This window comes from Telopea speciosissima, chromosome 9, assembly GCF_018873765.1.
Source record: "Telopea speciosissima isolate NSW1024214 ecotype Mountain lineage chromosome 9, Tspe_v1, whole genome shotgun sequence".
Classification (NCBI taxonomy): Eukaryota; Viridiplantae; Streptophyta; class Magnoliopsida; order Proteales; family Proteaceae; genus Telopea; species Telopea speciosissima.
In genome coordinates, this window is record NC_057924.1 from 13,592,975 (window position 1) to 13,661,147 (window position 68,173).

The following is a 68,173-nucleotide window of genomic DNA, read 5'->3' on the forward strand; positions in this document are numbered from 1 at the left end:
GAATTCATTCACCACGGGACTTCAGATATACATATGAGGGTATTTTGGGGAAAATATTAAAACCCTGTAAGGGTTTGTGAACCTTTATTTCGTGGTGAAGAAAAACTTTCTCCTAATTGTAATATGTTGTTGACTGTTGGTCTCACTAATTTTGAAGTTCTAGATTTATTGGCAACATTGTGGGCATTGAACAAACAACACATGTGACCTCTTAACCGTTCTTAGTTCAGGTTAACACGGAAAAAAAAAATTCCTTCTTAGTACAAACAGACTTGAACAGTTCAAAAAGAGACATTATATTTCACTTAAAAAAAAAAAAAAAAGAGACATTATATTTGTTAAGAGATAAACAAATTTTCCATGATCAGGTGTTAAGAGTTTTCCTTTTGTAGCCAATGCACTAGCTGAGGAAAATCAATCCATATTTCTATTCACTTGATGTCATGTTTGTTGGAAACTTGTTTAAACCCTAAATTCGTTCGGTCAACTCTTTGGATTTAAGGGAGTTTGGCCAGGGTGAATTTGGCCAGAACGAGACAAGGCGGCCCGATTGTGCTCGGTCATGACAGTTAGTCGGACAAGATGTGTGCAGTTATTATATTCGGTCAAAAGAGTGTTGACAGTTATGATCGGTCAAGAAGTTACAATTGACCCCGATATTTTGGGGAAGATGGTCACAACCGATCAAGATGTTATAACCTACCGATAGTTCATATTTCAATAGTATAAATAGAAGAATAAAATCAGAAGAGAGGACTTTTAATCAACTACCCAAAAATTGCATTTTTATCTTTCTCTTTATTTTCGTTTCTTATAATGGTGTATTGTCGAGGGATTTGCCTTTGGCACCTCTTGTTTTGTACTGTGGATTGCCCACTTCGAGATTAATACATCATTTTCTTGCTTACTCTTGTCCTTGTGTTATCTGTTTTAGTTCTCGAAAGTCCTCGGATTACCAAGGCTGGAGAAGAATATGCCATGTAGAGAAGAAAATTTCCCTGGGAGAACAACGACTCCAGGCCGAAGTGAATTTATGAAAAACAAAACTCAATCAAATAGATGCAGAGTAATCTGTCTATGAGAAGTAGAGAGGAGTAAGACATTGTATGCCATGCAATTGATGAAGTGGATTGAGAGTGGAATTTGACAGGTGGCTAATTTTGAGGTCCTCCTCTTTGAATGTTGCCCATACTTTTATACTCCTATCTCAAATAATTTTTGAAAATAAAAGAAGAGGCAATTTAAAAGGTGTCAAGTTTTAACTACACTTATAGAGATGTCATTCAGACAGTTCCAACCATAGTCAACAAAAATGGGAATGGTAAAAAAAAAACAAAAACATACGGTACGAGTTTTAAATAGCACAAAACTCCAAACGGTAGAGTAAAAAATAAAGAACGGTAAAAATAAAAATGGAAACAAACTCTACAGATTTTAAATGTATAGATTAAAAAAAAAAGGGGACACCAAAAACGGCTGTATAATCATATAAATTGATGAATTATTGTCTGAATGCCTACATCTAACGTTCAAAATAATTATAACATCCATCATTAATGCATATATATTCCACAACATATTAGAAGTTCCAAGAAAAATAATAATAATAGATAGATAAACATGAAATGAAAGGGGATGTAGTTTTTGCATAGGGAATTGTTTAGCATAAACAATTGATTCAATATTGTTATATTTCTATTATGACACATGTCAGATGAAAGTAAGAGTTGTAGAATTTTTTGTGCTTGTTATTTTACTTCGTAGATGAAAATTTTATTAAAATAATGCTATTACAACTCTAATCCATTATGAATTGGGTACTTCACTTAGGATTCTCGAAAAATAATGTTGGTGTGGAGTCCGTTTTGAAATGGAAACCTCACTTTTTAATGAAACTATTTGTTTTTTCTACACTCTTAAATAGGATACACATGATGTTTTTCTTTTAATTTCAAACACATTTTTTTAGTGACTTTTGACGTTTTAAACACGTTTTTGCTAACAATGCTCCCAACTTAAATGACTGTTTCATTTCTCCATTTTTGTGTAGTGCATGCTTCCCTTAGCATTATAAACCATTCAAACTTGTCTCAAGACTTCTCAAACCAAAATGCTAAATGTATAGTAACTTTGGTGTTACAATCCAATCACATGTTTGATCTATTCCATTTAGTTTTTACCCTCCTAATTGGAAAATTATCACCTCCAATTTGCTGATCGGCCCAATTCCCCAGTTCCTCTAATAGGGGGACGGTGGACCTCACCTGGGCAGAGTGTTTGGGCATGGGTAAAAAGGTCATTTTTGCCTCCCCTTTACAAGAGGAACTGGAAAACTGGACCGGGCAACCAACTGGAGGTGATAAAGATCCCTCTTAATTCCACATTCTACTCCCACATGCTGATATGCCATCCCAATAGGATGGTTAGGTTAGGCACCTTAGAAGTCAATATTATTAGGCTAGCCAAACCCTTTTTAAAATGTTAGATTTGTCATATATCTTTCAAAGCTTTAAGTTTAAAGCTTACTTGGCCAATATAGGATAATCTATGGAATTATTTTATTTTATTTTGAAATATTTACGAAACACTTTCTGAAAATGGGTCAAAACTCAGATTAACCCCTGAAATTTGAAAATACTTAGATCACCCCTTGTATTAGAGCCCAATACTTAGATTACACCCTAACCGTTAGTAATCCACCGTTAAACGATGAAGTCAGCTACTTAAATATTTTTTAAAACCCTAAACTACCCTTGTACAACGTAAAGTTACAATATTACCCTTGCAGAGAAAAACCCCCAAATTCGAATGTTGTCCTCTTTGTTCTTCACTCTCTTCTTAAATGAACCTGCAACTCCAAAACTGAAGTTCGCCGGAGTGAAGAAAGACAACCAATTTGAAACATGGCTTGCCGAGATATACTCGTAAACCACTGACAAAGAGTCTGCCTTCACTAACGCCCTTATTCAAGCACCCTTCTTCTTCAACCATCGGCTTCAATTTTTGAAGTTCGCAGGAGAGAAGACAGGCATGAACAGACTTGTTACGATCAAAGCCCACAAACTTGGGACCCTAACACTATCTCTGTTGTGGATGGGTGGAGAAGAAAATGCTTTTCTGCTCTTTAGCATTCTACTGAGAATGTTTGGTGGTGAGTTTAATATGCCAAAAAGCTGGAGATTCAAAGGTTTGACAGATCTCAGAAGTGGGTTTCATTCCAGGAGATATTGGGTGTAATCAGTAAAACTTGATGAGATCGGCTCTTAGATCAGCGGAAAAATGCAAGCAAACTGTAATTCACCTTGAAATCAAAGCAAATCTAAAGCATGATGTTTCCCCTTTTTTTTTTCTTTTCCAAAAACCGAAATTCACCTCAGATGAAATCAAAGCAAATCTCCCACTGCCTCTGCTTTTTTTTTCTTTTCTTTTTTTTTTTTTCTTCTCATTCTTCTTCCCTTCTCTGTTCCGTGTTTTTTAATACATTTTTCTCCTCCTTTCCCTTCTTCTATCTTTGTAGCAGTAATGATGGCGGTACCCTGTTTTTGGGGGTTTTTTTTTTTTTCAGATTTGATTTCTGAAATTAATCTGAATCTGATATCTGAATCTGACCATCAGATTCAGTTGGTTTCTTAAGACTTATTCCACCCCTCTCGAAGGTCTTTCCTTCAGTCATGGTGAAGCTCAGAGCAGGCATGAAGATCTTTTTGATCTTGGCTTGCACATATAGGTTCCTTAATGGGTTCTCTTCACCAAACAGGGGAAAAGTTGTTTAGGGATTTTTTTTTTTTTTGGGTTTCACCGGCATCTGAGGCCGGGGTTATGGCCGTCGGACCATGACGGTCGTTGGCTGTGTTCGAGCTTGGCCGCCGGCCTCTGGTTCGGTCCCCGCAAGAGACCACGGTGGTGGTTATTAAAACCCTAAATGGGTTTTCTCCATTCTCATTCTTGATTTAGCGATTTGGGGAAGGAGGAGAGGGAAAGGGTAGTATTGTAAATTTAATTCTAAAGTTTTAATACAAGGCTAAAATAGTCTTTTTAGAACAATAATTAACAACAGACTAACACTGTTAGTGTAGAGGAGGTGATCTGAGTATTTTCAAATTTCAGCGGGTGATCTGAGTTTCGACCCAATTTTAAGAGGTGTTTCGCAAATTTCCCTTTTATTTTTACCCTCGACCAAGCTGCCATAGTACAACCTGTTGTGTTTGACTCTCTTTTTTCTGTTGTGGTTTCTACCGAATTTTTATCTCCTACAATTCTGACACCCTCCAATTCCCCTAGAATCCCTCACATGGGAGTGAAATGACCACTTACCCATTGCCTTGGGAAGTTTGTCCAAGCAGTGGGTAAGTGGTCATTGCCTTGGGAAGTTTGTCCAAGCAGTGGGTAAGTGGTCATTTCAGCTCCCATGTGAGGGATTGTAGGGGAATTGGAGGGTGTCAGAATTGTAGGTGATAATGATCCGTTTCTACCATAGGTCCATAGTATCATGCCAGTTCTTGGATGCTTGGGGCCAAAGAGAGGTATGATACTTATGGGAATTGGGATCCACTCTTTCTTTTTAGGGTAAATTCGTCACCCTTGGTTTTCAAACGAAATTCAAATTACCCCTTGGTTTTTGAAAAAGCTCAAATCACCCTTGGTTTAGACCACAATATGACAAATTAGTTTTTACCGTTAGTTTTATGCTATTAAGTGATGATGCCAGCTAGTTAAATAAATTTAAATTCCTAAACTACCCTTGACCAATATTGAAGATGAAGGAAGGGTAGTATTGTAAATTTAATTCTAATGTTTTAGTACAAGGATAAAATAATCCTTTCACACCAGTAACTAACAACAGATTATCACTGTTACTGTAGAGGGGCTGATTTGAGTTTTTTCAACAACCAAGGGGTGATTTGAGTTTCGTTTGAAAATCAAGGGGTGACATGTAATTTACCCTTCTTTATATAGTGGAACCCCAAAATACCATCTTATGAGATTTTAGTGGGAAAGAGGGTGATATCAAAATGAGAATATTATACAAGTGAGACAAGGAAGTTTCTCTAAATTTCCTCACGTTTGTTTATTATAAGGAATTTTTGGGCATAATGCATGTGGAGAATCACAAATAATATATGCATTAGGTATTTTTCTTTGCATCAAGACAGCACCAATTGATTTTTAGTATACAGTTGGTAGCTTACAAAGATGCATGGGTTTCATATATTTCTTTTGGCTCCATTTGTTTCTGTGCAAAAGGTAGAAAAGAGTTGTTTTTTTTGGTAGGATAGAAATTTTCACTCTTTGATTTAATGTAAATTAAAAAAATTAAAAAAAGTAAAAAATATATATAGAAATTTTTTTTTCTTTTAATGTAAAATGTTAATTGCATGAAAAAATTTACAACAAAACAAAACGCCGCCTTTGGTAAAAGAGAATAAGGTCTAGAGTTCAATTCATTCTCTTAAATTCTCCATTCTCAAACACATGCAAGAAAATTGGACTTATTATTTTCTTAATTATGAACACTTTAACCAAACACATCTTATATGGGAAAAACTTCCCCATTATGGTAGAATCCAATTTTCCTCTCACGCATTGTTTATTTTATTATTTTCTCTCTTCTATTCTAAATATATGGGTCCTATGTGGATGATGCTTTTTTCCAAAATATTTATTGATTTGACATGTACATTCACCCTTATACTATAGATCTTTTTTTGATGAAAATCTCCATACTATATTATGACATTGATGGAATCTGATTAAATCACCACATGCTTAAGGATAATGGGTGTACGCCATACCAGTAAGAAAAGCGTTTGGTCTCTATCATCGGATGAAGATTCATCATAATTAATAGCAATTCAGTCACCCGTAACTACTGACGAATGAAAGAAATAAAAAGAGATACACCAAGAAAGGATCAGGATCGTCTCCAGGGAGCCCAATGCCCAGGGTGCTGCCAGGGGGCCTCTAGCGGCTAAACTATGCCGCACACATCTTGGTGTATGCCTAAGGATATGTGTGGCCCAACCCAACGGCTAGTAGTATCCTGGGCGTGCTGGGCTCCCCGTAGATAAGCTAAATTCACCAAGAACAGAGTCAGGATCCTCTCCAATGCACCAATGTGTCCAGCGCGCATCGAACGGCTATGCAGGATAACACACACTCCACGGCCAATGACCAGTTGTCCGATGCGCATTGGAGAGGATTTTTTTTCTCCCAAGAAAAACACACACTCCTATTCATAGATGACCCTTGTATGTGAGTGGACCACATTGTTATTTGTTAAAGGAATAAAGGCAAACTCTTGTGTTGTGTTTGAGTTCTTCTAAAAATAAAAAATAAAAAAAATTCCAAATGTCATTATTTGATTCGGTTGTCAGCTTTCTTAGTGGACCTTGAGACAAGATTTAATTATATAATATGTTTGTAGGCAACACTACTTGAATTGGGAAATGGCAGACAAAAAGCAGAGTTCAGATAAGATAAGCTGATGGGTTTGTGAGAATTGAGGATTTGTGCTTTATATCTTTATGTCTACCTTTGCCTCAGGGACATGGGCAGCTTATAAGGTAATGGCTCTATATTTTATGACTCTTAGATTCTATTTGTTCTCTACATAAATTGAAAGCCTAAACTATTGGAATAATTTCTGAGGTGAATGTTTTTTTGACAAATGAGCTCTTATTTAATTGAAGTATAATAAGTGGTAAGAGAAGTTGGATTTCTGTTGAAAGAAAATTTTAATTTTCTCTTAAGAAGGTTTTCTTATATAAGGCTCTGTTTGTGTATAGGTAAAACCCATATAAAAGGAAAATCTTCAGGTAAAATCAGCACAAATAAATATAGGATTTATTTGAATTTTTTTTTTCTTTTTCATGTTTTTTACATGGAAAGAGAGGGAGTCTACAGAACAGGGGTTGTGATTTGTGATTTAAAATGGTTTAATCAGGGTAGGGTGAGCATTTGGAGGGTATTTGTATAAACATGAAGAAGTTCATTAGAAAAGGATTATTTATAGGTGATCCAATTAAGGGTGCAAGTTTGGTCCTATCGGCCCGAACAGGGCCTGTGCTGTGATACCTGGCCTTGAGGGTGGGTCAGGCTGGAAATTTTTGACCCTGAGTCACGGTCGGTTCGGGCGAGGCCTCAACCCGACCTTGTTTTAAGTTATACTATAAAATTATATATTGATAAATTATATATTATAAACTTTAAATGTCACATATATTTTATTCCATAATATATTATCTATGAAGATAATAAGTGATAATTTAGTTTATTATAGTGTTATTTTATACAAAATTGATAATTTTTTTCCCGACCCAACCCAACTCAATCTAGTCCATGCATCTCTTCGTTCCCCCACTCCATGATTAGAGCCAAACAAGGGTCAGCCTGACCCGACCCTTAGGGTGGGTCAGGATTGGATTTTCCATGCTCTGAGTCAAGGTTGGGCCAGGCTGGGCCCAAGTAAGGGGACTCAGGGTTGGGCTGGGATTTTAAAAGCCCAACCCAACCTGACCCTGTTGTAGTCGTAGAAACAACCAATCAAATTATCTAAACCAGTCCGAACCTAACAAGTGAACCTCTGGAGTTTATCGCTTTAGTTTGATTTTAACTTATGTATATCCCTTCATTTTAATATGCTTAAATTGTTTTGAGTAGGAGCTCTTAACTGATGTAATAATTTGTTTTGAAACATGCAATCTTTAGCAAATGGTGTCTTTTGCCAATTAAAAATGAATTAATACAATTTATACTAGATATCCACATTTTAATATGCTTAATTTAGGGTAATTTAGGGCCACCCCGATCCTACCCGGCCCAATCAGGGTCAATCAGGGCCGGGCGGGCTGGGCTTATGTCCAGTTTGATATCCCTAGAGTTGGGCTAGGATTTAAGGCAACTCTGGCCCAGCTCGGCCCATTGACAGTTTGACAACCTGTTACATAGATCTACACGCGTTGATTGTGAAATGTAAGCAATAAAAAGAGGTGTTTGGGCAGCCTGTGCAGAGGGACAGGATGGTCATTGTGCCTACCCCAATGTGTCTGGGCGCAGACTGTGCTGCGGCACAAAGAACAGCGCCCCCATAAAAGAAACATCTTTTCCTTGGGAGGTTGATTCTCTTTTTTTCCTTTATTATGCCTTTCTCCATTAATGATGTAGCTCTTCTTTCTTCTGGTTTTGGTCCTATAAATGTTTAGCCTAATATTCCACTAACCCTGCTTTTCTTCCATTTGAAAATTAGAAAAAATCATTTCTTGACTTCATTATTTCTAATAGCAATCTAGCAAAATCAGAAAACAAAAGTGGAATCATTGCTGAAAATGGAGTTGTAGCTTAAGGAATTTGAATTTCTAGGATGATAGGGTTCTCTCTAATACCTATTTTGACCCAATAAATGTGAGCAGTCATGTTCTCATTAGATACTTTGAACTGTTCATGTCAGAAGCAAGTGGTCCAAAGATACCAAACAGACGGTCCTCTTGTTAATTCTAGAGTACCATCACTGTTAAAACCTTTGATCTTGGTGGAAAACTGATTTTCAGCCATATTTTTGAAATGTTGGAAGCAAGGAAGTGCATTGGATTTAGATTATAGAAGATAAAGCGAAGTATATCTACTGAATTGATCAATAAAAATGATATACGAATGGAACCCACTAATAGACACAGATTGAGTCGGACCCTAAAGATCACAGTGTATTATTTCCAAAGGCTCCGTTTGTTTCAATGTAAAATTTTACCTAAAAATTTTTCCACGGCAAATTTTACTTCGTAAATGTAAAATTTTACATGTTGAAAAATTTTCTAATATTTGTTTCCATAAAAAAATCAAACATTGCAACACTTTCCAACATTCAAATTTTACATCTAATTTTCTTTTAAGTAAAAATTTTCAAGTAAAATTTTTCAAGTAAAATTTTATGCCGAAACTAACGGAAAGCAGAAGTAGGACTTTGTACAATAGATTGAAAAGGCAGTTTGTGAGCCTCTATATTGGTTGGAAACTGATATAGATCATCAACCCACTCTGAGTCATCTTGTGCTTGGACAGGATAACCATTAGGACTAGTTGGATATGTGTGGAGGCCTGCAAAAGGTGGAAGACCCAATTGATTGTTGTTTCTACTGCCAGCATAGCGAAAGAAACATTTGCTAGTTGGGTGGCCAACTTTTGCACAAATCTGGCATTTCATTGAGCAAATGGAATTGTTGTTGGGTACAAGTTGCTTATTGAAGGAGTTGGTTCTTGAAGAAAAGTGCTGAGATGGATGGGGTTTTGGGGAAAAGGATGAAGAGGTATTGGAGTCCACAGAGAACAAAGCAGTCTGGGAATGCAGATCTGGTCAAGGTTGAGGTTGACTGCCATACCCTCGTTGCAGTTATTGTTCGGATCTTTATCGCCCCCGCTGCTGTGCACACATGGGTGTTGTTGCACCGCACGATACTCACAGCAGTGCCCCCAGTACTGGTGGCCATAATTTTTTGTTATTTTTCATGTGTGAGCAGCTTGACACGCAACTCAGAGAAAGTCATAGGAGGAGAACTATTTTCAATGGTGATAACAAATGTTGTGTATTCAGGACCAAGACCATTAAAAGTTTAGCTAACCAAATATTGTGTTTCTTTGATATATATAGTCATTATAGTGTGTGTGGCTCCATTTGCTAGATGCAATGGATTGTCTCCAATGTATCTACCATATATACTTAATAATTGTTTCTTATTTTTTTTCTTCAAGGCAAAATTTGACTATTTTATTGACTAAGGGTGCAAGTTTGGTCATGTGGGCCCGAACTTGCTCTGGTCCACCCTGAGCCCGAACAGGGCCTGGGTTGAGATACCTGACCCTGAGGGCGGGCAGGGCTGGAAATTGCTTGCCCTAAGTCAGTGTCGGGTCAGGTTAGGGTTGAGGCCTCGATTGAGCCCGGCCCGGCCCTGTCCGACCCCGTTTTGTTATGTGTCAAACTTATTTTGTTATATAATATATTATATATGAAGATAAGAAGTGATAAAATATTTTATTATAGTGTTATTTTATGTAAAATTGTTAATTTTCTCCCAAAACCTACCCAACTCAATCCAATCCATGCATTTCTACCTTCCCCTACTCCATGATTAGGGCCAATCAGGGTCAGCGTGGCCTGACCCGGCGTGGCCTGACCCTGAGGGTGGGTCAGGTCGGGCCTGGGTCTAGCTAAGGGGAGTCATGGTTGAGTTGGGGTTTTGAAAAACCCGGCCCAACCTGACCCTGTTGCAACCCTATTACTTACTATACGAATATCAGATTATATCAAACATAGATCCGTGGTTTAAGACACATTTTAGGGATAGTGTCCAGTTTAATTATCTTTTATGGTAAGGGTGAATGAAGATCATAAGAAGATTTCTAAAGTAAATGAGTTCATCTTTTATGGTAACTGCCAATGAAGATCAAAAGAAGATTTCTAAATTAAGTTCAGGTTACACTTTTGCTTTTGGTAAGTACAATCTCACCCAATTGGCAAGTTAAGGTTTTGGAAACCTTACTTGCACAAGGCAAAAAGGAGCTTTTAGCTTTTAGTTGTGGGAGAGTAGCTTGAGGGGTATATATATGGTTGTTTCCTTAAGGTGTGAGCCTCTTGGAGAGGTGGTCACCCTACTCTCTAGTGTGTGCGGGGTCCTTGGAGTGCTTTTGAATCACGCACCTAACCGAGCCGAGCTGGGCCATGGTTGAGGTCGGGGTGTGGGTGTGGGCAAAACCTTACAGTATAAGTTTTGCATTTTTTGAGTTTTAATTTACATATTAAAATTCGGTTTGGTTCATCTATGTATAGAACCACATGCCTATTCATATACGTATATAGGGAAATACGTATTGTCATACCTCCTTTGCAAGAGTTGCACCCTGTACGTAGGTCACCTGTATTTGTATGGATATATCCCTTCATGAAAGGGTACTCCAACACTATACATACAAAGTTTTACCTACCATTTGTAATACACAACAGAAATGAATTGTCTTTGCAACAATCCGTTCCAGAGACCAGGTTTTATTGTATTTTCTTTATTTAAGAGAGGGCTAGTATAGCCGTTTGGTATCCTTAGTATTCGTATCTGGTTCTACAACCTATACGTTTAGGAGTTGTTTCATCTTGGAGGGTAAGGTGCAAGGTCAACCCCATTGCAGAAGTGGGGGCATCTAAATCCTTAAGGAAAGTATCTTTCAGATACGACCTAACTCGGTTTGTTCGTACTTCTGCCTTTCTGGTTTGTTTCTCTCTGCGACTGTTGTGCAATTACAGGTATTTTTCTATCTCTGTATATTTGATTAGTCTTACAGTATATGCCTTGTATAACATCTCTCCCACAATTTCTATCCCTCCCTCTCCTTTGTGCTTGTGAGGTGTGAGTTTGTTTTTTTTTGGTTTTAAGAAGCCCCACTTGGATGATGAGTTGTGTCCCACTTTATTGCAACTGATTGGTGGATTCAAGGACTTGAACAAGCCAATCCATCTCTTGCTTCACTGTCGAAGAATTATAACCAAACACATCACGTTAAAATGCAATTTTCCTCTGACATGGTTAAATTATTAGTTTCTCTCTTGTTCTGAATATGTGGATCCTTTGTGAATGATACCTTTTTTCAAGACATCTAAGCATATTCCTTCCGACATTATATTTTTAATCTTAAACCCCTAAAAAATAATCATATACTCATAGTTGACCTTTTATATGAGTGGACCACCTCTTATTTGATAAAGGCAAACTGTTGTGTTTGTCATTCGAAGGAAAAAAATAAAAATTAAAAAAAAAAATCCAAATGGCATTATTTAATTTGGTGGTCAACTTTCTTAGTGGACCTTGGGGACCTTTAAAAGTTACCAAGATTTAAATATAAAAAAATAACACTAATTGGTCGTATGGTTATTGCTCGACCACATGAAATTATCACTCAACTCTCACTAAAAAATTCTATTTAGTCATACGCTAGCATGCGCTCTTATCCCCCTCTCCCTTTCACTCACAGAGGTGCAGTTACTACATGATAAGTCAACGATCTCTTACCCTTTAAATATAGGGAAAAAGAATTTTGTCCGGGAGTATGGCCTACGCCAGCACTTCCATGAGTCTGTCTCTCTCTTCCTCATATGAAAAGACATCTTTGACCCCTTGTTTTGAGGAGCAAAGAGATAGACTCATGTGAGTACTAACGTAGGCCACACTTCCAAAGAGAAAACTACTTCTCTTAAATATATTATGTTTAGAAGCGTCACTACTTGGATTGGGGAATAATTGACAAAAACCAGAACTTCAGATATGACAAGCTGATGGTTTTGTGAGAATTAAGGATTTGTATTTTATATCTATATCTATCTCTCTACCTTTTGCCTCAGGGATGGGAAGCTTAGGTAATGATTCTATATTTTATGCATCTAAGGAAGAGAGTGTAACCTCTATCAATTTTCAATTCTGAAGATGTAACGAGACAGTCAAGCTCATCCACTCGTGGAAGATGAGTTGCCTTTTAAATGTAATAAAATAGTCCATTTTGACCCATTTAAGAATGGTTTTTTTTTTTTTCTTTGGACTAATGAGTGAGCTCTTATAATTGAATTATAATAAGTGATAAGAGAAATACGATTTCTTTCTAAAGAAAAAGATTAATGGCTTTGTTTGTATCTAGGTAAAACCCATATAAAATAAAGGACAAAGTTTTCCTTTACCATGCAGTGAAGGTTCAGCCACCAGTCTAGTGTCCACCAAACCCCTATAGGATTTTAATATGTTTCCAAAATAGCCCTGATACTTTTTTCACATCCATCCAAAAACCCACGGTGAATTCACTGTGTCTGAAGGAAAACTCGGGCCACAAATAAAATTTTCAGATAAAATCAGCACAAAAGAAGATAGATTTATTTGAAAATTTTTCTTTGTCGCAGATGGAGTCTATAGAACGGGGGTTGTGAATTGTGATTCAAAAGGTTTAATCAGGGTAGGGTAAGCATTTGGGAGGGAATTAGTATAATAAAGAAGTTCATTGGAAATGGACTAATAGGTGATCCACCTAATGGGACTAGGCTGAAATAGAAATTTATATTCGTTTTAATTTGCAGTTTGCTGTTTTTCCAGCAAAAGTTTACTCTACAATAAATCCAGCGATCCAACTGGTCAGGCCTGAAGTAGAGCACTATTTTTTGTTGAAACCCATCAAGAAGTGAACATCACACTCAAAGTTACAACTATATATAGATGTAAAGTCTACTTTTAGATAATTAATAGTATCTTGCTGAGTTGCAAAATAGCGGCCATGGTTGCAACAACTTCAGTAGTTCAGTTCAGCTTCACAAACTGACAGTTGTGATTTTCAGTAGAATCTGTTCTGATCTTACTCCTCTTAGAAACTCAATTCTTCTCTACTTTTATCACTTTAGAATGCGTTTTAGACCTAGAATCTATTCTAAGAATGCATAACAAATACAGCTTCATCGTTATAGACGATGGGCCTTACCTCTACAGGACATTATGAGCTATTGACCCCAGGCCTGCCATAGTTCTTCTAGTTATCTATTCTTCCTTTCCTCCATCATTCGATCTGAATTCCACATATTTTTTGGATGCACAAGGACTCATCATCTAAATATTTCATATATATTAAAAAAATGTCTTCATGCTATCACCCTGAGCTTTAAGGGCCATAATGCAGTGCAAGGTCCCCTGAGAGGTAGATTCAGTCTAATCTAACAATGTCTTCATGCTGTCACCCTGAGCTTTAAGGGCCATAATGCAGTGCCAGGTCCCCAGAGAGGCAGATTCAGTCTAATCTAACAATGTCTTCATGCTGTCACCCTGAGCTTTTAAAATTAAACCAAGAAATGGCCCCCTATTTTATTTCATCCTAGATTTCAAAATGCAGCCATGCATAAATATAAATATTAATGAGTACAAAATAGGTTGAATTTCACTGACACCAGGTGATTAGGGAAGATGAATCCTCACTGTATACATAATTTTTCACAATCTATTCAAGAAATTTCTATTGGTGATTAGGGAAGATGAACCCTCACTGTATAAATAATTTCACAATCTATCCAAGAAATGTCACCAAATAGAATCACAATTTAGGAGAATAAAATGTGAGAATATGTATTGACACTTTTATGACAAGCAGAACAACTAAAGCCAAAAGTATCTTCCCAAACCAGTATAGCCATGGTGATTTTATCACCTGTACCCACCAATCAATACTTGATCCTTTGAGCTGTTCAGCTGGATCCGTCGCACAAGGTTTTTGGTCTCTACCCGGTCCCAAGATTTTTTGGTTGCGCAAACCAAAGGGAATGATGACTTTGGGTTGTACCAAGTCTGAAACCAAGTGAAATAATGTTTTGACCCTCCAAAATTATCTTTCTCAAACCAGTATCATCAATATATAAATCAAAATAGCCATGGTGATGGTGTCACCTATACCCATCACATGTTAAATTGTTTAGAATTTACCAAAAAAAGTTGTTCGTCCAACATATTTATTCACCAAGTACAGCAAAGCAAGACTACAACGAAAGAGGGCTCATTATGAATACATCAGCACAACATTATTATTTACCCACATCAAAATTCCAGAAAGAGATGCTAAAATGTGTCCAAGTATGTAGGAGACATGTTTTATATGATAAGAACAAGAGATACTGCAGTCTCCAACTATACACATCATGCTAAAGATTTACCAGGCAGTACATACATCCAAACATGCCACATCAAAAGCTTTAAGAGATTGTCAGATAGTACTAGAAACAGGCCATTAATTGTGAGCTTACTTTCTCTACAAGAATTTCTCAATGCTGGCAGTCAGCGTGCTTTTAGGCACAGCACCAATAACTGTGTCTTTCTTCTCACCATCCTTGAAGATAATGATGGTTGGAATGCTTCGAATACCATATTGAGTAGCCACTGGATGGCACTCATCAGTGTTCAATTTATAGCATTTCATCTTTCCAGCATATTGCTTTGATAGTTCACCGATAATGGGGTGGATCATGCGGCAGGGTCCACACCATGGGGCCCAGAACTCAACCAGCACAGGCAGATCACAGTCAAGGACAAGCGACTTCCATGTTTCCTCAGTCACAGCTGGCACTGCATTTATAAATAAAAAAAAAATGAGAAATCTCAACTTCATAAAAAGAGAATGAAGATTTGTAAACCACAAAGATGAATAAAGATATACTAGACCAATACAGTATCAGTGCTGTTCAGATCATCCACATTCAACCAGAGGTTCTTGACACAAGAACATATCACTTGATCAAAAATGTCCCCGGCATGAACTTCATTTGGTTCTCAACATTTTGGACAGTATGACAGTACCAACATTTCTAAGGTCATACACTTTTCCTTGCACTCTTATCCTTCTCTTTTTTTGGATGGGGTGGGGGCGTTTGGATTAACGCAATATCATGCTGCTGAATCAACCATGTCTTAATAAACTATGGTGTTGACAATCCAATGAATGCATTAACTCATCTTTTGGGTTTATGCAGATTTTCCCATCAGTATCTTTCAGAAATTATTGAATTATTTTATGTCAAGAAAAGAGAACCGTAGCTTTACATCAAGGTGAACAAGTAGAGTTGGGCAGTGGCAACAAAGCAGGTTAAACTGGTGCCCACCCCATACCACCCCTACTAATTAGGGTATGGAATAACTCTTATTGGTTTAGGGTCAGGCACAGGACCACCCTGCCTCACACAGTGGGTATTTCACATGCTTACCTAAAATTGGTGAGACCCATGCAGGTTTTACAATGTGAGGGCAGCTTCATTTTGAGCAGGAGCCAGATCCATTGCCAACCAAGGATGGAGAACAGAAAACCTCACTATATTGACTTGATCAAGTCAATTCAATCAGGTTTTTAAGTCCAAAGAAAATCAAACAAGTAGGCTATGAAATCAATTCCAATTTGAAGAACATGACATTGACTAATTGGTTGAAGACTTCCATGACTTTTTAAACTCACAAACATCGAATAAAAAATGCATGTCAATTTGAACAAAGACTTCAGGTTTTTGTTTTGTGCCAATGGAATTTTAAGCATCCAACAGTTTTATATTGAAATTGATGACAATCCTAAAATCAGAATTTGAGAAATAAAAGAAACCCATAACAAAGGAGTCTGAATTTGCAGAGTTGAGAGATTCACACTCTAACTCAGCAAGGAACAAATCAAGAATATTCGGATGCTTCAATGGTTGACCAACAAGAACCTCCAAAGGATCCTTCTCAACACCCTACGTCCCTCTCAAGAGTAATATAAAATTCGAAAGATAAACTATATTATTTCAAAGAAAACTAACTGGTGACTTGAAAGTCTATCATGTGTAATAGATTGGCAGACCATGTTATATGAATTAGAAACGATGGGGTGAAGATGCAAATTGCAAAAAGGCTGTGAAGCTTGACAAAGTGTCAAGGATTTCAAAGCATGGCCCAGTTCATTGGCCCACGGCAAACTGAGAGGTGGGATTAAAGAGTCCTTTTGGACCACTTGATCAAAACACTACACTCATCTAATGGATGACTGATTGCCGACCTAAACAAAGCATCCAAAAGGCAAGGGATCCCTTGACCTGAGGCCCACCGGGGTGGACTTGGGCCTTTGGATCTGCTGATATTCCCTTCCACCTTCTCAGCCTGTCCCCTGGTTCATTTCTTCAGTTTCTGCCCTGTTTGTGAGATCAGTAGGAGTATTTTAACCTGCTGATTACATACAACTCTCTGCTGATTAAGGTTTTCGAGGGCCCTATAGTTCCTTTTATCATGAAGGCCAGTTCAGTAATAGTTCAAATCCTTCTAACTGGCTACTGCGGCGCACTCTCGAAGTCGCACACTATCTCTTTCCTGCAACAGAGTCAAGTCGAGCAGCGAGCTTCGCTTTCAGAGCGAAGCGAGCCATGCTAGCCTATTACGTTTTTCAGCAGCAAGCGGGGCTTCAAATCTTAGAATTCCATATTTTTTTTTCAAAGTTCTCTACATATTGTTCAATTTGTAGAGTCCCCGGTTGTCCATTCGGAATTTGTGACTTGGCTGTTTACCAAAAACAGAGGTCTCCGCAAAGTTGTAAGACCATGTATGGGGGCTGACGCTTGCCCAGTGCCAGAGGATTCTTGATTATTCAGGACCTGATCGAATCCTATGCAATATTCGTTCTAATTTCACGTATTCATGTTGGCCTATTCCATTCAAACAATCTATCCTTATTCAAATCTTTCTTTTCACACCTATGTCCTCACTTCCCCTTTTCTGTCCAAACCCTTAAGTTGCTAATATCCTGGCTTTTCCATATTCTGTTTCATACCCATAATCCACAGCCTCAGTACTACCTGACCATTCCACAAGTGTGACCTATTTTCCCTGAGTTAAGATCTTGTTTGGGACTATTTGAAGCTTTCAAATCTGTCCTACATTACAGACAGCTCAAAAGATGATGCCCCATACATGCTTGTTTTGCAGACTAGTAATATCTTTTCAGGTAAGCATCTCAAAGGAGAAAAAAAAGAGTCTTCAATTCTGGCCCTACCATTGGGCTCATAATGGGGTCTTCCGTTCCTGGAATATAGTGTTCCAAACGTGGTCTTCATCAGAAAAGGCCTTGAATGGAACATCTGTCATGAGTGTAAACTGAAGCTCAAGACATAAGCTTACAGAGAAAGATCCAGATGGTTCTGACCCAGCAATGATGGACATCAAAATAGAAACTTCATCAAGAAATGTTGAATCATGACCTTCCACAGACAACAGAATAATGAAAAAATCAAAAGATATAAGCTTTTGAACAAAGACGCACATGGTTCCAGCCCAGTCAATCATGGAGCACAGAATGGAAACATCAGCAAGGAATATTCAATCAAGACCTTCTGCAACTGATATATCAATAACAAAAATTAAAAGGAAATCTCTAATGAAAACCCCCAAACCAGTCATTATAAAACATGAACCAATCACAGAGTCTCAAACAGAACCCCCTCCAAACTGCTGTCAAAGCTCTTTTCAGTTAAATTAAGGGCTATCCACGTTTAAGCATGTTGAGAAGGGATGGAATCCAAAGACAACTCTGACAGCCATGACATGCTCATTTATTGACAAGACCTTGGGCAAGGAAAGGAAACTCGGAGAGTTTGAGTGAGAAAGGACTTGCAACTTCTGTCTTTTCAGTAAGGTAATACTCCTGCCAGTTAAACAATTGTTGGCAACAAGTCCTTCGAGGGTAAAACCAGAAACCAAAAGCACTCATTAATGAGTCAAAAAAGAAGAAAACATTAGATATAATCATTCAGGCATTATTACTATTATTTTATTATAATTAATAAAAATAAGTATAACTATATTAATGAAACCAAAACAAAGCAACCTTTGAAAACATGGACAACTTCTTATGCTTATTTTGAACTTGTTAAGAATTAAATTGTGTGTCTCAGGGAGAAACATAACCAGATCACAGGAAAAGAACAGATCTGGTAGGCTTCAGTAAATATACCAAACAAGGTCTGATGGCCTCTTAAATTGAGGTCGATTAACCTCTTCCATTAGAAGAACAATCCTGCACAGTATGGATTGATTCTGAAAAAAGGAAGTTTGCCTTTTTGAAGATTCCTACTTGTACAAGGACTTTTTAAAAAACTGCACCAAAACAGATCTTCTGGGTCTGAATTTAAGGTCAATTCGCCTATCTTGTTAGGGGCTTTCTTGTAATTTATGGAACTTACATTATTACACATACAGTCTTAGCAGGTTTATATGTAAAAACACATGAATGTCAGGGTCTTTATTATATTTTACACTTACATTATTAATTTATTACAAATTCTGTCTTAGAGTCAATTAGGGTATTCTTTTCCCTAATTGATCTACTCTATTCTTCCCCTTAATTTCTTCTTCTTCTTCTTTTCTTGTTCATGCCTAGATACTGATTAGTACTGCTTTGATTATATATTTCTATTCCAAAACTTATGAACCTAACAAGGCCAGCCAACTGTGGTATAGCTAGTCTTTGCTAAAGTGGAAATCATTTTGATACAACAGTAAAGTGAACCTCAAATTGATAAAGATGCAAATTTTCTCTGTTCAGAACTCCCCAATATTTATTTAAAAAGAAAAGGATCTGTCTACTTAAAGGAAAAAAATGTAATCAACAAATCTCATACACCAACTCAGAATCAAGGCCGACACAATCAAAGGAGCAACTCTCTGAGGTAAATCAGAGAGATGAGTGGAACAATTGACATCAAGGTAGATCCATCTGCTCAAAATTTTGGGTGCAAAACTAGAGTAGATGAAATGAAACAGATTAGGTACCTTATACTAACAGAACTTTCTAAATATAGCAATAAATAGATGAGCTACTTAAAATGATTAAGCGATTAAGGGTACACATTGAGTGGGTTTGGTGGGCTGGACTCTGGAGGACTTGGGCTCATGGAGGTTTCGTGTTACCAAGGGCATCAACCAAAGCCCAATGCAACCCAACCTCAGTGTTTCTTCTTCTTCTTCTTCTTCTTTTTTTTATTTTTTATTTTTTTATTTTTTTTTTAAATAAAAAATTCTGTTGGGTAGGGGAGGGGGGAGGGGTTAGTGCTCAGGCAGGTTTGGGTAAAACCAGCTCCAGTGCCCACCCCTGTAATACGATTTATAAACTTAGCCAAATATGAGCATTAATGGATTGTCTAGATTGTAGGGAAGCAATTCCATTGCTTGCTCTTTCATGAATATCTAATTCTAGTACAAGCATAATGAGGATGGAAATGGGTTTGCCCCCATCATGTTAGGTTTTGGCAATTTTGGGACATGTCGAAAGCCTCAACTCTAACCGAACCCTTTTCTTTATCGCGTCAAAATATCCCTACCCTAACAAAACCCATTTATTAATGTGTTATGTTCATGTTGACCCATGAGAACACATGACGTTAATATTATAGTAGTCCCAATTCAAAGGGAAACTTTTAGATTCATGTCAAAGGACTTTTTTTTTAGTAGAATCAAAGTTTCTTTACAAAATGACAAGAAAAGACTTGAACTCTAACGAATGCATAGAAATACATGAATCAAAATATCAAGCAACACTCTTCATCAATGGTTAGGTCTATTACAGACATAATATATATATATATATATATTCTTTAGTGTTTGCTACTGAAACCCTATCAAATGGGTTGAGTGGGTAAAGCACCCTCAACCCTAACAGGCTAACAGAACCTGTTTATTAAGCATGCACTATCCAGTGTTGTGTCATGTTCAATTTCTATTGTGTTGGATTTCCTTCAACCCTAACCCTGTAATATTGCATCGTGGTAAGCGTCAGGTTGGCGTTTGGGAATTTCCACCCCTATGTCAAAGGGTAGCTTGTGTTTTTTCACAGTCCAGCTACATATGTCATTTTGTATTCAATGGGATTTGGTATTTGCATTGTCCAATAGCATTTCAGACTCTCTATATTCACATTGCCTGAATTACAGGGAGTTAAGTAGTTAAATTCCATTAGGGAATTCAGTACCTTGTGGTTCTGCCACAACACCAACCAATGTGTATTGTGATACTTCCTTTGCTCAGTTAGGATGTCATCTGCCATTGGTACATGGACAGATTTCTAGAAATTCTTAGGTTTAAAACACTAGAAAACTGTAATGCCAAGACACAGAGAAAACATGTTAATAGAGCACATAGAAAACTGAAGGACTTAGACAGGTCCAGTAACTTGTATTGTAGGCAATCCTAGTTGTCATGGCGATTACGTGACCTTAGGCGTTGGAGGAGCTAGGTGCCCTAGGCGTGCAATATATGTAATATAGCAATGGAAATTTGATATAATTATGCTTATATACACCATAAAAGTCATACCAATGCAATTTAATATAATTATGCTAGTAATGACCTAATATGAGAAAACCAACATATTAAATAAAACATGGGATATAACTAAGCATATTTATAAAAAAAAAGAAATAAACATAAATCAACGTAAACTTGTGAAGCGTCAAAAAACTGATATAATACAAAGCGTGCTGTCACAAGGCCACAAGGAGCCGCTTAGGAGTCCAAGACGGTCGCCTTGGACCCAAGAGAGCATATGGACGCTAAACGACGCCTTGACAACTATGGTAGACATCAAATGTTAAGTGTCTGAATAGTCTCCATGTGAGGTTAGACTTCAGCCCATAACTAAGATTTAACTCAAGATCACGAGGAAATGCAAAGAAATAACAAACTGAATCCAATTTTTTGGGGGTGTGGGATTTGGCTAGAACCAGTTGGTGGGCAGTGGCTACATAGAAAATAAGTTCCTTCCTGCATTAATCATCAACTTGCAACAAACTAAAATATGAATAGCACACATACTGTGACATCAGTCAGCCATCTAATGAGCAAGATAACACCTTAACCAACAGTGGACATTTTTATTAAGGTATACTCCAATTTAGACTTGTTTTAATGAAGTTCCATGGTTTATAATAATTATGTAAGATAAACTAGAGAGACTGACCAAATAAAATTAGGAAACAATTAAACAATTACTGACCACTTTAACTTTGATTTGAGTTCTGTTTCTCCTGATAAGTAAGAGATTTTTTAGTTAAGGTATGAGAAATGCAAGAAAGAAGGATCTCACATACTTTGCACCCAAGTCAAGAGTTACACCAAAAGCCCATAATCCATGAAATGGAAAGGAAATTAAGCAATACAAATGGAAGTTCTATCCTAATCAGAGATTTTTATCTCATAGTCTTTAATAGCTCGACATATGTTGGTTGAGTTGAGGCAATGTACCGATTTGATGACCATAAAGATGACTACAAGAGTTAACCGACTGACTGAACTGTGCATTAAACACGTGTAAAGATTATTTGCAAGGCATGACTTAAATGATGGCAAGGGTAGTCGGATGGAAGAATACAACTGTACATAAAGTAATGATGTTAAACTGGATTCATCCTATGCAATAAATTCATTTCTTATCGAACTATAAAAACAATAACACAATCCTTCACTCCTAAAAAAAAATTATAAATGAAGTAAGTAACCAAAGGAAGGATTTATCCCTGCCATACCTAACAAAGTTAACATGAGAGAAGCAAAAAATAAGGAGCCCCTTCCCAAGAAATTGTTTACCGATATTCCGATATGTTGACGAACTTTAATATGGACACTTCTATTATTTACAGATTTACACTGAGGCCCTAAAGATGAGTATCTCTTTGGCTTTTCCAGCAGATCCATAAGCTGGTTCCAAGTAGTTAACCAAAGTCTCTAGCATTTCTCTCTGATCAACACTCCAATTTATTACAACTGGCACAAGTTTCCAGAAAGCAGGACCTTATCCCCCAGTCGTTGATACCCTGGGATGCCATTGTCCAACATTACCACTTGACTCATTTAAAGTTGGGACAGAACAGTGAATAGGTTTGATCGGAATAGACAAATTTGATCCCTTGGATTGATATTCTGGCTGTTTGCAGAATTCATATAGTTCCATTGATTAATGATTATGATCAATATGGATTATCGAATATGTCTATATGAATGGGCCCATCATACTCACGCTGTTATATTGACACACTGACTATTTTCTTATTAGTGTCCAAGCGAGCTTTATTTTGCAAGTTGTTAGTTTTCAATAAAGTACAGGTTGCCCTCCGACAATTATTCTTAATGCTTAATGTTCTGCAGATCTAAACTTAGCTGTTCGCCCTGATCTAGCTGTCATTTGAAGCCAACTTATCATCCTTCAAGTTCCACTCAGTCTTCCAGTCAAAGCAGATAATAGATTTTGACCGTAGCATAAATGAAAAAGTAAAGAGCCAGCAGCCAAAAACTTTGATATGTCCCAACTGTGAGTAGAATGAAAACCAAACCAACTACAGAACTTTCTGCTACTTAATGCAATAAGGATATAGGACACGATTTAACTTTTCTCATGCAAATTATGCCCATTCCATCACTTCTTCCTAAGAAATTTCTACATATCCTCTGAAGACCCCACACGAATAATTGCTTAAAATCCATGACGTTCCACTGCTATGGAGTACACAGACTGAACAAATGTAACCACAAGAAATCAAAGAAAGATGACCCGGCATCTGAATTCTCAGTTGCACATCCAGCCTATAGTTCTAGACACTCACTTGAGGACTCCTCTGCATCCAAAGAAAGATGACCAGGTTGTCTCCAGCATCTGAATTGTTAATCTTTTCACAAACTCACAATTGACTCGCACAAGCTTCAATATTTGCAAGGGGTCGCTTCTCCCGTCATACAACCCACCAAAATCAGGCCAAGAATTTTCACTGTCTTGTCATTGTCTTTCTTGAACCCTAAACTGATAGTCCTAACTAAACAAAGAACCTTTTGCATAGAGCTTACTTAAGGAACATAAAAGAAATGCAGAAACTTTCAAAGATTGACACTGTAAAAAACACGGAAATGAACTTCAAAAATATTACAGAAGTTCCCCAACCGAATGGTAGCCAGAATTCATATATGCTTTATTTTTAGTCTGTTATTAAATCATAATCACAAAATTCATATTAATGTTCTAGATTCTAGTCCTATTTCCTTGCATCCAAGAAATGGCGATTCCCCCGAACTCTCAGGCATGCAAGAGTCAAACTAGGTTTTCCCAAATCATTTGGAAACCTGGATGAACCACAACAATCTGTCGTCTAAATCGATTGCAATAGGACACCAAAAGACAAAAAATCAAGATCCATACATGAAATTACCATTAGATTAAAAAGATAATTGACAAACAATAGAAACCTAACCATCGAGAGCTGTCTCCTGAGCCTCGGAGACAATCCGTCTTGCTCTGGTAGAAATCCCCGCGTTCTTTAAGCTTACTGATGCAGATGAACGACTCAGACGACGGGAGTGAAGCTTTAAGCCCCTAAATTCCGGCAAAGAACCAATTCTCTGGCCGCTACAGAGAGCACGAACCGACGATACCTTCGTCGATGAAGGCAGAGAGCCTGTAAAGCTAGATGAACGAGGAACTGTAACCGATTCGAGTACGGCAGCCATGGATTCTTACAGTCAACCTAATTTACAGAAATGCCACTGGGAACGAAGTACAAGCAAGAGATCTCAGAGATAACGAAAATTTCGAAGACACAAACATCGTGAGTTGAGACACAATTCTTATATATAAAGCCGGTAAACTGTTATTATCAAAATAAATAATAAAAAATAAAAAAAAAACCAAAAACAAACAAGAAGGCCAACAGAACAAGAGCTTTCTTGTGTGGTTTTCAAGAAAATGAAGAACGCTTAGGTGTGATTTGTCGCCATTGGTAGACGGATGACGATGAGGCAGCGACCAATCAGATGACCAGAAAGAGCATAAATACTGTAATAGTGTTAGTGTCAGTGGGGCCCACAGGGTCTGCGTCGCTAGAGATCCGCTCCTGCCGATAACTATGGTGTTGACGTGGACATATGCAAGAGGCCCTTATCGTGGCATATTTATGTACTACTTGTACCCTAAAGATTCCAAATTTATGGATTAAGATCGTGGACTACGTCTGTAATTGTGGTCTTTGAAGGTTGGTTGAGTTTGTAATTTTCATCACCCTAAATCGCTAGCCAGTACTACTCTGGACTATTTAGGAATTAATACTCCGGAGCCAATCTAACAGTTCTAAACTACCTAGTAAAAAGATTCTAATCCAAGACTCATGATTCTGTTTGATCACATCTCTTATTCTGAAGTCTAGACTCTAGAGAGCGAGTAGGAAAAGCGTTTTTCCCTGAAGATGCTTTCTACTTCTCGCGCCTTGAGATTGAAAAGCTATTCAGTTCCCACCATTCGAAGCAGAACGAAGATGGATTCGCCACCTAGAGCTGTTCTTTGTTCTTGTCCGACATCTCTTTCTTCTTCGCCTCCCCGAGAAGATTGCAAAGAAGGGGGTGATGATGGCGTTATTAGTCTGCAGGAGTGGCAGGGCTGGGGTACTTCGTCTCAGTTTCCTCTCTTGGTGAAGGAGATTGTAAAGGATATGATGGCTATGGAGAGAACCATGGATGGCCAGATGAGCTTTGGTGGCAATGGAGGGAAGCTTCAGGTATGTAATGAAATGGTGATAAGTAGCAACGGAAATGTTTATTCTCTTCTCATGTTGTTGTTGGTGTAGGGAAAAGTCGGTGAATGGAGAGCTTAATGAAGGAATTGGCTTACCTATGATGTTATTTTTCTTATTAGAGCTCGTATTTGTGTTTTCTTTGCTGGTTACTTCGTTCAATTCAGAAACAATCAACGAAATGTTACTTTTCTGATGCTTGCTTAGATTTTGTGAGACGCTAAGCTTGCTTGCTGCCTATTGGCTGACTCTATTGCCTGCTAGTTAGCGACAGTTTTCCATTAGTACGAATAGCTAGGCTTCGCTTGTTTATATTTGATAATATGCACCTATGTTCTATGCATGTGTTGCTATTGATGCTGTTGTTCATGTTATTTGAAATGCTTTTCGTGGCTAGTCTACATGGGTGATTGTTTAAATTATTATTGGGCCTTGATATTTATGTAGGCTTTGGAATGAGTGTTTTTGTAGATATTTGATTTCTTATGACTAATTTGAATTACTGGAACTAAAGAAAATCTGTACGTTGTTGATTTCCCCTTTAATCAGTCTGCTCTTTGTATTCATTTAGGAAAGGGGAAAATGGGTGAGGATAGGTGAATAGATTCTTAAATTTTGAAGGCTTTGATGAAATATCTGACATTTGTATATGTTCTCGAATGGGCTGCTTCCCTGTTGTCATGGAAGATTGATTGAAGTCTATTTTGCTGTATAGTACATGGATATTAAATTAATTGTTGAATTAGGATTTCAAGTTCCACCACATGTGATTCTTTTCCTGATCTGCGGCATCACTGTTTCTTATTTTACTGGAAACGGTAATTTTGATAACTAACTTGGTCTTGGAATATTATTTCTCATTTTTTAAGCTGGAGGAGTCTGCTAGTGATGTCTACCATGGTTAGGCTTCCCATAATGTGTGCACCAATTATTGCTGCACAGCCACACTCACTAGCCAACCCACTTAGGTTTTCATTTAACTCACCCCAAGTTATAGAGTCAAATGGTGGCAATCAAACATGATTACAGACCTGCCTGGATGAAAACCTAAAGATGATTTATTATTCTGTTTCTCTCTCAAAACAAGATGTTTGGAGTTGAGGAGGTGCAACTTTGGAGGTATGAAAAGCCAAGGGCCAAAAAGGAGATGGTTCAGGTATGAGAAAATACTTGTTAACTCATGTTTTATACAGTATATGGTCTTAGACAGAATTGAATGGCATAACTGGATGCATTTAAATGAGGTAAGGGTTTCTTGGGCTGGAGGGTGGACCTTGGCACAACGGCAAGGTTGCACTACTGCGACCTAGTGGTTGCAGGTTTGAGTTGGGAAACAGCCTCTCCACAAAGCGGGGGTAAGGTTGCATATAATATGACCCCATAGTAGTGGGAGCCTCGTGCACTGGGTAAGCCCTTTGTAGGGTTTCTTGGGCTGACGGAGCCTAGAGGAACATAAAAGTTGACTTAGTATGTAGCTCTATTAAGTGTATTAACCATGGGATAATAGCTATCATGCACTATGGGTTGCATAACTATGACCTTATTAAAGCTGCATTGGAGGATTGGTGCAATTCCAATTTTTTTTTTTACTGATATGAAATTATGAATAACCAATTGGGAATACTGGGTTGTCTGAGATTTATCCTCTTACTTTGGTCTCTATGGTTCGTACTTCCAGAAAATTCGGGCATACATCAGCAAGCCCCCGAAAGGGGGCACAAGAAGATTGAAGCATCTGCCAATTTAAAATTATGGAATGATGTGTTAGAATCAAAAGGTTTTAATATAAGTTGAACTAAAAACAATATATATGGGATGCAACTTGAGTAAAACTAGGACAGAAAATTAGAATGGTTGAGATGATGTTTAAGGGTGACAGTTGTTGTTTCCTTGGATCAATCATAAGTAGGGAGAGATTAAGGGGATGCTGCTTGTAGAACTAGAGCGTGGGGGATGAACGGGGAGGAATTTTTAGGATGTTGTATGTGTTGTTGTCAAGGCGTCACGTTGGCATCCACCTTGTTGACCCAAGGTGAGCAATCGCCTCAGTCTCAAGGTGTCCATATCCAGATGATGAAGAAAATACACATGTAATATGGAAAACAGACCTGGGATATGGAAAATTATGTGGAATATGGCAAATTTACATATTCCATGGCTCTTGCCTTGGGTGCCATGACGACTGTGGTTGGGTCCCACTAGAACTGAAGGGTATGTTTAATGAGAAATGGGTTAAAGATCAGTATTGCTGTATGACGTTGAATGTTTGGTTGTAGAAATGGTTTTGTGCCAAGACTGGGAACAATAGAATCATAAGCGAATAGATGTGAGGGAATCTAGGAGTAGCACCAAGAAGTGACAGGATTTTTTTTTTGTGGGGTGGGGGGGGGGGTTGAGATAGAGACAAATGAGATGGTTTGGTCATTTCTTCAAAGGCCATTGAATGTGGTAGTAACTAGTAAGGGTTATATGGTGCAACTTGGTACAAGGGAAAGGCTGAAAATAAACTTATCCAAAGTGTTGAGAGAAGGCATTAATACATACAGAATAACATCAACTATGGCTTTAAATAGAGTAGTATGGCTTTAAGAGTATTATTTGTTTCCGTGTTTATGGATTGGATTCAGTCAGTGTCACAGCATAATCAAAAGGAAGGAGTGACGCTTTGGTTACCGGTGAACATTTCCAAAGGCGCTGTTTCAAGAATTAGTGCAAAGATCTGCTTGATACAAAGGAAAGGCTAAAATAAACTTATTAAAATTGTTGAGAAAAGGCATTAATACATACAGAATAACGTCAACTATGGCTTTAAATAGAGGATTAAGGTAGGAGATTATTACGCTAGCTGGCCCCAAGTAGTTGGGATAAGGTCTTAGTGAGTGGAATGGAGTTAAATCAAGAACCTTTCTAATATAATTATGACACAGTAAATCATCAAGCATGACAATACTAATTGTAGTCCAAAATATAACCTTGGTGAATGGAGGCAGTGAGTGTAGGAGAGTTTACTTAGCCATCATCCTAACCATTCTATGTGGTTAGGTTCTTCGGGAAACCACCTCCCATGGGAAGGTGGTGGTAGTTGAGGTAGGAGAGTTTCTCGTTGATTATTCTTGATGCTTTGTTCTTCTGAAACCCTTTCCATGAGAGTCCAAATTGAAACTTTTCATCCCACTAACCTGATGGCTAACAGAAGTATTAATGATAAATGTAATCAGGAAGTCCAAAAAGCTTTTAAGCGATATCAAAAGTAATAATATCACGACATAGAGATATCAGAGTTTAATGTTATGGGCCTTTTGGCTTAGTTGTTGGCAAATGTGCATGATTGTCTCAGTAATTGCAGTAATGATGCCATTTGAAGGGGTACAATATGATAAGTAGTCATGGTAGACTTACTATAACTGTCTTAGTGACTCTACAATGTTCAGCTTGATTCATGGAGATCTGGTACTGGTCATGTTAAAGACTGCTACCATGGGTGATAGGAGTCATTTTTACCATGAGGGGGGGTGTCCTTGCTTAGTTGTAATTATTAGGCTATGAGTTGTAGTTTACTTTCCTTGTAATTAGACTTACTAGGGTTATTATCTACTTGAACCCAACCCTAACTCAAGCAAACACTACTAGCTAATAAGACTAGTAACAATATAACAAGGAAAGGGGGGAACTCTCCCTCACACTATACACTTAACAAAGGGTTATTGCTCCCATCCAAAGTATCATCAAAGCCAAGCCTAGTATTCCCGCTGGTACTCATGGTTCAGACTTCACCAGTCACTCGATCGTTGACGGTTGCAACTAAATCCGGCTGGAATCAATGGGGGTGAGGCGACTTGATGCTTGAAACCCTTGATCTATTGGATCTAAGATGGGGAGGGGGGGGGAATGACTGAATCGAAGTGGTTCTTGACTATGCTGAGTTTCTGTTTTATCGTGGCTAGGAAGATGACACTGTTCATTATTTTGCATACAAACCCTGATCTCAAAGAAATTACTGATAAGCTCCTCACTTGTTCAGTTTGTTTCTAATCCCTTTCTCTACTATTTAAAATTTTAGAAAGGCCACTATTTCAAGTTTTAATTACCATTTAACTCTTAATTCAGTATCTTGCCAAGAGGATGTTGAATTGTTCCAATGTTACAGAATTGCCCCTAATCACATTAACCTATGTTGCACTTTTATCTATCTTCTTTGTGAAGATTACTGCTTGCCTTCCTTGAGAAGGGCTTATGATTTTGTTATCTGTTATGATATTTTGGATTGCGGTTGATATTCTCTGTCGCTTATTCTGTTCATTGCTTTCTGGATTTATTCGACATGAAAATTTTTCTCTGCTATAGCTGATGATGATTGGTGTGTTCTCTTTGTGCTCACTAACATCTACAAATGCTATATATGTTCAAAACTGGTTATGTTGTTAATATCTGTTCTTGTTTTTCCAAGCTGGAGCTTTTTGATATATATATATATATATATGCACATTCTCCTGCTTGAGGGAGAGTTCCCCCTTTCCTTGTTATATTGTTACTACTTACTAGTCTTATTAGCTAGCAGTGTTTGGTTATAGTTGGTCTAGTGGAGTCGTGTTAGTGTTACATCTTTCTTTGTCTTTGGGTCTTTATGTAAAAAGAACTACCCAGTGCACGAGGCTCCCGCTACTGCAGGGTCTGGGAGGGGCAAATGTACCCAGCCTTACCCCCTGCTTCACAAGAGAGGCTGTTTAGAAGTTTTGAACCCGCAACCAATAGGTTGCAATAGTGCAACTTAACCGTTGCGCTAAGGCTTGCCCACTTCTTTGGTCTTTATGTAATAATTGGAATTAACTCCTTATAGGACTGTACCTTTAATGACAATATAAATCTTTAGCCTAGGCCATGATAGGATCATTCTGAATCCTACCGTGGCTCTAGGGGTTCTCTTCTCTCCATTGATGCTGTTTTCTCTTACTCTCTTTCGGTTCTTCTTCTTCTTCAGAGATTCTGTTTTATTTGATTGTTACAATGTGTACAACTAAGGATGCCATCATGCCCAACACCAAATGGCAACTTTGACAGATCTAGATAATTGTGCCTGCTTTTAGTGTTAGAGACTTGTATGTGGCAATTTGTTGAGTATATTTTGGTGCATTGAATGGATTCACATTATAGTTTTTTTTTTTTTATTTAAATTATATATTAGTTTCACAAGTTTTTTATTTTGCTCTTGAAAGACCAAAAAAAGAGTCTTTATTTTGTTACTCTCTGTCTATGATTTGTGCAAAAACCCTCTGATGTACTCGGTCATTTTCAGGGAGATTTCAAGCTTATAGAGGATAAAAAGCATAGGGCAACATACCAAGCTTTAGTTGATTCCGAAAAGAAACTTCAATTTTTTGCAGCTCGACAGATAGCATGTCGTTTACTTGGAAGTAGGGGTTACCTTTGTCAGAAGGTATTCATTCACTCTCATATGAAGAGATGGTAACTTCTTATGGGTTTGATTTTGTTTTTTAAGTTGTTTGCTGTTTTTTGATTTGTTTATATCAAGTCTAGAACAATCATGCACTGTTAGAATGAGATGCTCTTAGTAGTTCTTTCTTTTCCACTATATTTTTCATTTATATATTTTAGGGGGGTGGGTCTGGTTCTTTTGCAGTGCTGGCTTCCTCTGGAAGATTGTATGTGTTCAAAAATCACACCCTCCTCTCTATGGCATGGGATACGGTTATGGGTGTATATGCATCCAAAGGTTTGAACCTTGTTACCTTCTCATTTTTTTTCTTGTCCTATTCCGTGGTTTCTGATAAATTATATTCAAATTTATGCAGGATTTTCTGCGTCAAAATAATACTGGAAAATTGCTGTGGCAAGTATTTGGAGTTCATGCTGCAACATTATGCCTCTTTGGCATTGCTGAACATGAAGAAAACATGTGGAATACATTCAAGCTTGCAGGTCTGGAAAAACCTTAGCTATATGTTTTATTTTGCTTGCCAAAGTGAAATACGTCATGAAAGTAGGAATATAGTTGCATAGTTGTCAAGGCGTAGCCTTGGGTCAAGGCAACAGAATGCCTTGTTTGATGCAAGAAAGGCGACCACCTTGGATGTCTTGGTGTTGCCTAAGGGTCACCTTGGATGCCTTGGCATCACCTTGTGAAGTATACATTGCTTTATTTTTTTGATGAATATGCTTATATTAAATTCTATGCTTTGTTTATTATATGTTACTAGCATAATTATGTCATATTGTATTGATATGGCTTCTATCCATATAAACATAATTGTATATAATTATTGCTATATTACACATACTGCATGCCTAGGGTGCATAGTTGTCACGGCGTCACGGCGATCCAAGTCGGTGGAAGGGTGTCACGTCGATATATCGACATGTCGCCCGCCATGGCGTTGCCATGGCGAGCATGTCGACCATGTTTAATTTTTTATTTTCTGTATTTTTAATGTCATTTAGTATGCTATAATATATGTCCTATAACATCAAAAATCAACATGAAAGTGTACTACACTACTACTAATATACTATGCCACTATGGTTTAATTCATGAAAGTGTAACTAATATCCATTAGTGTATATGAAAGTATGAAAAATTGAAAATATAGATTAACCTGTCAAATAATTGAAAGCAATAGTAAAAATCAAATGATAGGCTAACTTTTCTGAAGCTTGATAGCAATAGTCTTTCTTGATGTGTGTGATTTGGAGCAAAGCATCTAAGCTATTAAATGGTTTAAAAAAAAATATTTAAATCTAACTTTTATATGTACAAATATCGACCGATATGCCAACATATCGTGGTATGGCGTCCATGGCGACGCCATGGAAGCCATATCGAACGATATATTTACATCCACCATGGCGTAGCTCGATATGCCACCTCTCCCAGCGCCAGGACGCCATGGCGGCGCCATGGCGACGCCATGACAACTATGCTAGGGTGCTTACGTAACGCCTATGTGGGCCCCTAGTCGCCTAGGCACCCCTCAAATGCTTTGGGTCGCCTGGTTGTCTTGACAACTATGTATAGTTGTTAGTAAAGTGTCTGGAAAATGATTCAAAGCGGGTGCATTTAGGCACTGCATGGACTTTCGAGCCTGTTGTTGAGCACAAGTCAGAAGTTCAACATATCGTCTTGTTGGTATTATCTTTCTGAGTCTTGTCAAATTCATCGAATGTTGGAGCTTTTCCATTTTCCTCCTTCAATTCCATTGTCATGTCCATTTTTTGGAATCTCTTACATTTTCTCATGGGCTAACCTACAATGTAGGCCAATTTTAGACGTTAATGTGGTTCGTTGAACATGCAAACTCCAAGGCGGATGCATATGCCGGAACATTCAGAGAAGGATCTTAAGTTATGCAATTGTTATTTCAATTGAAAAAGATCATAAGCTTTGAAAATCATACCAAACAATTAACTCATTGCGCAAATAGCGGAAAAGAACCATGGATTGGGGAGAGGAATTTTTGTTAGCCTGCAAATTCTACATATGAAACTAGATTAGTATCCAGTTGTATTGGTTTGATATTAAAATCACTAATTCACTACAAGACTTAAAGGTTCTAGTCCTTTTGCTTTTTCTACCTCTTTTTGGGTTTACTATACATGCTCTAAGAAGTAGGACCTATCTTGAGCAGTAATACTGTTGGATATGATGGATTCCACAATGTCACTATCTTCCTTTTTTTTTTTGCTGAAGGTCAGCAAATATATGTTAAATTAAAAAATTACAAAGAGTTTAACGTCCAGGCATACCCAGACGAATACAAAAAACAAAATAGGAAGAGACGTCCACCTTCGGCATTGCTAGTAGCCGACAAAACTCAACCTATCAACCAAAACAAATCGTAAAATTAATTTCTCCCCTAATATGTAAAGGAAACTCAGAAACAATATATTCTGTGCTACCACCACCTTTGCCAAATAATCTTCTCTGGGGTTCCCCTCTCTGAAACGATGAGAAATTTTCAATGTACTGTCCTCTAGGTATGAATTTAAGGCAAGCCAATGCTGTTTGAAACACCACAGGATTGTCTTTGACTGAATGGAGTAAATCACCGCCACCGAATCACATTCAAATTTCAAACTACACCTTTCTTAGACCTTAATCCTTTGCTCACTGAATTCCTGTAATCAGACCTTCAAACTCAGCAACAAAATTAGTGTCAATACCTATATAAAGGCTGAAAGATGACACTACCCAGCCCCTATCATCCCTTGTAACCCCTCCAGTTCTTGCTCTGCCTGGATTTCCAAGGGAACATACATCCATATTTAGTTTAAACCAACCCTCCAACGGCTTGCACCAATGCACCTCCCAAATAATCTGATTTGGCCTAGGAGACCATGGAATTTGTAGCTTCCTGGCAATCATTAAGTCAGCAATGTTTTTAATTGTGCTCTTAAAAGACACCGCCATCTCCTTGAGATCTTTTAAAACACCTCTAAATAAGATTGCAGGTGGTCTTCGAGTATCTTCATATCTTCTTTTATTACGCTCATTCCACGAATGAAAAGGGATCAGCACCACCCCTGCCCGCTAAGCATCAGATAGACTCACCATATGACCTTTCTATATCCACCATTGAATAGGATCCACATATGAGCATGGAGAAGGCCAAAGCAATCCAAAACAGTCCAAAAAACATTTTTCATATCATCACCGTGTAATTACACTTCAAGAAAAGGTGTGCAATAGTTTCATTCCCACCACGACATAAATCACTGATGCAGATCTGAAGACCTACATCCGTAGGAAGAAGAAGTCCAAGTAGTTGCTGTTTAGTTTTTATTTTCTGTTTCTAGTTTCCATACTTTTATTTTGATATCTTTTGTTTTAAATTGAACCGGTCCAATTTGGTCCAATTTTTTGTTCAATTTAAGTGATCTTGAGTTGTTTTAATTTTTAAATTGGGTCCATTTACTCTCCACGCATAAGAGAGGAAGTGTTTCTATTTATATTTTTTTAGGCAGCTAGGTGGACTTTCAGTCTCCTAGTCTGATTAGTATTCCTGGCCCTTAGGCCCTTTAAATAAAGCAATTTGTGGGGCTCCTTTTTACCTCACCGAATTTTAGAAAAAGAAAATTGAAGCTGCAGCTCTGCAACTTATCGTCCTCGCGAAGAAAATCTTGTGTGATCAAGGTTTGAAGGAATTGGTGTTTGATCTGATTGACACCTTGCAGTGGGAAGCCCGGGTCGGTCGTTTGGTTATCTTCTACATCCTCCATTACTGGTTTATTGCTTTGAAGTTTTGAAATCAAGATTACTATCAACAAGTCTGAAAAAGAAAACCTGCAACTAATCTTCTTCTCTTCTAGAAGATTTACATGTTACGTGTTTTTCGTGAGAATTCTGTCTATCCAAACCCAACCGTTGAAATCTATTCAAATGTTGTTTGAATGTTCTACATTCATGAACTCGATCCAAATTTGAGGTCTTTCTGACCAGCCGAACTCCATATTTTTGAGTTTTCCTATTTTACCCCTACTTCCACTTCTACTCTGTTTTGACCCTTTATAACTTGCTGCCGATTCTGATTTCCACCCTATTAGCTTGCTGAGATCATATTATTATACCTCTGAAATCAGTAAGTTAACTTCCTATATCAACCCTAATTCCCATTATACCCCCACTCCTAACCTAATTAGGAATCATCTTGAAAACCTATTTGTTGGTTTGTTAACCCTAGATTGAACCACCCTTTGATTAAAAGATTCTGTTTGGTTTCTGGTTTGAGTAATTCAAAACCAGCACTACATTAGTCACATCTTGAAGCCAAAGCAATTCCCCTAGAGGAAATTTCACCATCCACTGCAATCCTCCCATGGACTAGTCCCCATGCAAAGATAGAATGTCTAGGAAGTAAGAACTTTTCCCATAAAATTAAAGCCCAAGGAACTTTTGGATTCCTCTTCCTAACCTCATTCCAAGCTGACTTAACTGTGAATCGATTTTATGGGTGCAACTTCCAACATACTTCATCTTGAACCTGAAATAAAGGTATAGTAATATACCCTGCCCTGATAAATATGTTCATATACTCAGATGAAACCTGAGGAAAACTCAAAGTTGAACCTACCATAAAATCAGCCATCCATGCCCAAGCCAGACGCCTCAGCGATAGATTCATTACCTAACAATGGTCCTTCACTCCTTCCAAAAGTTAATTCTGTTCCCATCTCTCATTTTGACCAACCCAATCCCACTTTTTTAATTCCAGGCAGAATTGACGAAGTTTTGTAGGACTTCTTCAAAGAGTCATCAGCATTAGTATATTTGGCTCTAAAGAATCTACAAACAGGAGCATCTTCATGTTTTAGGAACCATCCCAATTTTCCAAGCAATGCTTTGTTAACATCACGAAGCTTTCTAATTCCCAAGCCACCCTCTGATGTTGGTTTGCAAGTCACTTCCCAGCTAACCACCAGACTTCCTAGCTTCTACATCGCCAGTCCATACAAAACTACGCATCCATCTCTCCATAATAGTCACCAAAGAAGCTGGTCACCAGTACACCGAAAAATTATGAACAGGTATACTCAATATTACTGACCTCACCAACTCCACCCGACCTGCTAAAGAGAATAATTTCCCTTTCCATCCTGATAATCTTTTCTTAAACTTATCCACCAAAGGAAGCATGACATCTTTACACACCCGCCCTTTAAAAATTTCCACAACCAAGTAACGTGTAGGAAACTTTCAAATAGGAATGTTTAGCAGCTCCGATATTTGATGTTTCCTGGAAGGACTGATCTTCCAACAGAATAACTTGCTCTCTTCAAGGCTTATTTGCTGTCCCGATTAATTTTGATACTTCATAAGAAAGTCCTTCAGATTGTGAACGTACCTGTTGAATCCATTCATAAACACAAAAAATATTGTCAGCAAATAAAATGTGTCCAGGGGTAGTTACCCCCTTTGGACCAAGCAAGGGTTTGATTTTGTTTTCTTCTAGTAGCTTCTTATGACCCTTACACAACACTTCCTCTCCCAAAATAAAAAGGATTGGAGATAGTGGATCCCCTTATCATGGCCCTCTCTCTACACCAAAAAACCCCACAGGTCCCCCATTCAAAAGGACCGAGATCTGGGTTGAAAGAAATAGTTGATGAACCCAAGCTATCCACTTGTCACCAAACCCAAACCTTCTCAAGGCATCGAAATAGTAAAGTTCCCTTTATTTTCACCTAGGTTTGATACTGATAATTGTGTGGAAGCTTGAATATTGTGTTTGTCATCACAATAGAGAAAATACTACAATAGAGCAGAAGAAACAAACACAAGATACAAATGTAAAATGGCTACAATGGGTTAAGATGATCAAAACTAATGTCCTCTAAACAAGGACAATTAGTAAGACAACTAGATCGGGCACAACAGACAACAAAGAGGCAAGAAAGACAACATTTTACCTGTGAGCAATTTTCATTTTAACTCCGGAGAAATTCCCTTCCGAAGAGCAACTCTGTGCCCTTACATTGTGGGGGTCTGCATCATGAAACAACCAGGAACTAGGCTTACTGCTACCTTTACAGGATCTCTCCCAAAAAAACAAATGAATTATTAGAGGATAAGGAGACGAAAATGGATTTTATTAGAAGATAAGTCCACATGGCCCTTATGAGCTGGGCCACCTGATCACAAGCCCTTCAGTATCTACAGATGCAGTCCTGAAACAATGCAAGTCACTTACTTTAAATACCATAACTCGACGAGACTGGGTTGAGATTTCGACCAGGTCTCAGCTGGTTTCGTGTGTGAAGAAACCCCCTCCCCCCCCAAAAAAAAAAGAAGCTCCTATTTGCTCTTTCTTTTGACCAAATCTTACCCAAACAAGCTTGGAACAAGAGGATTTGTTGTAACAAACAATGATAGATGTATGATTTATGAAGTGGTTTGTAATTTGATGTCTTTTCATTCCTATTTCTTATTTAAGTTTTACTTGAAATATATGTGTTCTAATACTAAAGATTGTGTGAAATAGGCTATATCATTGCATATATACTGCACACTACCAACCTAGGGCCTGAAGTCAAACTACCATTTTGGGTGTGATTTTAAAAATCTAAGGGTTCCACTATGTCTATAGGGGGGCCATAAATAGGCTGTCCTGCAAGTTTCATGCCCTAATTAGGTCATATGGCCCCAAAACAAAGTTCAAAACTAAAAGAAAAACACAGTTACTGTTGAAATCTCGGATTTCGGGCCTGACCGAAACCATGCCTGAAACCGAGACCTCAAACCTTGGGCTATATCTGAGGAACTATACAACAAGGTATGCCATACACGACCAACCTAGAGTACGAAACCAAACTAGTATTTTGGGTGTGTTTTTTAACAATCTAAAGGTCCATTATTGTAATTAGGTTCTCCCTGAAGTTTTGGGCCAAACTATACTAAAATGGTCAAACGAAACCAATCACCGAAACATGTAGGGTTTAAACCAAGTTTCGGTTGAAACCTGAAATATTTCAGTTTTGACCTTTGTCGAAACCAACTGCTAGACAGAACCGGAACTAGCGATGAGTGTCCTTGATTGCAGGTGAGAGAACAGGACTCCAATCGATCTGAAATTTGAGGTGTCAATCCCAACTCCTAAACCTCTTGAATCCAACTAAAGATCACCCAAGAGAACAATTGGGGAACTAATATGAAAGTACTGAAATCGTATCTGATGGAAGTTTCCAGAATTGATCTGAACTTGACTATAGAACTCCAGCCCACGCAAGGTATTAACCCCAAACTTTGCAGGGTTAGTCGACGCACAAAATTTCAGGCAGAAAAGAGATTAATTGAAAGAGTTCGATCTAAATCTGATGGACTGTAGGTACCGCCCAGACTGGAGAAAAATCAGGAAGAAACCAAGGTAACTCAACCATAAAAGAAAAGGACAAGAAGAAGAACAGTAACAGGAAAGAAGGAGTAAATAGCAGAAACAAGATGTAAGGAAGAGATCAGAACTGGGAAGGAGAAGAGTTGAATTGAAAAGGGAGAGTGAGAGAGAGGAAAGAGAAGGCAGTGCAGTTGGCCGACAGGCTCACAACTTAGCAACAGAAACACACAAATTCTTACACATATATGCACTCAAAGACTGAACTATCCGTAGTCGTAATCTGAAAACAGAATTTGAAACTGACTTGAACTCAATCTCTTCCTCTATTGAAAGCTAAGCATGCATATAATATTATTAAGTATGAAATTACAAAAATAACCCCAAACAAAGAAATAAAATTCCCTAGCTACCACTATGGAATTGAAACCCTAGTTTAGGCCTCGTTCTCCTTCGCTTCGCTTCCATACTGGTTCATATCGATCCAACCAAGCTAGTGCTAACTGCATCACAAGCTCTCTTACCAAATTAGAAACAACTCAAAATAGAAACACTATATAGACTCACGCTAGCCTAAACCTAGAAAACAGAAAATAGAAATTCCTAGTAACTACTTAGAATGAAATAGAAACTAACCTAGGACTAAAATCCCATATAGGACTGACAATCCCATGATGTAGATTGAAGCATGAAGACCGAAAGAAAAAAAAAAAAATTTGCTGTTCACGTGAACAATACCTCATAACAGTGTTCACATGAAAAGTGATTTGGGGGCTGATATGGACTGCTGGCTTAGGGAGTTGATTTTTGGTGTTTTTTTATTATTACACTTATTTAGTCCTAATTGGGAATCCTAGTTCTTTTAGGAATCCTAGTTAGAGTCTAGTTTCTATTTTATAGGTTTTATTAATTAGTTTCTTACTTAGATTAGGATTGGGTTTGTTTTATTATAAATTCATGTATGTGGCTGAACAGAAAAGAGACAGATTAAAGAAAAAGATCTATTGATGAAGCTGTGAGATGCGGCAGCGGTGAGATACCGTGGGTGAGAAGCCCTGGGTGAGAGGATGATGGGGACTGAGATAGCCTGGCTGAGATAGCTGATCCTATCCCCTCTTCTATATCCCTTTCTTCTTCTTCTTATCTTTTATGTTCTTCCTCATATGTAACAAAAAAATAGCAATAAAAAAATCCAGTTTCAGTTATTTGCTCGTTCTTTTATTTTATTGATCCTGCTGCAATCGATCTCCCACTGGTTTCCCTGGTTCGAGGTCGACTCTTGCATTATCCCACCATATGGTTCATTTAACAGCAAACCCAAGTATGCTTAGTCCATGACCCATGATCAAGTGCAGTCAACCAGAATTGCAGCCTTTGCCTACATCATTCTCACTTCTTCATACACACACAAAAATGCACATTTAATATCATATTATTTGAGAGTGCATTCACATTTAGTATTATTGTTTACTATTTCAAAGGTACACTATGGCCCTTTCCTGATTGGAAGCTGATGTTGTTCCAGGAAAAAGCATGGTCTGGTGCCTTTATCCTAATTCAAACCTGTCAACCAAGTCAGTTCAGGATGCCTTTCAGGGATCTTTGGCTAGTTTAAAAGCTCAGCAACCGATGGTAATTTGTAGTTTAAAAGATCTTCAACCGATGGTATTTTTTTTTTAATTGTGCTGGCTCTCATTATATATTTATGTTCTCTGATCTAATATTTTAATCTCCATGTTTCTGATGAAAAGTCATGGTGAGGGTACTATTTTTTACACACACCCACACCTGCAGGGTTGGGGGTGCATTCATGCATTCACTCACAAGGGGCATAAATTATCTGAGGCTGTGTTTGGTTGGTTTCCAACAGGCTGTGGGAAGAAAGAGTTCCATGTGCAATTTCAGTTGCTTCGCCGAAGTAAAAGGTTTAAAATTTAAAAATTTTGAGATGCCCAATTCTTATTGGTTCACATATTAAAAGGAAATAAAAATGATGATAAAAGTTGGTGAACAAAATAATGGAGGGCTACCCATGGGACTCCTCCCCCCCCCCCCCCATAAAATTTGATCTTCTATATATATATTTTGAGAGAGGGTTATCTGAGCAAGCGACTCCGCCAGTGTTTGCTAATGGTCCCAAGCCCGGAGAAAGGAAGAGGGTTGGTGTGTCAGGTCGGCAGCCGGCAGCAGAAAAAAAAAACCGAGCCAAACCTTTTTACATGTAGCCAACCCCATTTAGTTGGGATAAGGCTGAGTTGTTGTTGTTGGTTATCTGAGCAAGCGGCATAGGGAGTGCACCAATGAGGAGCAACGAAACAGTTTCGTACATATGGGCAAAGAGGTCATTTGATATGAGAGAGAGAGAGAGAGAGGGGGGTTCAGCTCAGATGACCTTTTCCAATATATTTTATAGGATATAAAGTAGGACAGATTTTGAAGAGATGAGTTGTGCCCTTCCCCACCCTCCATCCCTAGTCTCACTCCTTAATGTACATATATTATTAGAATACTATATGATTTATGGGAAAAGGCTGGGCACACCGCCCGCATACTGCAAGCTAGCGCCCTCTCTCTCTCTCTCTCTCTCTTTGAATGACCCCCTTGCCCCTCTTGTATGATGCCCCATCCCGCACCCCCCCATTGGTGCCGCCCACTAACTTACCACACGCAGGTGGTGTGCCTTTCCCTCTCCCATGATTTATTAAACTATAATATTAGAATAATATATGATTTATTATAGTGTTTAATTATGTAGTGAAAATTATAGTTTATTGGAATTGGTTATGGTGTGTGATGATACTACTCACTATAGACTACGTTCTCATACTATGTGATGTATTAATACTAGTCTCCTAACAAAGAAGCCAATTTATCACAACATTTTATAGATTGTTCAGAAACTAGACTGTGATCGGACTACTTGGAATGCCAGGCCTGAATGGTCCATGTCACCAATTGTAGACCATAATGGTTGACACCCAATCCAAGTGTCCATTTTTTGAAACATTGTCTTTCATGTGGTAAAACAATGATGGTAGAGTTTGATGACTAGGGTGGAATTATAATTTTTTTTCTCCCTTATCTCCTGTATAGTTTATAGTATCACCCCCTCCCCTATAAAAGCAAATCCTGGCTTCTCCCCGTGGCTGCCACCTGTCATTTTCATTAGTTTTGTGAGGACAACCAAACATTAACAAAATTTTGAGAAAGTATTTTCTTTTTTGGGAAAACAATCAAATGTAGTGATAAGGAAGATGGTGTAGAATTAATCTCTACTGGTATCTTCCCTTGATACTTCCAGATAGTTATTTTTAAGTAATTTCTAGGGTACTGTCATCTTAGGATTTGGTATCTTCCATAGTTCCGCTATTATTGCCACACTATAAGAAGTAATTATTAGGGTCCTGTCAGCTCAGGATTTGGTGTTTGTAATTACATTTTGCAGGTCCACGAAAGCCCAAGGTAGTGAGTGTGGTAAAAGTTTGAACAGAAAAATAATGATTGGGGGCTGGGACTAATTAATCTTATATTGCAACAACAATGTATATTCAAGAGTATACCTTCATGTGCATGGAAATTTCTTATGTTTCTTTTGAGTCTTCTTTGAAATCTCTTATTTTCTATTTCAGTTAAACGAGGTCGTAATTTCATATTGGTTCTGGTGGACAGAAGTATGAAGATGGCCTGTTGAATTTTATTTTGATTGATGGTACATGGAACAACTCAGCTGCGATGTTCAGTCGTTTGAAGGTGACATGATAAAAACTTTTTTATTTATAACCAGAACACCCTTAAAAATGTGATGGAAGAATTGAAATATTCTTTTTTGCTTGTTTGTCTGTCTGTCATAGACCCACTATTTAGTGTTCCAACTTCAGAGATGGCCTTGACCAATAATTGAATCCAATTGTACAATCTTAATCATCTAATTACAGAACTTTGTTGTGAATAGATCTCGACAGATTTATATATGGATATTTGAGTCGATGGATAATACATTATCCACAACTTTTGACCTAGAAGGTTCCTGGTTGGAGCCGATCAAAAGGCGGGTTCCAAGCTCCATTTTATGGACTCACTGGCCGGAGAGACGGGTCTTCCCATCTTTGCTTCCTGCTTCAAGTATGCTAGAGGCACTTCAAACAAGAGAGGGGAAAAAATGAAACATGTGACAGAACGATCTGCCCTAATGTTTATCTCTCTTTGCATTATATCTTACCCATCAATCCTTTATGGAAATAGTTCATAGTTGATTGGTTGGGACTTTGAATTTGTAATTATGTTGTGGTTTCCACATTCTTAATTTATGTAAGGAGACCTTTCTGCCCGTCATGTGTCCACTTCTGTCTTTATTTTCTGGTGGGATGTGTCCATTACCTCTTGACATCATTTTGTTTCTGTAGTTAATTTACAGAGACATGCAAAGATGCCTAGTACATGTGAAATATAAGAAAACAAAAAAAAACCCTGCTTTTTACCTGATTGACATAAGTGGATTGGCCAATATTAACATGCAATTGCAATTTAAGTTTGAGGATTTAGGATTTACTCATGATACTGTGGTTTCCAACAGGAACAAGCAAAGTTGGTCTGGGGAGAGGAACACCTTTCATGCATTTCTCTGGACATGCTAGGTGTGTCTGTGATGCACAAACTCCGGTGAGTTGTAGAACGCAGCAGTGTTTCAGTCTTTGATTTCTTCTTCTCGTCCTAGTCTGTTTTTCTTCTTTTATCTATCCACTCCGTAGTACTGAATACTGAATGTTCTAAGCCAGGCCCCAACCATCATGGGACCGTACCTGTACAGCAGCAGCAGCCATCGGTCTCTTGTCAGAAGTACACGTCCTTCCTGAGTTGAGCTCACTTGACTTGGATAAACAGGCAGAAGCGGTGGAAGATGCTCTGGTGGTTTTACTGGAGGCACTTACATCCAGGAGGCTTCGTATGGGTAGGTCCATCATGCGCAAAGAAAGGCACAACATCAATATCCATGACCCCTTTCAGAATAGATCTCCTGTGTAATTTATCTTAGGTTCCATCTGGTTACGAAAGAAATGAAGGGAAGGGAAGGAGTGGAAATTTTGTAATCGTTACCTCAAATGATGGTGTAACTAACTCCAAAACATTTCAAATTTGGTTACTAAATTTTGCTTTATTTTGCAATCAAATTCCTTTGTTTTGAAAAGTAAAATAAATTGCATCTGAAAAGTATGATTACCAAATATAGTCAGAGTTTTAGGTAAGTTATACAATCATAATTACAAAACCTTCCTTTTTTCTTCTCTTCCATTTCCTTTACTTGTAACCAGACGGAACCTCAGGGATGGAGTAGGAACTTTTCAACAAGCCAGCAACTGTATGGGGAGCTTTGAGGAGGATTTAGAAGGTGAAGTTGTTTGGATATGGATGGATGGATGGATGTGTTCATATGTTTGATGGTCTCAATCTGGTTTTACATGAGAAAAGATTCTCTCAGCTGAAACCAATATGCATGATTTCTTTTTCCTTGTCTTCATCTTTGTGGTAGTTTTGGATCTAAGTCAATTAGAGCCATGGATCTGGCCAAATTCTAACCGATTTCGATTGATTTGGACTGGAATTAAACTGACCAATTCCATCCCCAATTCTGATTTTCATAACCTTGGTCTATTGTGCTGATGTATGGATCTAACTCAAATAGTCTACATAAACAGTTTTTAGTAGTCCTTATGTTCAAAAATTTAGACTTCCTATGAACACCCTCAGCAGCCCACACCCCAAAAGAAAGAAAAAAAAAAGTCAGCCACATGCGGTAATTCTTTGGAGAATGGAATATTTTAAAAGGGTAAGATGATGTGAGCATATATAGATATTTTTCAAGGTGAGAACCAATGTTAAGCTGCCATTTAGCCACTTCTCAAAACTTCCTAAACTTTGACGAGTCGCCCCTTCTTTTTAATTAATTTGACTTGAAAAGGTGATCTAACAAGAGGAGATTTGAAATGTCTAATGACTTGACTTCAATCCAATTGGCAAAGGAAAAAGTGGCCGGTTTTAAAGTGCTGATGCCATCTAAACTGATCTTTCAACTTTCTTTTATCAATGCGCTGCTAGTGGCACACTACATAAGGTCTCAGTTTTTACTCATAAAGAAAAGAAAGGAAAATCGGGTTGTTTGGCTCCAGAACAAATTCTACTCTCCATGATGCTTTTCCTGATCATTGAAGTCGCTTTCTTTGGAAAGTATATGGTTGTGAGTAGTTGAAAGGTTACCTCTATATTGCCATGAACAGCCAAACAACAGAGGAACAAGAAAATAATAAAAAGACCGACGTTGAAGAGATTCCCTTTTCTGTATGGTGGTAAGATGTGATTGCAAGGAAAATGATGGCCTTGATTCTATTCACCTGGACCTGGTTAAGAGAAATTTTCTCTAAATGCTTCAACCAATGATTTTGTTACAGACTTGTAGTCTTCCAGATTTTTTAGAATTTCCTCATGGAGGATTAAGTAATCCGGAAAGATTTCTTTCCTACTACCTGGCGGTGGGGTTCATTTTCTCGAATTAAATGTAAGTTTCTTATTGAATGAATTTGTCTCTTGTCCTCTCATTGGTATAGTTTCTCATTCAAGTGTTACAAGAAACCTCTTTATTAAGAAAATGTTTTCTATATTAGACGTAGGGGCAGGAATGACTGCTATACCTCTATGCATGGTAGACATTCCGCCCCTTTTTGTGCCAGCTCATGCACTTTTATTGGTTGATGCACACGATGTGACCCCTAGGTCCCACCCAAAAAACAGCACCCCTTATACATATATAAATAAATTCTTATGGCTCACATGAAGGGAAGGGAAGGGAAACGAACGGTTCTTACATAAACCTACTTTGACCCACTATTTTAAATTAATCCCTATAAACCTATATCTTTATTGAGCTCATTACGGATTTGAATAATGAAAACCTCATTACTATTTTGTTTATTTATTACGAACAGATTCTTTCTCTATGAATCATGATTCACATCACACATAATGGGCATTCGGTTTCACTGTCTCCTCGAAAAGAATTAATTCTTATTGAATGAACCTGTCTCACACCCTCTCATTGGTGCAATTTCTCATTTTAATGTCATGGGAAATTTTTGAATAAAAAAAAATATGAAATTTTTATGGTTGTGGAGGGGAAGGAGTAGGTCTTACGTAATTCTACTTTGACCCACTATTTTATATTAATCCCGGTAAACCTACATCTTGAGCTCATTATGGCTTTGAATAATGAAAACCTCATTACTATTTGGTATTTTTATTATGAATCACATAAATTGGCCGTCGGATCCACTCTCTAGAATAAAATTTTCGGGAGAATGTTCTCTGTGCCGCAGCGCAGCATGCACCAGGTGCATGGGCAACCTGTGCAGGGGATAGGGTGGTCATTGCGCCCACCCCCATGTGCTTGGGCGCAGGCTATGCTGCGGCACAAAGAACAGTACCCCAAAATTTTTGTAAAGGAAAAAGATCTATGTCCGAGAGTGTGGCCTAGGCCAGTACTCTCATGAGTCTATCTCTCTCCTCCCCATGTGAAAAGACACTTCTGCTCCCTTATTTTATGGAGGAGAGAGACAGACAAATGGGAGTGCTGGTGTAGACCACACTCCCGTTGCTTCCCTTAAATAAATTCCTCTCTTTGGTGTCGTTTTTCATTCTTTTTCTAATGTCATGGGAAACCTTTGTCTAAAAAAAATGAGGCAAAAAATCCGCAAAAACATCTCACAAAAAGTGGGATCCCTATGTATGTTTTACTTTCATTTTAAGGAAAAAGAACATTGCTTGATCGGGTGATTTTGTGTCCGGACACATGATTATGCAAAATTATCACCTAGTCGCTCTTGAAATAAAAATCCTCATACGTATTAATGCCCCTACATGTTCTCATTGGCCTCCGCATTGATCCAGGAGTTACATGATCAAGCAACGATCTCTTGCTCTTTCATTTTATTTTGAAAATTTAGGCTCCACATGGTTGATACCGTCTCCCATCTCTAACTGATGTGACGTATAAATTCCTTCTCATACTGGCAACATGAGAAACCCCGTCCCAAAAATAAAATGTATGGAAATTTTTACGGCTCACACGAAATGAAGGGAAATGAGAGGGGGCTTACATAATCCTACTTTGACCCACTATTTTATATTAATCCCTGCAAGCCGAAATCTTTTTTGAGCTCATTACAGCTTTGAATAATGAAAACCTCATTATAGGTGTATATTTATTACAAAAAGATTCCTTTTCTATGGGATCATGAAATGAATATACCCTGACCGATTCCCCTTGGTTCCAAAAAGGAAAATGGGATGCTGCTTTTTGACTGAGATGCAGGGGCCACGCTGTACGCACAAGCCAATGAGATTGCACACAATAGCACAAAGGGGACGGAATTTTTGCCATACATGGGGAGCATGTTGGTCATTCCAGCCCCTGTTGTGCGTGGGCATGGCCCCTGCGTCCGACATAGAAAACATTCTCCCAAGGAAAATTTACTCCCACAGAATGGCTTCTTTCCATTATCGAAATCCCTAAAAAAATGTCACAAGAATCTTGAGGGAGATGCATTAAGACACCTAACCAGCTAGCAATCAAATTCCTTCCATTAATGTTTTTGCTGGTTGGGTTTGTTGAAATCAAGGTGGGGATTTCACAATAATTCATAACTGAAGAGAAGAAATTTATAATTGTTAATGTCAATTCATGTAAATCTATTGGGTTTAGGTGTGTAAGAACCTGTTTATTTCTTAATTGCAATCTTTTTAGCTGCAATTGTGGATGCTTTCGTATGCAAAGCGGGGAAGTTTGAGGACAACTCAGTAACCGACCGTCCTCATCACCCGCGAATTTTCTGTCCCTACGAACAGAGAAATTTGATCAGTTTTGAGAAAGAAGACAGACTAATTTGGCACTTTCCAGCTAAAATAATTATAACTAAAGTTGTTAAAACATTAAATTACAGTTCTCGAACAATGAACCTAAATTAGAATTACATTTCTTTCACAAACATCTTCCCCTAAATCAACCTTTTTCCCCGGAAAAAAAGAACGTTTGTTTTTTCCACAAAACCTGCGTTCTTCTTTTTTCTTTTTCAATCAAAAAGTGAGAAAAAGTAACAAAGAAAACGATCACACCACAACTTTCAATTCTTTGAAATTTTGACGAAATGATGGAACTTTGTTCATCTGTGAGCTGTAACGAGTGTTTCAATGAATCTTAAACCATCGAACCTCGGCGCAAATTTATCAGTCGAAGAAGAGCCTTGCGAAGACGAATTGTTTCCTCCTTTGTTTGGCACACCTTCCTGATTCAATCAAAAATCACAAAAACGAAACAAAAAATTAGTTTCTCTTGAGGAAAACCTGAACTACAGAGTACAAACAGCAATTGGATCTGTGAAGTCTATAATCAATTAACTGAAAACAGAGAAATACTAAAAATCACCATCAATCAATCGAAGAAACAAATCAAAGACTATTATGTTTAAAGAAAAATTTACCTCACGAAAAGATTGGATCTTGGAAGTGCAGGAAAAATTCGAAGAAGATGAAGAATTAGGAGAAGAAACAGATATTGCAGAAGCCGAAGCTGCAGCCATGGATGCAACAAAAACTCCCGATTTCTTCATTTTTCCGAGGCTCAAAGCTTCTCTACTCTCTCTCTCTCTCGCTTTCTCTCTTTCTCAGAAGGCGAAAAACCGTTTATGAATACTTATGACGACTGACGAGAGCTTTGCGTGTCTTCTTGTATATATACAGAAGGATTCCAGGTAAACTTCGAATGTTTAGTATTTACGCGGCAACTTTTTTCCTAAACCTTCTCAATAATGTAATTACGAAAGCACCCCTATGGAATCTCCTATTGATTCACGAATAGCGGAATAGGAAAAAGAAGTAGGGGTATAATGGGAATCTGGAGTCGAATTTTCCCAAAGGGGGAATTCTGCCAGAGCTATCACCTCATAGGCTGATTTTTATGACTTTCATTCAGTTATTTCTTGACACATGTATGGTCTCGATAACGCCACCTGATTTGACAATATATCACAAGAGAACCGGTGGAGAAAACTGTAGAAGTGGAGATGACCTCGTAAAAAGAGTGGAAAAGAAGATTCCATCAAAAGACAAAAAAAAAATTGAGAATGAGAATGAACGGCTATGATGTCAATGGAAGCATATATTTTGTAAATGGACGGTCATGATCTAAAGAGCTAGGATACTAGGTTTTGTGGTTGAGTATTGAAGGGCATTATCGACATTGCATGTAGCTATCTAGGTATTTGACTGTGGTTCGAACCCGTGATATGGTGTTCAATTCTGATATTAAATATTAGGTATTTAACCGATATGTTAAAAGTTACAAAGCTGCTAGAACGCATTAAAGCAAACTATTTCATACTAGGTTAGTCTCATTTAACATTTATACATTAGATGAAGCCCTATTTAACATATAACAAAGAATCAGAATCGAATCAGTTAGTGCCAATTCCGAACTAAATTGATAGGAATCGGATCAGTGAAAATTGGCCAGAATTGAATGGAAACGGAACAGGATTGATCCGATCCGTTACAACCTTGAAGCGTTGGTGAATTGCGACTTACTAGTCGCTAGGGGAAGAGTGAACTACAACACAAAGTCGTGACTCGTGACAGATAGAAGGGAAGGGTAGATAAGTAGATGGTAAGGGTAAAACAGTATTTGAGTTTTATGGGAAACGAAATTAAGATGGGAAAAGATATACTGTTATTTGTCCTACACATATTACGTCAGTCGTTGTTGAATATTTGATCTGCACCCTTCGTTTGACTGACTATTCCTTGCATATTTCGCAATCGCAAGTCATAAGTCATAACTGAAAAAGGTAGACTTGCTGGGATCATGGGTTCTTTAATTAATATTATTTGATAATTCACAAGGCTTTCCACATGCAGAATAAAGTAAAAGTGCCATGCGGCGTGAGCAAATCAAATGATAGACTCGTTCTTCAATTTTGAGATCTTTAGATTCGTAGGATCATGATAGAATCTTTGTGTTTTAGCGCTTTACAACTGGCAGAGCAGCCAACTAAATTGCAACAAAGAGTGTCACTATTCTCGTAGTCAATTTCACATTCAAGCTCTTGCTCTTATATTAATAGGGGAGAATTTTTTATCCAAGAGTGTTGATCCTGTGCTAGCACATGGTCAATGGAAACGTACACAAAAGCATCAATAGGAGTGGGATTTTTGCCTTTTATAGGGGTAGGATGGTCATTTCATGAGGGCTTGTGTCTGAGCATAGGAGCCACGTTCTAAGATAGAACCATTTTTCCTCCAAACATGAAATAATCTTACTACCCTCTGATGCACGATATCTTTTGACGCTTCTGGTTTATATGCTCCTCTATGCCGTTTGCTCAAAGAACCCTCTCCCATTAATTTGTTTAGAAGAAAAAGAACGCTTATGCCCTCTCACATGGGGTAGTGAAATGACCACCCCGCCACTCACCTTGGATGCTTGGGCATGTGCTCCCATTGACCCCACGCCGACATAGGCGCCATGCAGCCTGATCGACAACTAACCCCTTCTAAAATTCATTATTTAGGAAAATAAGAATTATTTATATGAGAGAATAAAACTTATTTGTATTACCTATAAATAAAAACACTTATTTGTAGTGCTAGCCAATATCGATCTGTCATCCTCGATTAAAAAAACAAAATCGAACAAGAAATTGCAACAAATCTACATTGCCCTTAAGACCTTCGGTGACCACAATAGTACAAGTGGGCGTTGAAGTTAAAATAATCGAAGAACTGCCTAGCACAATTGGTAGACCACATTGGTGTATAAAAGCCCACCCTACGAGGAGGTCTCATCTTGGTTCTCACCTTCCTTCTTCCCCCTTAGAATAGAATACCTATAAAAAGGATTGAAAAAAAAAACCTATGAATTGCCTTGAATTTGAAATGAAATACGAGATCTCCTCATGTGAGTGTGATGTTTCAAGATGAATCATGTGTCCTTTTTCTTTTTAAGAACTTTGTATCATCGAAATAACGTTTTGAACGTTTATTTTGGTTTGAACACAACACTAAGTACTTGAAGAGGTGTGGTGGGTAAACTCACAACTCATAACTACTTGTGGATGCAATCTACACACTTTTGTGTGCAGATGGACTGAGTTGTGGCATTTGACATTATCTTTAAAGGCATAGACGACCTTAATGACACAATTGGAAAAAGCGTGAATTGACTTATAAGAGAAAATAGCCCTATAGTTTCTATAAGTAGTGATTTCGTCCATTGCACCTCTTCAAGTACTACAGAATTGTGCTTCATCCAAAATAAACTTTCAAAAGAGTATTTGGTAAATCAAAGTTCTTAAAAAGACGGAACACTAGTGTGTTTCTATTTATGGAAGAATGATAACCCTTAGAAACACACGTTCAAAAGGGTTCAAAATGTGTATCTCTCAGAGAGAAGACACAGAATACGAGTCATAAGCGATGTTTGATGCAATCTGATCAACATTCAATGCAAAATCATCGATGTCGATGACATGGGTCGGAAGAAACAACACCCCCAACATTGGAAAAACCTTATTTGATATCGGACAACTATATCTGATGTGGGTGAATCCACTCTAGAATCAATGACCCTTTTTACTTTGTACGAAGCAACATCGAAAAGTTCTTGGGTTCAACACTTGTGGGAGATATAAATAAAGTTAATAATAAAAAGAGGTATTTTGAATTTTCTTTTCTTTTATAAATTCATTTGAAACTTATATTAACTTTGGGAAGGGTTTCTCATGCTACCAACACGAGAAGAAATCTGCATGCTACCACCATTTAGTGATTTGAAAAAAATATCAATTCATGTGGATTTCAATATTTTTAAAATAGATAAAATAAAAACATCTGTGAGATCTTCACTTTTTGTGAGAGTGCATTTTGAAATAAATCCACGTATAGACGTGGGGATCTTTTACCGTTTAGAGGTATACAATACAATAATTAATAAAGCTTTAGAGGTTCTTAATCAAGCTCACCCTTAATTTAGGCAGGAGGACCTGAAGTCAGGTTTGGACTGGGTTAAGATTGGCATGAGTTCTTTATATCCTGCACTAGGCCTGGCCCAACAAATTGCAATTCCTCCATGCTTTACATAATTTTAACCTCCCAGATTATGTGACTACGAGCCTTACCAGCTAACAGCCCAATCAACAATCATGTTATGTTTGGTTGTTAAGACGAAAAAAAAACAGAATTTGCAGAGGAGAATAGACACATAAATCAATTATTTCATTATCATTATTTTTGTCTTATTATATATATATATATTTTTTCTTTTATTTTCTTAGCACCCAAATATAGTGCTAGAAGATCATTTGTGACATGTTTTTATTGGGTGGTGAGCAGGGCTTTAGTACTCAATATCGGTACAAGTAGAAATCAATACCGATCTGGATAGGTCATGTCGGTCTAGATTGACCGATCCGGATCGACTATATTAGTCTAGATTGACTCTATTTTCGTTAAATTTTATTTTTTTTCAATTTCACCCATGTCCGTGTCAATCCTCTAATATGAGATTGGTTAAGGATCAATAACGGTCTCCATCGATACCGATATGAATCGATGAATCAACCAATCTGATACGATATCGATTCCTCAAACCATGGTGGGGACTGACTTGCGTAACATAACATGTGAGGATGCCTGTTATATTTACAATCCAGATATGCCAAAAATATCTTTTTTATTTTTTTGGCATCGAGAGACGAGACCCATTATAATAGGAATAGAGATAGAGACAGTAGACATTATCAAAAATAAGATAAGAGACTGTAGTGAGGATGGAGAAAGAGATAGATATGACAATGAGAAGGAAGATCGATAGAAGAAAACGGCACTGCAGTTGCAGAGATGAATGTGTGAAGGGATGACGATCATGAGAACGTTGGCAGTGATGATAGAGAGGACAGAAGAGACCATAGAAGAAGTCAAAATGGTCCGATAACTTTCCTTGGGACTATAGACGTCCTTTTACGTTGCAATTTATATTATACAAATTAGGGGTGCTGTTCTCTATCCACCCAGGCACATGGGGGTGGGCGCAATGACCATCCTACCCCCCTAAGTGGGAGCCCATGTGCCTAGACGCAGCCTACACTGCAGCATAGAGAATATTCTTCCTACAAAGTAACCTCCAAAATGAAACAACCTTTCAAAACTTAGTAATTGTCGCACTCATTTACTAGGCCACATTGGGACACAGTCAGGGTTGTGCTCAATCAACGAGGAAAGAAGACTCTGAATACCTCTCAAAGCAGTAAAATGAGGAGGCAAAAACAGGGAATGAATACGAGAGAGTGTGTAACATAGTTAGAAATGACATCTCAAGTGCCGATGTCGGAGAAACAACACCCAACGTTTGAAAATCTTATCCGACATCGGCGAGAGCTATAACAGATCTGCGTCCGTCTGCCAGCAAAAAGAACACACTAACACCATGACTTGCCTGGCCATGCCACGACTAGCCTCACCTTGCATATGATGTACCAAGTTTTTTGTGTCATTTATCAAGACTAAAAATGTATTTATAGAATCAAGGACTTCACTGCAACAGTTGTAAAATGTAAATCTGATTACATTTCCCCTCATCAAAGAAAATAGCATCAGTTAGTCCACTTCAGTTGTAATGATATCAATTGGATTTTTATTTTATGAGAAACAAAATGAACTTTACTGAAAGATCAAATCATGAACTACATCCACTACAGTACATGTCGTAATTCTAATAGCCTTAGAAGCAACTCTACAAGCTACAGAAATTACAAAAGGGTCTTTACAAATTACAGTAACATGCATCTTCCGAGTCAAAGAGGAGATAGTTAATAAGACTTGGAAAATATCCCAAGGCCAACTAACCTTCATTCCCAGCAGAATCCACCTCACAATCTCAGCATTATCCACCCAAATACTCACTCTCTGGAATTCTTATGCTAATGCCAACTGCAAACCCCTGTAGGATGCCTCTGGTTTCGGAGTCTACATCTCCTGCATATCCACAATTCATAGAGACAAAAATGAACTGTGAATCACAGAAACAAAGCGCTGCCCAACCAACAAGACTAGTGGATCTATCAACGCAGCCATCACATATCATAACTGGATGACCCACAATAAGTAAGGCCTGATAGTCTGAAAATGACATATCAATAATTGTATTAAGAAAAGACTCATTACGGAAAACCATGAAGACCAAAACCAGCAACCCATTTATTGATAACACCATGCTTACTTAGAACACTCCAGATAAAATGCATTGTGATTGCAGCAATACTAGGAAATCTAGACTTGGAGATGGGAGGGAAGGAAGGAGCATATACCATGGATTCAAAAAAGTTAATAAGAGAAGAAGCCGAAAGGGAATCTGTATGCAAACCCAATGGCCCCGCCACCTGCACATGTTTTGAAAAGATGCAAGAGAGAAATAAATGTCATGCAGTCTTGTTATCTAATTTACATAGAGGACAAACAAGATCAATTCCATCAACAAAAACCCCCCAACGTGTCTTTAGTGCCAATACATCAATCAAAACCTTCCACAGAAATATCTTAAACCTAGGATGAATTGGCAATTTCCTTACAAGTTTCCATATTCTCCTACTAGAAAATCGATTCCTGGTACTATGATTATTCTTGACAAGATAATCCACAACTAAATGAATAGATAACTTACCATTCCTAGTATAGGGACAAAACCACTCCCCTCTGCACAATAGGAACTTTCTCAATAACCAAAACAACATTGGGAGGGAACCACCAACTCAGAAGATCATAGCGCCAATGGTCTCCACTAATCAAAGAACTAATAGAACTGCAGTCCACACGATTAGACAAGGAGGCAGGGAGCACAACTCTTTAGTTTTTCATTTTCTCAAAATTAATGGACCATCGGAAGTACAAACTCATGTCAGAATGGACTGGTCCCAACTGATTTTCATTGTGACCTAGAATAAATTGATTTTTCTGAATAACATTTCCATGTCTGCACCAGGTGATGATTCAAGATCGGCTCATCTCCATTGATAATTTGATACTGTTAAGTTAATAGAAAGTGCAAATGAGATCATTTCGGTTTTCTGTCATGATAATTTTGGAATGCTGCATTTGAATTTGGATCAATGAATTTCACCCCAGAAGGCCAAAACCATTGTTTGGATTTCACAATAATCTGCCTTGGGATTTTGGGCCTTGAGTCCCCATTTACCAAGCATTTGCTTGTTAACTCCAAATCTGATGGAAGATTTTTATTTATTTATTTATTATTATTTTTTTTTTTTGGGGGGGGGAGGGTGTTGTAGAAGACATTGCAGCAGTAACCTCCAATCATATTGTGGTGTAGCAGCAGTAATCTCCAATCATATTGTGGTGTAACGGTAACTGTTTTGGTTAGCACTGGGGCAATTCACAACAGCAGGTCTCTCTGGGATCCTTTTGTCTCTCCTGTTCTATCCCTTACGATGTTGGGATAAATGTTATCGGCAAAATGCCTCTGCTGAAGCTCCTTCAATTGACATTGTATGTCCTGAGAGAAATATTTTAATTGATAATATTTTGGTATTGTGAAATGTATCGAATGCAGCAGAGGCCAGTAGCCTGCAATTCCATTGCAGTGTTAGTAAGGTTTGTGCCAGTTTAGCTCTGGAACATCTCAAAGAGGGAAGTATAGAACAGAGCTCTATGTGTTTTATTCATCCAAAATTACCAATGACACCATAATTTGATACAGGGTACTGTTTTCTGAGGGAAGCTACTTTTATTGAGCTCAGATAGCTTCTGAGTTCTAAAATTCAAGGAACTTGGTTGGTTTGTTACTCATCTAACTCACCAGATCCCCTAATTGGTTGTTAGTCCAAATTGATGAGTATACTAATCAACTAGTGTTTTGTTGAAGGGCCAGAGCTCACACATGTGATAAGTATTTGATGAAATCAGAAGTTGAGAAATCTATGATTATTTCCTCAGTGAAGGATGATAGCTCACGTATCATCATCTATTCTTTTGTGGTTTCATTGCCTGCATTTAAACTATAGGGACAGACTTGTATATTGCCAGATCTATGAATACATGCAGTCATAATATTCACCTGCATATGCATGTTGTTTCATTTCTGTCGGATGCTGTATAATATATTGTTAGACTTGCGAGGTCCTATCAGAATTCTATTACTTGTGTTTCAGCACATATGAATTTTTTTCGTACATATAATAGAGTGATGTAGGTTTGCATTTTGTGCTTGCCTATTTCCAGTGTGGTGCTTGTTTCTGAGGTAATAAATTTAGTTTGTTTCTCGATGAGTTGTTTAGGGATGCATCTGATCCATTTGTAAACTCTGCTTCACATAATTCCAAGTTTATTTGTAGGATTAAGGCCAACCATGTTCTGGCTTATATATATTCTAGATCTAAAAGCTTTTTGCTACACTGATTGAGCCTGATTTCAAGAATTTCATTATTTCAATGTAAGCCATGAATATATTGTAGCTATGTCAGATCTTATTTTATTTGTTTTTATTGCTTGTTTTTTACTCTCTTTTGGTTGACTTGGTTAGTATCCGATTGTTATGGAAACACACACACACAAACAAAGGGCAAGTGGTATGAGACATGGAAAGCCAAAAAATTTCTGTAGGTGCATTATAGTTGCCAAAGCTCTCTGTAAGTGCAATATGGTTGTCATGGTCGTTTGCTCCCCACCAGGATATCATTTGTCAAAATGTAGGTGAGATCCATCTGGGTGTTTTAGTTAAGAGGCATGTGTTAATGATGTGTATGAACAAAATTGTGCATCAAATATGCATGAAACATAAAAGTTGCTGATTACAAAAATCCTGGATCCCAAATGAGAGACACCCCCAAATCTAAATCATCAGAACCCATATTTACCTAATCTATGTAATTGTTTTGCAATTAGAATGAAGAATAGCTGTTCTCCATACCTGTTCTTTTTGGTTCCCTGCCATGGATTTCTTTGAACATTGTAATATTGCGGCCCCTATCACAGTATCACTGCCACTTCACCTCTTCCATTGGTGCTCAGCCTGCACAACTCTTTGGCTCTGTGGGACTCCCAAGGTTACAGCTCCCAGCACAATCACCATCATTACCATCAAAGCGAACCACCGAAGAACACCCAAAGAAAAATAAAGGTAAAGGATTGGGTGGCAGGCCAACTGCTTTCAGCAACCTCAGAACTTGCAGATAGTCCAGTCCAATCCATGAACACCTCTATTATATCTAATTAAAATTTCATTCTAATTAAAAAAGACACCTTCTCTGGCTAGAGCAGCAGATTTGGACTATTGTTCCGCTGTAGAACATAAAAATAGAGAAAACTAATGCTAAGAGTTGCTGAATCGATACACAGCACACCAAACAAAGAAAGAGAAAAATCGCTGCCAATGGTGGTGCAGGGTAAATGCTTTCGAAATCCAACCCGTCCTCTCCCCACCACAATCAAAATAAAAGTAAAAGTTAACAAGAAATGCACCAAAGAACTGGTCTCAAATCAGTAGTCACAAAAAATTACATTACATTTGTGTAATTTTTATCATCTTACATCAAAGTGTACCTTATTTCAATGAACACAATCAGAAGGGGACTTGGAATCTAAAACAAAAAATTGATTTAGGGATTTCTCAATTTCCAGAAAAGGTTACAATGGTAGTGGACTTAAGAATCCTAAGATTTTTGTATCAAGAACCACCTTTGAGAAGTCTTTCCACGTACTTCCCAAGTATATCCACCTCCAGATTCACCTTCTGCCCAACTTTCTTCAAAGGAATGACCACATTCTGTTGAGTATAAGCAACCAACATAAAATTAAAGCATTGCTCCTCATCAAAAACAGAGACTACTGTCAAGCTAGTCCCATCCACAGCTATAAACCCTTTGGGAACAATGTACTTGAGCAATTCTGGCGTCGTCTTCACCTTCACCCACAACGAGTCCCCTTCTGGCTCGATGGAAACGATCTCTCCCGTGCTATCAACGTGGCCCTGAACGAAATGCCCACCCATTCTTGTTGATGGCTGAAGGGCTCTCTCCAAATTGACGAGCGACCCAGTAGTAAGCTCAATCAAGGAGGTCTTCCTCAAGGTCTCTGGGGCAAGACCGACCGAGAAATCTGAGGTATCCTTATTGAATTCTGTCACTGTAAGGCAGGTTCCATTGACAGCAATGCTATCCCCAAGCTTGACGTCTTCAAGAACTGTTCTTGCTGCAATCTTCATCTCGAATCCACCATTTTCCACATAACCCAGTTGCTTGATTTCACCCATCTCTTCAACGATCCCTGTGAAAAGGGATTGGATTGGGTTGTAATGAGACTCATCAAGACGACGTAGGTATTGGATCGGCGATTTTGACTTTCTGAAGGTAGTGAAAAATAGACTGGACGACGAAGATAACAATTTGGAATTGAATCTAAGTTGTGCCCTCGAAAGATGCATTTGGGGGTTTAAAATAAGGTTCTGCATAGGTGCTGTTGAAGTTCTTGAGACTGATAGGAGGGGAGCGAAGACTGCCATAGTTTTGGTGCAAAAGACAGGAATTTTTGAATAAGAGAGAAGAAAACCTCAAAACCCTAGAAGGCTTTGGGTGTGGTAAAAATTAATACTGTTGGCAGACTAAATAGTTTGGTTTCAGCTTTGGTATCTGTTCACGATGAACAAGGCACAATCAAAACAGAACTGAATTATATTTGATTCCAATTTAGAAATGGAAACCCAAGTAATCGGTTTTGGTTTTCCGCTTCCTGCAACGACTGCATGAAATCAAAAGCTTGGTCAGAAGTCCTCTCAAACCCTAAATAAAACACCCAATCACCAATAAGAAATGAACATCCAAGAAATTTATCAGAAATGTTACCAGAGAGTTCCAATTTAATCAACAGCCTTGAATAGATAATAACTCAAACCACTATATACACTGTAATCTAGGATTTTTAGCAAGAAAATTTGTATGAGATACAACTGAAGAATAAAAATTTCAATTGTCCTCCAGTTTCCATAAACAATAATTGTCAAAGCCAAGTAGTAATTTCCAAAGACCAACTTAGGACCTACATTCTTCTACTGTCAACCAATTACTCTGTTTCCCCAACAGAAGGGTGGGGGAAAACAAAGAAGAAAAAATGGAATCCTCCAAATTCAATACATTTGAAGCTTGATCATACAAAACCTAATATAATAAAGACAGAGCAAAGAAAGAAAAAGGCAGTTCTCACAAGTATGGTGATGTAGCCTAGGTGAAATAACTTCCACTTAGGACCAGTTCTGGCTAAGGGTTGGCCGAATGGGCAGACTAGGGTTTTTAGGGCAAAATTTAGGGTTAGGGCTGAGTAATGACAAGGGGGTTTATAGGGTTTTAAAAGGCAGGTTTCAGAGGTCTTAGTGGTATAAAGATATTAGGGTTAGGAGATGTTTTGAATTTCTGCAAATTTGGGCAGAATCGGGTCACAGGCTTTAGGGTTTAATGGAGTGAAGAGATGAAGGGGTTAGAGGGGGAATTATAGGCTAGGGCTGAGGTTGAGTGGGGGGAATGATGTAGGAAAGGTGGGCTGAGAATAGGGTTTGAAGGTGATGGTTAGATCTGGAATGATAATGGAATCCTAGTTGAAGTAGGAGTTGCAGGTTTAATGGGGTTGAGGGTGGAATGGATAAGTTGCAGGGTTAAGGTGCAGGAGCAGCAACAGCTTGAAGATAGAAGAAGACCTCCTGACCTTCACAGTGCAAGGAGTCGTAGGAGAACCCACCCTTTAACCACCTTGAGTCCACAAGGATGCAGCTCGCAGGGGAGCAGGAGCAGCAGCTCGAAGGCAGCAACTCAGATCTGAAATCAGAAGTTTTTTTTTTAATCAGAAGTGGGGGAGCCTGCCCACGATTTCTTCTATTTATAATAAAAGGGGGGGCCAAAAGGCCTTACAAAGATATGTAGATTTGAACTAGGAGTCCTAGTTCTAAATCCTAAAACCAATCCTAATCAGATTAGGAGTAGTGACTTCCCTTAACCTGAATCCTAATAAAAACAATATAAAAACAGTAGACTCATACTCTAACTAGGAGTACAAGTGTAACAAACAAATAAACAAAAACATCATCCCTCTAAAATCGTGGAGGGGAATAAAAGACTGTTTTAACCCTAATAAAAACTAAATATATAAAATAAGGCTCCAACGAAAATCAAAGGCTGCTCTTCTTCTTCCTGCGTGAACTTGGATCTGCATCAGCTCTCCCCGGCTGAGAAACATTCATCTCCGATGAATGGGTGAATGCCATTTAGCGATCATACAACTCCGGATCGAGCCTCTTGAAATCATCAGCATGTATCCACGTGCTGTCGTGGCGTGGGCGACCTTTCCACTTGACAAGGAAAGAGTGATAACCGGCGCCTTGACGAGTCGTCTTGTGCATATCATCCGTAACTTCTTCAATCACATCTTCGGAGGCGGCTTCGGGGCAGCCGCAACATGTGCTCGGAGTCGCCATCATCGGAATGATGCCCCGTGCAAGATATAGATCAGCCACATTGAAAATATTGCTTATGCCCATATCATCAGGCAACTCTAGAACATAAGCATTAGGGCCAATACGTTTCAACACCTTGTATGGACCCATCTTCTTTGGATGGAGCTTAGTGTTGACACCCAGTTGGTGTCTCTCTGGATTCACCCGTACCATGACCATGTCGCCTGGCTTGAACTCAACGAACCGGCGATGCTTGTCGGCAGTGGACTTGTAGTGATCATAACTGAGTGCAATTTTGCGCCGAACATCTGCATGCACTTCGGTGATATGACGAATAAACTCATCGGCTTCAACACTTACCCGAGCTTGAGGGGGTAAGGGAATGAGATCAATCGGCGGCGGGGTTGTATCCCAAGAAGAATCTCGAAGGGAGTACGACCGGTGGTCCTGTTCACGAGTCGTTGTATGCAAACTCAGCAATGTCAAGGATAGAGGGCCATGTCTTCTCATAATCTCGGACCAAACACCGCAGCAAATTACCAAGGCTTCTGTTGACTACCTCTGTCTGTCCGTCAGTCTGGGGGTGGAATGCAGTAGAGAACAAGAGCTTGGTGTTTGTCTTCAGCCATAGAGTCTTCCAGAAATAACTCATAAACTTCACATCACGATCGGATACAATGGTACTGGGTAACCCATGGATGCGAACAATCTCCTTGAAGAATAGCTTGGCAATGTGGGATGCATCAAATGTTCTTCGACAAGGAATGAAGTGAGCCATCTTGGTGAATCTGTCAACAACCACCATGATGGAGTCAAATCTCTCTCTGGTAGGGGGTAGACCAAGTACGAAATCCATACTGAGATCAACCCATGGCTGGTGAGGAATCGACAGTGGTGAGTAGAGGCCTGTGTTTTGCTTGGTACCTTTAGCTAGCTGGCAAACTCGGCACTGCTTGATTACATGCTCTACATCCTTGGCCAAGTGAGGCCAATAGTACCGATCGATTACTGTAAGATGGTTTTATCTTTCCCGAAGTGTCCTCCTAAACCTCCTCCATGTAACTCCCGATAATGTGGTGTCGTAAGGCCGAATCGGGAATGCACACCGGGTTCGAAGAACACGTAACCATCGTGCAAGGAGTACTTAGGGTGCTGTCCACCCGCTTCAAATCAGCATATAGGACTTGAAAGTCCTTGTCACTAGCATACTCGTCTCGATCCGCTCGATGCTTAGTGCATGGGCTGAGAAAGTGTTCAAGGTCGGACTTTTCTACTCAAGTGCATCAGCCACATCGTATTTTCCTTTCCGACTTGTATTTGAGGGCAAAGTTGAAATCCTGTAAATATGCAACCCATTTAGCATGCCTGGTGCTAATGGACTTTTGTGAGTGGAGGTGCTTGAGTGCCTCATGATCGTGTGCAGACAAACTCTTTGCCAATAAGGTAATGTCTCCAATGCCGCGAAGACTGAACAACAAGATAAAGCTCTATATCATAAGTAGAGTACCGAGTCTTGGCATCATTAAGTTTCTCACTGTAGAATGCAATAGGATGCCCACTCGCATAAGAACTCCGCCTAAACCAACATGGGAAGCATCCGTAGCAACTTCGAAAATATGGTCAAAGTTGGGCGGGCGTAATCGAAGCTTCATCATCTACTTCTTGATCATCCTGGAAGGCCTTTTGAGCGGCTGCTGTCCATGCGAACGGACCCTTGTTCGTTTGGTGCATTCGGTTATGGGTGCCATGATGGGACCGAAATTGCGAATGAATCGCCTGTAAAAGAAGCCAAACCGTGGAAGCTTCGACTTGATGAAATGTCTTCGGAGTAGGCCATTCAACCACGCTTCAACCTTTTCCGGTCGGCTTCAACCCCTTTGAAGAAATTATAAAACCAAGGAAAACAACCTTGGGAAGCATGAAGGAACATTTCTTTAAATTGATAAACAACTTCTCTTGCCGGAGTACTCGGAGAACTTGTTTTGTGGTCTATGTGCTCATCGGGGTCTTTACTATACACCAAAATATCATCAAAATAGACAACAAGAAATTTACCGATGAAAGGACGAAGTACAGGTCATGACTCTCATGAAGGTGCTAGGTGCATTCGTCAGGCCAAAGGGCATGACCTTCCACTCGAATAATCCATCTTTGGTCTTGAAGGCTGTCTTCCATTCGTCTCCAGGCCGTATGCGGATCGATGGTATCCATCATGAGGTCAATCTTGGAGAAGATCTTAGAACCGGACAGCATGTCTAGCATGTCATCAAGCCTAGGAATTGGGAACCTATACTTGATGGTGATCTTGTTGATAGCTCGGCTGTCCACACACATGCGCCATGAACCATCCTTCTTCGGTGTCAACAAGGCTGGAACAGCACAAGGGCTTATGCTTTCTTCAATAAATCCCTTCTTGAGAAGCTCTCCAACTTGTTTATTAAGCTCTTCATGCTCCGAGGGGCTCATCCTGTAGGCGGGCAGATTTGGTAACATAGCACCAGGTACCAAATCGATGGCATGTTGAATATCTCTGAGTGGTGGCAACTCATCGGGCAGTTCTTCGGGTACTACATCTGAAAAGTCCTGCAATAGATCCTTGATGGGTTGTGCAAACTTCTGTTCGGTTGGGGCAGCAACCTCTTGAGTCACCAAGGCAAGAACCAGTCCCGTATCATGGCTGATCTGTTCAAATTCCCTTTGTGGAACAGCTAGCAATTTATTTTCAGATTCTGTCCCCTTTTGATTAGTGCGCATGACACGACGTTTCCGTATTTCTGCAGGCAAATTAAGTGGGTACCACTTGATCTCTTCTCCTTTATGTTGAAACACACAGAGGTTTTTTCTTCCTAGGAGAGCAACATCATTGTCATAAAGCCACGGTCTCCCTAGTAGGACATCAGTCATTCTCATCGGAATGATATCACACCAAATTTCCTCCTCAGAATATTTTTGGGCTTGTAAGGGAACATAGCATCGCTTGTTCACATCAAGCTTATTCCCATTCAATAAGGAGACTTTGTAGGGCATCGGGTGCTTCTCAAATTTCAGACTCGCCTTCTTCACAAGATCTTCAGACACAACATTAACGCAGCTACCACTATCAACAATTATCCGGCAATGCGCTCACGCTTCGCAAGCGGTATAGAAGATGCAACTACGCCGCCAATCTTCACCTTTGGATTCAGCACTCAATATACGTGCTACTACGTGAACACCTCGGGTATCTTCAAATTCATCACCCAAGTCGTCAAAATAAGCAGTCCCATCATCACCATCTTCGGGGGGTAATGCATAAATACCCTGTTCATCAAATCATCAGAGCTTTCTTCCTCCTTTTCAGCTACATGAATCTGCCGTTGTCATTGTGGGCAGTCCTTAGCATAGTGTCCCTTCTCATTGCAGCGATAACAAGTGTTGGACTCACTGGTAGTCATTGGGGCTTTACCCTTGTCCATACGTGAAGAGCTGCCAGTGTAAGGGGCTGTCCGTGTAGAACCAGCAGTGGTGTTGTTACCTCTATTGTAACCATTAGTTGGTTTGGATGCTGGAAAAGATTTTCTGGTGTCGACAGCAGTGGAACCAAACCTTCTAGTAGTGTTCAATAGGTCCTCTGCCTTCAATGCCTTCTCAAAGCAATCCTTGACATCCAGAACATCCACAACGCCAATAGCTCTAAGGATGTCAGATCTCAATCCCAATCGGAATCGGGACAACATTTGAGTAGCACTTTCTATTGTGTCGGTGCGAGATGAGAGAGAATCAAACTTCTGCATGTACTCGGATACAGTCATATTCCCTTGACGAAGGGAGTTGAATTGGTCTTGCATCTGAGCTGTATAGTGTCTTGGTAAATACTTTTCTTTCAAATCATCCTTCATATCCTCCCAGTTGGTAGGTGCTTTACCTTCACGTTCCATATCCCTCTCTGTCTTGCGCCACCAGTCTCGAGCAGCACCAATTAATTTAGTGCGTGCCAGTTTCATCTTTCGATCCTTAGGCAAATCATACCAATGAAAGTAGTCATCTAGGGCAGCAAGCCAGTCGTAGAATTTCTGTGGATCACCAGTCCCATCATACTCGTTCAGTTCAAGCTTGACCTTCGTATCAAATCTTCTGCTCGGGCTTCATCTCCGGTGAAGTAGGATCTCAAATATTCCTCAAAAATTAGGTCTTCGAGGTGCTTCGATAGTTCTGTCCCTATCTTCTCTGTAGTCATCCCTATCACATCTTCTTCGATCCCTGTAGCCTCGGTCATGTCTAGACTGATCTCTGTGGTCCCTGTGACGTCTAGAATGATCTCTGTAGTGCTCATTCCTTCCCAGAGTGCCATGAACTTCAGAATGGACTTGTAGCCGATCTTCCTCTACGTATAGAGGGTTGTTTATAATAGGCGCAGCTTGCTTTTGTTCCATGGTCGTCATTCGATCACCAAGAACTTGCCTGGTCTGTTGAGATCTTCTCGGCATAGCCATGATTGGCAAAGAAGGGAATCGAGGTTGGGGTGGTAGTGTTGGATCAACAATAGGGTTGCCATGTTTGTCCATGGCTTTGATACCAATTTGATGTAGCCTAGGTGAAATAACTTCCACTTAGGACCAGTTCTGGCTAAGGGTTGGCCGAATGGGCAGACTAGGGTTTTTAGGGCAAAATTTAGGGTTAGGGCTGAGTAATGACAAGGGGGTTTATAGGGTTTTAAAAGGCAGGTTTCAGAGGTTTAATGGGGTTGAGGGTGGAATGGATAAGTTGCAGGAGCAGCAACAGCTTGAAGATAGAAGAAGACCTCCTGACCTTCACAGTGCAAGGAGTCGTAGGAGAACCCACCCTTTAACCACCTTGAGTCCACAAGGATGCAGCTCGCAGGGGAGCAGGAGCAGCAGCTCGAAGGCAGCAACTCAGATCTGAAATCAGAAGTTTTTTTAATCGAAGTGGGGGAGCCTGCCCACGATTTCTTCTATTTATAATAAAAGGGGGGGCCAAAAGGCCTTACAAAGATATGTAGATTTGAACTAGGAGTCCTAGTTCTAAATCCTAAAACCAATCCTAATCAGATTAGGAGTAGTGACTTCCCTTAACCTGAATCCTAATAAAAACAATATAAAAACAGTAGACTCATACTCTAACTAGGAGTACAAGTGTAACAAACAAATAAACAAAAACATCATCCCTCTAAAATCGTGGAGGGGAATAAAAGACTGTTTTAACCCTAATAAAAACTAAATATATAAAATAAGGCTCCAACAAAAATCAAAGGCTGCTCTTCTTCTTCCTGCGTGAACTTGGATCTGCATCATATGGTCTCAGAACAAATAGAAAATTTAACCAAAAAGTCAACGCAAACAGATGAAAAAGTTAAACAGGGGAAAAAACCCCACTTACAAATAATGAACCAATCCAAAATATCATTTTAAAAAAGATATTTTTCGTATTCGGATCTTAGTAAGTTTGGGAACTGCAATTGAATGGGTACGGATTCGTACGGGAATTAAACGGATCAGACGGAAATGATAATTTTTTAAAATCCGGCATAATAAAATGTGTACGGCAATGATATGGTACGTGTTTAATACGGCCGCTCTATAAGCAAAAATACGGGCATATATTTACTATATAACAGACACTCACCACTTAATAAACAAAAAGATAGCATATAGACAATGATTGTATAAAAAAGAAACCCTATTAAATCTCATAAGATTATCATTTAACATATCAAAATATCAATAACAATATCTCATCAAACACCAAAAAACAAAAAAAAAAGTAATTGAAGAAGAAATTTGCTATGCAACATAGATGAGAAAATCTGTGGTGAGAAACCATTGCAGACAGAGGGATTCTAATCTAGATCAAAGGGTCGTAAACCTTGGATTTTCCTTGCAGTTTATACTCTGTTTTCTGCGCAAAATAGGTACTGTTATCCTTATCTATCGAGTGTTGTTACTGAATGTTTAATCTCTGATTTTGAGTTGGTTTGATATCACTGATTTTGTTCTTGTCATTGATAGTTAAACCCTGTTTTCTATGATTTAAGACTTATGGTTCCCCTGTTCTGTGTCCTAGTTTTAGCAATAGAGCTTTGTGGGTTCAGGCAAATCTGTTAACCAGATCCTGCCACTATTTTGTGGGTTCAGGCAAATCTGATTCATCAGATCCTGCCACTATTTTGGGATTCAAAGGATACCCTAAGGATTAACATTCGACCACAACTTGGGCCCTATCCGAGGCCTGAATCCTCCTGTTACTTAAACATCTCTGATTTTTCTCTATTTCCAGAATTTTAGTTTTTAAAATTAGTTTTTAGTCTACCACCTAATTCCAAAATTTTAGTTTTCATATGGTGACTCTGTTTTCTTTCCCTCTCTTCTGCTTTTTTTCTCACTGGCTGTGGCAGAATGGCGTTACATCCTCCATTAAACCCCAACAAATTACATATATTGTTCCGGATGTTGAAAATTTGATGACGCAGAGATTTCAAATTTTATTCAGAAAGCTCATGATAATGTGGTATGTTCTATCTTGGATTTGGGGACGAGAAAAGTGCCCCCTCCCCAGAAAAGCACACGGCATATCTGAGAGAGAGAGATAGATGCATCCATCTGAGAAAAAACTTACAGGAGAGAAGTTGATTGACTTGATGGAGACGGAGAAGAAAAAGGGGGCACCGGGGCAGGTGCTCACTGGAGAAGAGGAGCAGTGAATCGCCTTCTCGCCGCTGCAATCGCCGATGGAGTTCTACAATCTGGACCTTCAGTCACCGACCACCACTGAAATCATCCGCGAACGGAACCGGAGACGAAGGGGATAAGGCTAGGGTTCCAAAATCCAACTTCAAGTGATCTACCTCTCTAATCCGGATTAAAATCCTTTGCAGTACTTTAATCTTGCGGTGCGTTGCACTTGGGGTCTAAGAGCTTGACACGTGAAAGATCCAACAGTGTGAGTTCAATTGACTCAGTTTTTTTTTATTTTTCTTTTTTTCTCGAGCTCAACATCATTGGATGTTGTATCTTCTACGTGTCAAGCTCTCAAACGCAAACTGCAAGACACCTTAAGATTAAAGCATTGCAGAGGATTTTTTTCTTGCCTAATCCAGATACATATAGACATTAAACAAGAATGATATGCTATGTATTTACTATAGTCACTCAGTAAAAATTCATGAATAAAAATATATTCACTATGCAACAAACATGTACACTACCAAACAAAATAAAACACTAAAATGTAGACAATGATTTTAGCAAATGTATCTAGTACATGTGCTACACGACTAGACAATGATCTCTTGCCCATTTGTTTTGGTTTTATTTCACTTCTCTCCTTTTTATTTCCCTCACATTCATAGGAGCCAAAATGAAATTTTACTGTTGCTCACAATGGTACAATGATGGCCTTCAAAGAATATAGATGCTCTCTGGATATTGGTTGTGTGGTTTCCATATCATTCCTTACTTTTATTTACAGATATTGTTGGGTCTTACTCATATAGAAAGAGAGAGAGAGAGATAGATTAAGGGTAAGAGATATGCTTGTAGTGGTCTCTCCCCTCCCCTCCCTTACCACCTCCTACACTTTGTCTTCCTTATGAGATTAGGGTTTTGAACCTTAGTGTATGAGGATTGATTTTGTTACCTGAGCTCTCTCAATCGTTGTAAGGTGAGAACCTGCACGTTTACATAGGAATGCTTGTTCAAGCGCTATATTCTTTTGGAGGTACTATATTTGTGGTACCAAGAGGTAACCCTAAACCATAGCTTTGTTTGTTATTTGCCCTAATGTCTATGGGGAATGATCAATAATGAAAATTTTTTATTCAGGATTGTCCGACATCAACACTTGGCTAATAATAAAGTTGTAACTATGGCAAATATGAAAGACAATTGTACTAAGAAGTTGGTGATACTCCTGCCAGTAGGTAGTAGTGGTAGAGGTCATGGGATTGACTCGCTGCTTCATAGTGGTTACGGAGTGAACTAAAGGCAAATAGGCAGCGTAGAAGAGTGGTTTTGCCCAAATAGGTGATGTCCATATATTGTGTTGTCTATACACATACATTTTCACGTCCTTTTTAACCTAGATTTGGAAGTTCAGAGGGATTGAGTTCCCAGTCTGGCTGTGTAGCATGTACTAGTGCCTCTCTTTGTCTATTGCGGGAGGAGAGATAGACACAGGGAGACACTAGCAAATGCTACGAAGCCTGACAATATTTTTTTCCTCAAAACTTGATGATCAACTTTTGTCATCAAAGTTCATACAAAATGACTGTCACCCCCATGGATGACTACGGTAATTTTCTTGACTAATCTCATGGTTAGTAAATGAGTTTTGTTAGTTCACAAGAATCTTCACAGAGAAATATCATACTGGACTAAGTTTCCCTCCACCCATAGAGGATAGTTCACCCACCATCCTAGTGTTCACAAACTCCTCCTAGGGTTTTTGTATGTTCCAAAATACCCTTCCAATACCCTTTCTCACCCTCTCCCGCCCTACGGTGAATGAGATCCCATTCACCATGGGTGGAGGGAAACTTGGTCCTATTATAATTTCATTTCGAACGTGTCTTGCTGGATTGTGACTTGCAGAGTAGTTAAACATGGGATAGGGAAATAATTTTTTTTTCAAACAGCTGGTTGAGTACGGTAATGCTCATACATCAAGATTCTCATGATGTTAGGCTATGTTTGGAAG

At 38.6% G+C, this 68,173-nt stretch overlaps 3 protein-coding genes and 1 long non-coding RNA gene across 4 annotated transcripts; 2 read left to right on the forward strand and 2 right to left on the reverse strand.

Annotated features, from left to right (window-relative positions):
- Positions 1–14,584: 14,584 nt before the first annotated feature.
- LOC122640313 (thioredoxin 1-like) lies at positions 14,585–24,165 on the reverse strand. Its single transcript, XM_043833471.1, has 2 exons — positions 23,792–24,165; positions 14,585–15,116 (listed from the first exon to the last, which is right to left on the reverse strand). Exons 1-2 carry the CDS (start codon positions 24,045–24,047, stop codon positions 14,803–14,805), a joined length of 570 nt encoding a protein of 189 aa, XP_043689406.1. The 5' UTR covers positions 24,048–24,165; the 3' UTR covers positions 14,585–14,802.
- Positions 24,166–24,765: 600 nt separating this feature from the next.
- Positions 24,766–59,381, forward strand: LOC122640059. The gene is made up of 10 exons (XM_043833172.1): positions 24,766–25,087; positions 30,396–30,536; positions 30,741–30,833; positions 30,913–31,039; positions 39,464–39,570; positions 41,608–41,688; positions 42,512–42,597; positions 42,714–42,930; positions 52,340–52,345; positions 59,371–59,381. The coding sequence occupies exons 1-9, from the start codon at positions 24,779–24,781 to the stop codon at positions 52,340–52,342; spliced, it is 1,164 nt and encodes a 387-aa protein (XP_043689107.1). The 5' UTR covers positions 24,766–24,778; the 3' UTR covers positions 52,343–52,345; positions 59,371–59,381.
- LOC122640061 lies at positions 42,929–43,214 on the forward strand. The gene is made up of 2 exons (XR_006329620.1): positions 42,929–43,074; positions 43,172–43,214. It is a non-coding gene; the product is annotated as an uncharacterized LOC122640061 (long non-coding RNA).
- LOC122640060 (riboflavin synthase) lies at positions 56,633–57,764 on the reverse strand. Its single transcript, XM_043833173.1, has 2 exons — positions 57,732–57,764; positions 56,633–57,570 (listed from the first exon to the last, which is right to left on the reverse strand). Exon 2 carries the CDS (start codon positions 57,542–57,544, stop codon positions 56,711–56,713), a length of 834 nt encoding a protein of 277 aa, XP_043689108.1. The 5' UTR covers positions 57,545–57,570; positions 57,732–57,764; the 3' UTR covers positions 56,633–56,710.
- Positions 59,382–68,173: the final 8,792 nt, after the last annotated feature.

What these genes read in the sequence shown, in the direction of transcription:
- LOC122640313 (XM_043833471.1), bottom strand. Translation starts at nt 24,047, where the DNA reads ATGGCTGCCGTACTCGAATCGGTTACAGTTCCTCGTTCATCTAGCTTT. An exon ending in TCAGGAGACAGCTCTCGATG is followed by an intron (nt 15,117 to 23,791) that starts GTTAGGTTTCTA and finishes TTATAAATGCAG; the next exon opens with TGCCAGCTGTGACTGAGGAA.
- LOC122640059 (XM_043833172.1), top strand. Translation starts at nt 24,779, where the DNA reads ATGCTTTCTACTTCTCGCGCCTTGAGATTGAAAAGCTATTCAGTTCCC. An exon ending in GGGTGTATATGCATCCAAAG is followed by an intron (nt 30,834 to 30,912) that starts GTTTGAACCTTG and finishes AAATTTATGCAG; the next exon opens with GATTTTCTGCGTCAAAATAA. An exon ending in TCTGTGATGCACAAACTCCG is followed by an intron (nt 42,598 to 42,713) that starts GTGAGTTGTAGA and finishes GTTCTAAGCCAG; the next exon opens with GCCCCAACCATCATGGGACC.
- LOC122640060 (XM_043833173.1), bottom strand. Translation starts at nt 57,544, where the DNA reads ATGGCAGTCTTCGCTCCCCTCCTATCAGTCTCAAGAACTTCAACAGCA.